Raw genomic sequence first — 72,089 nt, 5'->3', positions numbered from 1 at the left:
CCGGTCTCACAAGTATGTGTTGTCTATAATTATAGATGTGTATTTTAAACTGCACTTTTCAATCAAAATTGAACTGTAAAGTTTAGAGAGCTATGACAGAGTGCTAAAGATGGTAAAACGGTATTGGTATTTACAGAGCAGTGGTATAGCCCATGATGCAACCACGACAATAAGAAGTGCATCGTATATAAGGCCTCTATTGTTCGTGAGGCTAAATAGTGATCGTAATGTGCTAGCAAGTGTTTTAGATTCACATAGCCCCCATTCACATCTACACACACTAGGTCTCTCACCCCCACTGCACCCACCGGCTGGAACAAAAGATCCCCGATAAAGAGCCCCGGTACGGGTGCCTGTCTGGTATTGCAGCGCCGACCTGACGAGGGGCAGGCTCATATGATGAAGCATGACACCTAGCTTGCTGGGTGTGTGAGAGCCCTAGTTCCGACAAGGGGAACTTCCCCCCTTTTTTGTTGCACTAGTGGGGTCATTATTACCCCACCCCACACTACAGTATCTCTCCTTTCTTTACCTATGATCTTAGAGGAACTTTGTATCACTTTTTGTACACAGCCTTGGTGGGGCATGTACGTTGGAGCTCGATAAACTTGCCCCTGTGCCCCTCCTTTTGTTAGAGGTACCCTTGCTGGCTGCCATGGACCGAGTGGTCATGCATGCCCACTCTGGCAACCCATGCATTTCCAAGTGAGACCTGAGCTCCACATCCTTCAACAAGGTCTGCTCCAGGTCATTACAGAGCAGACAATCTGCAGGCATGGTAGGGCTCACAACCACCCTCAACAGACCTGAGACTCCCCCATTCACAGGGAACCTGTGCCACCTTACACTGGTGGTGTGAATTGTCCATGGTAACTACTTGGTGGAATGTCCCAGGGACTACTTGCTCCTCAGAGACCAGGTGACACCGAGCTGAAATCACACTGGCTCCAGTATCTCTGAGAGCCTCTACCCTTCTCCTGTTGATGGTCACCCAGGCCCTGTACTTCTTATCTTTTTACAGGCACCTGATTTCCTGGGACCATCTCAAAGTCCCCAAGTGAGACAAGGGTCATTTCTGTGGGATCCCCACCCTCCCATCTGGGTTCCTCTCCTCCCCAAGCGCTATACTATCCAACACTTTGGATTGCCCGGTGGTGGGTGGCTGTGCCCTTTTGGGGCACTTGGGATGCGCCTTGAAATAACCCACCTGCTCACAGGCATATTACTTGCGGGGTACCATCCCTGCAGACTTCCCTGAAGAGACCCATGGTTTCTTATGTCCTGGAGGATGGGAATCCTTACCCTGGGTACTAGTCTGGTGGCCTTTGGAGAACTCTTTTCCTTTACCCTTGTCATCCCTACTCTTCTGCTGTGGACACTGCCTACCTTTGGTGGAATATCCCCCATACACCTTCTTGTGGACCCTGGTACTCATCCAGTGGTCCTCCTCCATAGCAAGCTTCCTGGGGTCACCCAGCTTACTATCTGTCAAGTGCTGGCACAGCTCTGCAAAATATAGACTAGACTAGTGCTCCGATACAATCAAATTGTACAGCCCCTGAAAATCTGTCACATTGCTGCCCTTCACCCAACCATCCAGTGGCCTGCAAAACAAATCCACACACTAACCATGTCTGGGAATCAGTTTTCCTACTGGTTCTAAACTGATCCCTGTACTTTTCAGGAGTGAGACCATACCTAGCAAGAAGGGCCTCCTTCATGTCAGTCAGTGTAGGTGAGGTTGTACCCCTTATCCAAAGCCAACAAGGTGTTCCTCCCCTTTTCTGAGATATGAGGCCATAATCCTGCTCCCCAATTCTTTTCATGAACCCCAGTCATGTAAATAGATGTCTCATAACCCTGAAAGTACCTTTGTATATCATAACCCTTCTTGTAATCCTTCCTACATTCTTAGGAATGTGTACTGCTCTGTTGGAGTGCACTGAGGAATTGCTGTCACCATCTGAGCTGGATTTACTCTGCAGCTCCAGCTCCTTGAGAGCACGCTCATGGTATAAAACCATCTTCTGTGATTCCATCTTGAGACTCTCAAGCTCTATTTGATGGCTTCAAACTTCCCTTCTGTCCTTCAGCTCCTGTGGAGACAAACCACTGCTGCCTGGCCTGGAAGGCCCCTCCCCTCCCAGAAACACATCGACCCGAGGAATTGGCTCCTCTGTCTCCACACTCAGGTAGCCAGATTGCCCACTGGCATGTCTGGCCGTTGCCCAAACCCTCGGCGCCATTTGTATCTCTTCTTTCCTGATGAGAACTCTGATTTGGACTTTTAGGTTTTTACAACTAGCCTTCAACCCCTTGAGAAGTTGAGAGCTCTGTCTGGGACTATCACGGCATTGTGAACAACAAATCCAAACGGTTCTGGCTGACCGTGGCATCGCGGGCCAGCTACTGTGTCGGGAAGACCTGCAAACAGTACCATAAGGGTGTCGGTGTCCTCACAATTATCTTGAAAGAGCGGGTGTTGGCAAGCATCAGTTCTGGAGGTCGGTACAGAAGTCGCCGGGCCCTTGAAGTCACACACGTTGCAGATTGTACTCCATGCAGTTGAAGTCAGGAGCGCTGGCATCAGCAGGCATTGGGGATGCAGTGTGAAATGTAGAGGTGCAGCGTGCGGTGCCCTCCGGTCGTGGTGCAGGCAGTGGCTTGGTGATGGCATCCAGAGGTGTTGTGAGACCAGGGCTGCGGTGCGCAGTGGGGCGGTGCTCGTTGCGGTGCTTGCAAATCATGGTGCAAGCAGCAGCATCGTCATTGCTGAAGGTCTGTCGTTGGCTGCCGTACGCTCTGGTGTCGGTAGGACAAGGCTATGGTGTGGAACGGGGCGGTGCACCATGTATCTTACGAGAGTGCCCTCAAACCATGGCACTACCAGAGGCATCGATGTCAGCATGGAGTAGCGGCATCGGGTACGCTAGGGTGGCTGTGTGAACCGAGGCAGTGATAAGTGCAGTGCCCAAGGTGCAAGGGGGGAAGCTGCTGAGCCAGATAGAATTCCACTGGTATTTTATGCAGTGTCTCTCCTTCAGCTTTTAGAGGCCATGTCTCTCACCTTCTTAGCTGCACAGTTAGAGGGGGTGATACCACTGTCCTGGGAAGATACCAATATTGTGGTATTTAAGAAGAAGGGCAAATCTCCTCTGAATCCGAGCTCATATAGCCCCATTTCATTGATAAACGCAGACGCTAACATTTATGCAACAATTTTAGCAAGTAGACTTGGAAAGGTCATTGTCAAGCTTGTGTCTCCCCATCAGCATATTTTTATTCAAGGGTAGAATACTGCTGATCATGTCTGTAGAGCGATCACACTACTGGACATGGTAGATGCTACCAAATCACCTATGGGCTGGTGCTCCTTGATGCAGAGAAAGTATTTTACTGAGTCTCTTGGGTTACCTTTGGGAGGTACTGAGGTGAAAGGGACTTGGTCCGGGCTTTATCAAATCCATCAGGGGTCTATTTCAAGCCCCTAGGTTAGGATTGCAGATAATGGGCAGGGGGCGAGCCAAATTCACATTACGAGAGGTACAAGACCCCCTGTTATTTGCTCTATACATTGACCCATTTATCGCCTGGCTGGAATGTAAAAATAAGATCTAACCAGTAATCATGACTCAAGTGTGGTAAAAAGTGCAGGCATTTGCCGACAATATTGTTGTTATAGCACCGGATCCCCATAACGTGCTAAAGACTATTGAAGAAGAAGCACGCGTAATTGGAGCTATTGTAGGATATCACCTTAATACGGAAAATACCTAAGTGATAAATATGGAAGGTTCTAACTCTGAGGATCAGCGCTGTGTAGAGGAGACAACCTACTTGGGAGTAGTCATTACACCTGACATAGGGAAGGTAGTGGAATTAAATCTAGCCTTGCTATTTAGTAAGATCAAGCAGGATTAACATAGAATTGAAAATCTGCATCAGACATTGGTTGGGAGATGTAACATATTGAAAATGTGTGGCCTTCGAAAAATATTGTATCTATGTAGAACTGTTCCACTTGAGATACATCGAAGCTGGTTAGCAAAGTTGGAAAGTCTATGCAACAATTTTATGTGGCAGTTTAGGAAACCAAGGCAGGCCTTAAAAATGTATGATTCTTCCCAGAATCCCTGGCAGATGGGTGGTCCCGAGCTTTGTATGATATTACTGGGCTTGTATGCTGCAGCACTTTACGGGCTTGACAACTGGTAACACCTACAATATAATTTCTGCTGCAGCACTATTCACTTATCAACTGTCTCTGGATTCAGATGTCCAGGGCTGTTTTTTAAGGAATACAGAGATTGAGCAAGATGGCCTCCGAGCCGGTCCTACAGAGGGAAGCTCCCGGACCTGGGATCACTATTCAGGGAATATCCCTACTTGTGCCCCACCAGCCATCCTACTGCTTGTAACCTAGGGAAAACAAATTGGGGTCGGCAACAGAAGATCCGACTTACCCATTGATCAAAGGCTCCATCTAACTGCAGGGAGGCTAGCGAAACGGAGGAACTGCATGGTCCTCGGAGTGGTCTGGTGAAACCATCACACCCAGACTCGTGGGTTGGATGGCCCCCGCTCTCAGCGGCTCATCGGTGCGGTAAAATCTGAATAACTGGTGCCGTAATCCAAGAGAGCTGCAGAAGCACCTCGGCGATTGTTTGAGCCAATATATTGTTTAGGGCGGAAATTGGAGCCCGTAGGCGGACGGAGCGGCAGGGGGCTGAGGTCGAGAGAGTGCTTTTACCACGTTCATAGTGCACGGGTCCCAGCTACAGAAGAGAGCCCATTGCCTGATGGAGCGCTTGCCTGCTGGGCCCTTGGAGACCGCACCCGGGGAAGAAATGGGTGAGTGACTCGTCTCCCCGCCTGCCTCTTCACGGGTATATGAACAAGCAAAACTGCTTGCCCCAGGCGAGAACAACTTGATTGTGGATGAAGAGTAAAGGAAAGGGGAGAGAGCACCTCCCGTAGCTTCCCCAACGCACCGAGGAGTCTCTCTCGTTCTCCCTGCACAGGAGTCTCGCGGCCACACGCTGCTGCACCGCGGAGTCACATGGGGACTCGGGACAACAATGAGGTTTCCTGTTTTTTTAGACTTCTTGAGGATTTGAATGGGAAGAATGTGGGCAAGAGGGAAGGAAAGATGCAGATATGCCAACTGCATGGGGATTACAATGAACAAATGGATAAATCTTCCCACAATTTTAGCTGATCAAATCTAGGAAGAATCACTCAACCCACACAAGATGGCGCCCCAGAGATTGGAACTGAGAAAAAGAATACTAGAAACAAAAAGAAGACTGCTCCATATACTAATGCAAAAGCACCCTGCAAAACGGGCAGACATCTTGAAATGGCACATTAACCACTAGCAATCCTTCAAGTTTGGAAACAGACACTTGAAAACTTTGAGAACAAGCTCTTTAACAAGAAAAACTCTGTATTCCCCACAACTCTAAATTAGCACTAATCAGAATTATTAGCACTATCACTGCGTTCTATACTGCTCAGGTATTCCTGCGTTAACCTACGGAAGCACCAGCATAGTATTCTCATAACCCCAGGAAGTACCTCCCAGTTTCAAAGAATGGACTTAAACCTGGAACCATCAGGCCACGATGCCTTCTATATTAAATTCCCCCCCAACCGGTTTCTATCAGTTAAATACCCCCAACCCCCAGCCGGTTTCTATCAGCTTCTTGTACAATGTATCTCTTGAAGAAGTCTTCCAGATAGCCGACAGTTGCAGACTTTAACCCTGATTTGCATCTATTCAACTCCCTTAGGATTTTAACATTCTCAGAGAAATCCTTGATCTCTATCCTTTCCTCCATCTCTATTATTTTCTTATAATGGCCAACATGAGTGGGCCCCTTTCCAAAGCACTCCTTCTCCCCTTGTTGGGGAGGGATCCAGCATTTATGCCCTGGAGTCTCAAAGACACCTCTGAGAGAGTCCACAGCGACAAGGAAGACTTTTGGACTATGCCCCCCTAGGCTGAAACTATAACCTTTCTGTGTGTACTGCGGTGCACGAACAACCTTTGGCCGATGACCGGTGGAGCGGTCCCATGCAGCTATAGAGAAATGTGGCTCTGGTTTGCCCCTCGGCCATCACCTACCCAGCCAGACGTCGGACACTGTTTTTCCTCATCTCCCCATAGTGCCTCCTACACCCTCCCCCTCTTCCTCCCTCCATTATTCTCTGTCTACCTCCCCTATTCCTTCCCTCTCTCCCCTAATCTTCTCTACCCTTGCCTATTCTTTTGCTCATGTTTATGCTATGCTTTTGTTCTCATGTAATTCCTGTAACTACGCTCCAGTAACTGATGTAACTTTGTAACCATGTTCTGAAACAATGTTTCTTCCTCATGTAAAGCGCTCTGTTACCTCCGGGTCTAGCCAGCGCTATATAAAACTTTTCAAATAAACACATAAATAAATAAATAGAGAGGGGCTATTACAAGAGGACCAAGTTTAAGACAGTTGATGGGACTTTCACAGTTTAGTGTCAGATTAGAAGGAGGATTCGTATTACTAAACTCCTCCATTCTGCCAGGTATATTCCAAGACAGTAAATGTAAGTTATATGAGGCCTATGGAATTCTGAAGCTATGGGATCTCTATGACAATGATCAACTATGCTCCTTTGTGCAGCTAAGGAGAAGTTCTGTCTAACCAAGGAAACATTTTATAAATATTTCCAGTTGCGGGATTATCTTAATAAACTGGATAAAAACAACTATCAGTGGCTAAATGCCCAGTTATATACGTAATAGATCAAGGTAGCCAGCATATCTATGATACCTTAATGAAGGAGTTCCCAGATGCCAATACTGGAGAGTTCTTTGGAGATCTGTAATGAGACACTCTTTGCTGCTGGCCTCAAAAGCCAACTTTTTAAGACAGTTTTTGTTCTTTAGTATACACCCAAGAAACTATTCAAAGGGGGTAAGAGGCCAGATTCAAAATGTCATAGATGCGGGGTTGAAGAAACCAATCTGATTCTTATGTCTAGTACCTGTCCCTGGCTAAGTAACTATCTTAAAGAAATTGCAGGTTTTATTTGGTTAATTCTTAAACATCATGTGAATATCACACCCCAAGTGATCCATCCTGGAGTCAGTGATGATCTGGAGCTTCCTAGAGGGGGCGTGTACTTGATCTGTGTTGCAATGGCCATGCCTCAAATGTGTTTGTCATCAGGAAGGATCAACTCAGACCCCCCAGCATTTGTAGAGTGTGGATCTCAATTTTTAGCCATGTTTCATATGGAAAGAGGCCTCTATGAACAGAAGGAATGGAGGGCATGGAAATGGGGCAATTTAATCTGGGCTCCAGTGAAGGAATGGATGGAAAGGAGAAATGAGGATGGTGTGGTTGAACCTAGCACGGGAGGATTGATCTGGGTCAATTAGAGGGTACATATGGGGGTCTGGGGTAATGAGATGCAAATGAACCATATGATATCTTAGGGTATCCAACCCACTGCCGGACTGTAGTAACTATATGCACTTTAGTCTTTTTGATGCACTTTATTCCAGGACAATTTGATTTTGTATGGCTATTATGTTGCTATGTTATCAATGTACTGTGTATCTTTAAGGAGTGATGAGACAGTCCTCTAGGCACTTTTGATGCATCACAGGGAATGATAACTTGATAACAAGGTATGTATTGCTGTTATGATGGTATTTAAATATAGGAATTAATACTTATTCAATATCTAGTATCTAAATTGATGAATTATGGAGTTGTCTTTGGACAAACCTTTATATTCTTTTTTTTATGTTTTGGCAAATAATATTTTGGATGAAGTGTTACCTATACCATGGAAAATAAAGGTAATAACATATTTAATATTAAAAAAGGAGGAACCAGTGGCATAGTAATGTAGCCATGGAAGTCCTGTCCCTTGATATACCTCTCTAAAAATAAATTGTCCAGAGATTTTCATTTTTGATTCATGTTTTTGTATCTTTAGAGAAGTAATTTAGCTGTGGTAGACATTGATAATCTGAGCGAAGTTTTTTGGACAACATTTTTATAAAATGGCGGATGTGTTAGAGTGATGATGTTATATTTCGGCCTGTGCAGAACGGGAATGAGTTAGGCCCCTCAAATATGCATGCATATTGAAATCAGAGAAAATGACATCAAAGGACATGGAACTTGACATCGACCCATGCACAGAGCCATGTTACAGAGCAGTGGGGCAGTTTGAATGGGGCCCAGGAGAGGGGCCTTTTGAGGTGTTCACCCACTTCCTGGGCTTCTCAGACATGGTGTGGCACTGAGGGGATTAGCAGAGGGAACCCACTAACCCATGCATAAGCAGGGCTGCAAGGCCCAGGGGAGAGTGGCCCTCCCTATGACCTGGCAATGCTGCACCATGACTACGAGGCATAGGGTAGGAGCCTCCTCTCACCTAGACCTCTAAACCATGGTCTAGTTCTGCGAGGCCCAGGTGAAGGGAGCCAGGAAGTGGAGCCCTCCACCATTGCCCTCCCAGCAATAGTGAAGCACTGCAAGCCTAGGAGAACAGTGTTCCCTCCCATGGACCACCCCAACATGACCAAAAGCTGTGATGTCCATGGAAGTGTTGCTCCATCCTCTGACCTCACAGCTATGATGTAGTGCTGCAAGGCCCATGTGATGTGATCCCACTGCCCTGAGCTTTACATTCATTGTCTGGCACTCCACGACCCAGGGAAGAAGAGTGCCCTTCCCTGGGTCTCATTGCCATGGTCCCAAGCCATTGCTGCAAGAACCAAGTAGGGTGGCCAATTTTCCATTGTCACTTCACAGGAAAATGTATGCCTTTGAAGAAAAACTGCACTTGTGGAGACACATTTTGAGTGCAGAGACTTCAGAATATATTTATTGAGCCTCATGGGAGCTAACAGTCACTTAGCGGATTTCTTTGGTTCCATTCTAAATACCTCCTCTAAATCGGATCATGTTAAAAGAAAACTCAGCTGGAGAGTTTATCAAGTGTGATTACTCTTCATACTATATTTCAGTTCTGAACCCATTATCAACTCCTGGAGTGAAGATTGACTGCTCCCAATTACAAAGTTTGGAAAATGTATTCAAACAGGATGAAATAGTCTTAAGCATCGAAACATCAGTGGTAAATATCAGTATCCAGCTTGCATACTGTACATTAAGAGCCTACTGCCACAGGACCTGGTACTTTTTAACCATAGAACTAGGATATTTGACATCTAATCTCAGTTTTATGATAGAAATAATAACCATGTTCTAAAGCTGAGCAGGGCCCATAACAGAGTGGTGATTCCCTGGGAAGCCCCTTCACCTTGCTATCGTAATCACTGAACTCCCCATTTGTGGTCTAGTGGACTAGTTGGATATATAAAATGAGGAGATGCACATTTTAATACTCCCATGTGGCCTTCTGAATTTATTGTCAGGGCCACTAGAACTATGCGACTGTGTGCATTTTTTTCATAAATATAGATTTACTGCATTTGCCACATAATCCATTATCTGCTGCACAATCTGCAGGTCTTAAAAAAAACAATCTTTGTTTCTTGGTCAAATGGTTCAAAATTTCCTAATAACACAACACCACGTGTTGCTGTGCAGCCGAAGTTCCTTTGCAAAACTAGACTGGTTACCTTTCTACTAATTTAGCTAACTGTTTGATCCTGGGCAAATAGCACTCTCCTTGTGCCTTGTCCACTGAACTGACAATATGGCAGCACTTTGAAACAGGCTTCATGTGAGAAATATACACCAAGGGGCTTATTTCAAGCCCCTTGCACAGCTGGTGCATCACTTTTAATATGGGAAAAGTTAAATACCAGCAGCACAAGGGGCGTGTTAAGAAGCCCCCAAAGGCGTTTTCCCTGGTCCTGGCTCAGTTCAAGGTCCAGTTTGAATCAAAAGTCCATCTTGTGATTCACCCTCTGTCTAACCAGGATGTGGCATTACAGCTAGAAGTGCTGACTTTGTAACTGGAAAACCAGGCTCCAGTCTTGGTGTCAGCTCAAGGTCCTGTGATTCTGGACAAATCATTTAGGGGCATATGCATCAACATTAGCATTTGCGATTCCTTATTAGCGAAAAATAAGGAATCGCTAATAAGGAATGGCAAAAGGCTATGCATGTAGGAATCGCTATTCAAATAGCGATTCCTTAACATTCCTTATTACCGAATCGGTAATACCGAATCGGTAATAAGGAATACCTACCCATTCATTCCTATGGCCTTGGAGGCCCATAGGAATGAATGTAAAGCCATTCTGTATTAGCGATTCGGTATTACCGAATCGCTAATAGCTGGAGCACTTTCAAGGGTGCCAGGGTGTCAAAAGGACACCCTGTTGCACCCCTGAAAATGATATGTGCACATATGTTGCACACACACATGCTCTAAGGGCATGTGTGTGCGCAACATGACACTTTGAAAAGGGCATGTGTGTGGGTGACCTACAACTTTGAAAAATGCACTTTAGTGCATTTTTCAAAGTTTTTGTAAATTACAATCAAGTTCAAATTGATGGTAATTTGCGAGCCCTATTAGCGAAATCGCTATTTGCGATTTCATCATGCATTGCATTTAAGGAATCGCAATTTGTGATGCCTTAAATTGCGATTTCTTAAATTGCGAGAGCCTTACAGTTTGATGCATCGCAGAAGCCGTTTTTGCGGGCGCAAACAGCTGATTTTTGCGAATCGCATCGTTTGCGCTCTCAAAAAAAGTTGATGCATGTGCCTGTAACTTTCCAGGCCATATGTGGAGAGAATTCTTTCCATCAAGAAGTGCATAGTTAGGGGTTTACAAGTTGGAATCAATGTGGAACCACCATTTAACTAAGCCTGGGCAGTGAACTCCGCTCCCTTTACTCAGTTTGCAGAGTTTTTCGTACTCCTAGGAGCTTATGGAGTTCTGCAAAACTCCGCTTCACGCAGCAGAGCAGAGTTTTTTACTTGCTTGCGCTCACCAATGATAAGTTGACGAGCGCGAGCAAAGAAAATCCAGTGCTAGACCACTTCCCAGTGAGATTTCACAACGTGGGCGGATGCAGATGGTCGCTAGCGTTCAGGTTGCGAAACCTTCTGTTCTCATTGAGGAAGCTGCAGCTTCAGTAAAACTTCTTCTCGAGCAGCAGAAAGAAGCAATACCCTCTTGCACTGTGTGAGATGCAATTGGACTGATTTTACAGTGCAGGTCAAACACCCGGCACTAAAGAACAGCAGGAACGGTGCGAGGTAACCCACTCCACCGCTTGTAGAACTCAGTATAGCTTGGCAAAGTTTTTCAGGCTTACATTTAACACATTTTGTTCCCTGTTCCATATAGGTATCTGTTTGCGATCCTGGTTAATAGTGGGGCAGAGTGTTACCTATACCCCTGTATCAGTAACACCAGGTGAGGTGTTACTGGCACCTAATTCTGACCCTTTCGCATTGAGCACAATTGTTGAAATTTCACTAACACATAATTTATACATTTGTATGCCCCTCTATTTTTTGGGAGATGGCCAATCAGGTATTACTTAGTTCATGTTTAAAGAGGATATAGCAATTTATTGATGTGCTAGCACTGACCAGTACAATTTTAATTTGTTCAGACCTAGGGCCTCATTAGGATGCCCAACATCCAGACAAATGGTCCGACCGCAGGATTAAGACATTGGCAGTTGGAGGACAGGGAGAGTGAGAAAATACCACTGCCTCCAACAGACTCAAGGAGACCATCGGGGCGGCAGTCAGACAGTAATCCCTACAGTGAAGACAGTACCTGCATAGGCACCGCCATAGGGATTGCAATGATCATTTCCCAAAGCCTTTTCAAGGTGGCCAAGGAGGCACATGTGCCCCCCCAAACATCCATGCACCGTGCACCAGGCACCAAATGGCATGGCCTGGTGCCTGGCACATGGTGCATGGATGTTTAAAAACATGCCTTTACTACAGCTTGCGCTGTTGCCCTTTTCAGGGCCGCAGCACAAGCTGCAATAGCAACAGGCATATTTCTGACCGCCTACATGGCGGTCACACCATATTATGCCCGGTGGATTAGCGGACTATTTGCAGGCCAGTCTCCATCCTGCTACGATGGCGATCGGACACTAGTCATCATAATGAGGCTCCTAATTTGAGCTTTTTGGTATCTTCCTTTAATTTCCAGGATTCGTTTCTTTGGGATTCTGAAGATTTATTATGGTTTCAGAAAAAAATGTTTTGTGGTATAATGCTGAAGAGAATAATATAGGTCTAATTTGGGTTGGGTTTTTTCTGATATACAGCCAAAACATTACAATAATAATAATTTGGGAACTAATTTTGAAATAAACGAGACAGCACAACACAGAATTTGGACATTGGTTTGATAAATGAGTCTTACTTTTATGCATATGTTGATATCAAAGAAAGTCGATGTTGTGCATTCATTAAATGTTTTGAATTTTACACTAGTCATCTTTCTAAGAAAATGGAGGACATAAAGGCAACTTGAAGCTGGTCTATTTTGGGATGCAGCATTTTGTATGCAGCGCAGTTGATTCTCAAATCTTACCCACCTGACCACAGGAAATGTGAACTTAGAATAGTTCACTTGGATAAACTGACTTATTTATCACTGGCTGCAGTCAATGAATTCGTCTTCAATCTCATCAGTCATCCTCAGTGAAGATGACCAAGACTATGGATTGCCTCAGTGGAAGAGAATACCTTCTAAACAATTGAATGTATATTTTCACCACCTGGCCAACCATACTGTATTCTTTGAACTTACATTTTAGCTAATTCTGTGATGCACAGGTTCTGTTACAGCTGCAATAGTCCTCACAATTGGGTGAATCACAGTTCAAGTGGTGCCTGCTTCCCATCAAATATTGGTTGTATACGAAGATAGTGATACAACCAAAGAAATAAACCCTCTTGGTTAGGGATCTTGAAATATTAAGCAACCGTGGGTTGTTTCCCATGGCCCCAACCCACCTTTGTCAAAAATGACAAAGAACGTGGAAGTATACTTTGAATCAAATATTACCTTTATCAGACAGACTTCTAATATAGAGAATTAAGATTCTCCCCCCTTAGAGTGGAAAAAAGAATATTTTTATAGTCTTCCATCTCATATTCCAAATGCTGCTGTTCTGTTCCAAATATCTCTACCTTGTCTCCAATCACACCTACCAATAAGAATGCAGCAGAAAATGGAAAATGAGAAAGCAAGGGTTCTTTCAAAAACCTCTTTGGGACATCCTGTTGCACTGGTCTTGACATCATCAAACTGGTTACCAGATCATAATATAATTGGGATTCAGATAGCACAAGGTCTTCGAACATACTGGATCACCTATTAAAAATTGTTAACTAGTGCCAAGTGCCACCTAAGGCACCTGATTTCATTCTACCACTGACAAATGTAACCCTTCTTACTTCCTCCATTTATTGAGTCCTACAATGAGAGGGTAGAATCTTGTGCTACAAACAACCTGCTTTCGTATATCTCTTACCACTGGGGTTTGCAGGATCAATGTCAATGCAGAAGTATTTCTAGAGCTCATACTGTAACTCCAAGGAGCGTCCTGGCGCAAATGTAGAAAAGGGCTAGCATGGGGGGATAGGAATCGAAGTCAGTTTTTGAAGCAAAGCCATGTTTTTAGCTTTTTGGAATAGAAGGGTAGCTTTAATGAGTCGAAGTTCCAGGGGAAGTTTATACCATACGGAAGGGCCTAGAAAAGAAATGGATCTGTTGATGGTCCTTGCCTTATTGATCCACGGAATTTTGGCTAGACAAAGGTTTGTTGAGCGCAAATTTCTGAAGCAAATGCAGATTACTAAGAAGTTGAGATACTTAAGTATTCTGAGGCAGGCAGAATATTGTTTGAGCGACTGCGTTCTGAACCATCTGCAGTTTATCGATCAGGTAGTCAGGCAGGCTCAGATACAATGAATTGCCATAGTCCAGTCTTGATGTGATCAGGGCCTTGACCACCCGATGTCTTGCCATCAGAGACAAAAGATAAAGGAAATTTCTCAGCATATGTAGTAAGGCAAAACAGGTTCCCACCAATGCATTGGCTCGTGAACGAAACTATAGTTGTCCATCAAACTTGATGCCTACACTTTTGACCAATGTGATATGGTAAGTGGTGGAGGGACATCCTTTGGCCAAAAGGCCTGCCATATTTTCTCTACTCCTAGTCCAAATAAGAGGAGCTTAGTCTTACCAGCATTACATTTCAGTTGATTTGAGGAGAGCCATTGGAAAACTTTGGTAAGACAGTTTCTTATTTGCTCACCCGGGAATGCTTCATTATTCTTCCAAGAAAACATTAATAGGTTATCATCAGCATACAATACACCCTTGGCCACAGGTGCGTCTGCAAGGCCTGCTACGGGAGTAAGATACATAATAAACAGTGTAGGGCTCAGGGCAGAGTGCTGTGGAACCCCCACCTTCAGGTTTCGGGGTTCAGCTGAGAAGGGAGGGCACCAAACCTCTTCTCTCTCTTTGAGATAGGATGCTAACCAATTCCAGGCCTGTCCTTTAATTCCAACTCACTTGAGATGCCCCAATAGGGTGTGATGAGGGATCGTATCGAACGCCCTGCCTTGAAGCTAAGTCTGATGAAATCGACCACTTCCATCAATGCTGTCTCAGTGCTGCAATTGAGGCTAAACCCGGATTGTCTAGTATGTAGCAGGTTGTTGGTTGTAAGATATAAGAATATTGGCTTGTTGACGTGTTTTTGGAAAACCTTTGAGAGAGCTAGAAGTAGAGAGATGGGTCTAAAATTGGCCGGGTCTGTGAAGTCAGCTTGAGTTTTTTTCAGAAGCAGTGCGATTTTAGCCTGCTTCTTTGTTTTGGGAACATTAGCTGACGAGAGGGAGGTATTAAACAGATGGTTCACAAGATGGTTGATGCCCTTTGCACCCCGGGATAGGAGGCTAGCCGGGCATCCAAAGATGAGCCTGATTTAAGGCTCTCTAGAGCTAAGTGAGAGTCCTCCAGTGAGACTGGGGAAAGGTCTCTAGAGAAGTGATCTTGTCATAGATATGAATGTCTTAATGAATAGTTCTAGGATTTTCCCCTTCTCTGCTGCCATCAGGAATTGTCACCGCCCCACTAATGCCCGAGACTCCGCACTCTCATCTGGGGTGGGGGAGACTGGCTTGAATTGTTGCAATTTTCTCATGGAAAATTTGAGCTTATCGTTCACACCATTCCATGGTCAATAGTTGTTGGCCTGTACAGGCTTCTGGAGAGGTGAATGATTTGACAGTTTTGAAGATCTCTGGATTGAATTCCGGCATTTAAAATTCTGTCTCCAAAAGAAAGTTTTTTTGCTATCTTAATTCCATTGTGATATTTTCTTAATGCTGCATTATACTCGATATGGCGATAGGACAATATGCCACAATATGCCACCCTTCATTGTCTCTCCCAGTGCTTGCACTCTAGTTTACTCACTTCAAGGGAGTGGGTATACCATGGAATGGGCCGCTTAATGCAGCATAGTTGTTGTCTCCTTTCTGGGGCTAAAGCTCGAGTGGAGGACTTCATCCAGCTGTCTATATAACTGATATCCTGGTCCACCTCACTGGTGAGCGAGGGCTTTTTCTCCTCTAATCTCCTACAGAAGGCCTCCTGCAAAGGGCCTCGGATTGAACTTTGTGGAAGGCTCTTACCATTCTGAATAAGTAGCCTTTATTGGTAGAGGATCTCATAACACTAGCCCATCTGAAATTAATCATGTAGTGGTCTGACCAGACTATGGGGATTGGGGCATCTGCTTCAAGTGGCTAGATTAGAGAAGATCTGGTCTAATGTGTGTCCAGCTAGGTGTGTGGGAGAGAATATTGTCTGGGTCAAGTCCATATCCGCCATATTCTCCTGAAGGGCACCTATTTATTTTTCTTTATCAAGCTCCATGTGAAGGTTAAAATCTCCCAGAAGGATAAAGTGGGCAAATCTAAGAGATAGGGGATCAAGCGCATTACATAGGTAGGATAGAAACCCTCCTGTTGGACCAGAAGGTCTATATTTTAATGTTCCACATATCAATTGATTGGGGGAGAGGAAGAGACAAAAACCCACAGCCTCTGCTCCTTCCAGACCTATTATGGGTAGAGGGGGCAAGGGTAAAATTTTCTCTGTACATGATAGCTACCCCCCTCCTCTGCCTTTACTCCCTATCTTTCCTGTACATTTTCAATCCTTTGGGGACTGCAGAACAAATGTCTGGGCCAGAGGAGTCTGTGAGCCATATTTCAGTCATGAATAGAACATCTAGGTCCTCTTCATAGTGCCGGTCGCAGATGTTATCTGCATGTTTGGGGAGGGACCGTGCATTAATCAAGGGTGCCACAAAGTTAAGTACCCGCCCTGACTGTTTCAAGATACCTTGATCTCTTAAATTTGTGTGAAAACCACATAGAGTGCACTTTATCTCTGTACAGACTGTTGTATCTAGACAGAGAGGTGTGCATGTGGTATTGGGGCCAGATTGCATAGTTGAGAGGAGCTATAGAAACTGATCCAGCATAGGGGCTGGCTCTGGACGCTTCCGGGAAACCGATGGGCACAGCTGGGCCTGCCTTTGGCACCCTGCCGGCACTCCTGCGCTGCGTCCGTCTTTAAATACATCAGGGACTCTGGATGCTAAAGTGATCACTTATCACAAAATGGCACCTCTAGCTGTACCAATAGGAGGAAAAATGGCCGCAATGCCTCGCCTCACCATTAAAAAACGTCATACAAAATCAGAAATTAATTAGTGCAAAATACCCTCGGTTTCCCTTACTGAAGTTGTGTCTGTGCTGCGTCCTCCTTTAAATACATCAGGGATTCAGGGATGCTAGAGCGCTCTCTCACCACAAAATGGTCGCTCTAGATGTCCCACTAGGAGGAAAAATGGCCGCAGTGCCTTGCCTCGCTATTTGCCAGTGAAGCCCTGTTGAGTTTTTAGCTGCTCCCTCCTCCCGCTATATAGAGAATTTAGGAAGAGCAAATCTACTATGTCAGGTCAGATTCAATTTCAATTTCAATTCAATTTCAATTTTGCACATTAAAAACATCATATAAATCGGCAAGTAATTTGCGCATAACACCCTTGGTTTCCCTTACTGCCTTACTACTGGATCATTGGCTACTTTATAGCCAAAAAATATTTAACAACATACTCTTCTCACAATAGCTAGCAGTTACCATCTATACAATCAGCAATAACCACCAGAGACATTAGCAAAAGAGAAGGCAACACTGCATAAATAGCTACAAAATAATATGCTAATGCTAACATCCTAGCTTGTAAGTGTGAACACATTAGACATGTCAAAACTTATCTGAAGAAATGATGATCATTTTAACCCCTTCCATGCGCAGGACGGCCGTAAGCCGTCCTGCGCCGCAGTGCTCGTGTGCGCAGGACGACTTCCGGCCGTACTCGCACATTACACTGGAAATCCCTCTGGTGGGGGAACCAGAGGGATTTCCTTTCCCTCCGAACAGCCTCGGGACCTGAGGAAGGGCTTTCCCAGCTCCAGAGGCTGTCTCTTTGGTTTCTGTGCGATGACGAACAGTGCACACGTCGCACTGACGTCATTGCACAGAAACTGAAACTGAAATGAGCCGATAGGCTCAATTCAGTTTCACTTCCTGCGTGTTCAAGGGGCTATCCCAGCCCCCTGCGCATGTAGAAAGTCAGGAGAGGTATCATTGAAAAGGGGAGGGTATCTCCTTTCAAATGGTACCCCTTCCTAGTTAATTCCTGCTCGGGTATCGCCCCAGGAGGGCAATATCCAAGTAGGGATACACCCACAACGCACCAGAAAGGGAGGAGCAGCCCCAGCCTTTGCTCCCCCCAATAAAGTCTAGCATAATCAGTCCGTCTGTTCCCCAGGCACCCTAGACACCAGGGATTTTATTTAATGTGGTTTAGTGGTGGGGGATGCCCAAGGTGGGCATGGCAATGCCCCCCCCCTCAGCAAAATTCCTGTTTTTCTGCCCCCCTGGGGAAAAGATGGGGCAGTAGCCGCCAATCTGCCCCGGGAGAGGAGAAAACCCAGTAGAAGCCAGAGATTATTTAAAATTTGATTTAGGGGTGGGGGCTGCCCAAGCTGGACATGCCAATGCCCACACCACAAGCAAAATTCAGGTCTTTCTGCCCCACCTGGGGACAGATGGTACAGTAGCCCCAATCTGCCCCCCTGGGATACAGAAAGCCCAAGCGAAGCGAGGGATATTTTTCTATTTGATTTTGGGGCCGGAGCTTCACAAGATGGGCATGCTAATGCCCTCACCCCCAGCAAAATTTCAGTCTTTTTGCCCCCCGGAGGCAGATGGGCGCTGTAGCTCCCAATCTTCCCTGGGGGGACAGAAAGCCCACTAGATGCCAGGGATTTTTTAAAATTAAATTTAGGGGTGGGGGTTGCCCGAGATGGGCATTCCAATGCCTCCACCCCACAAAATTCCACAGTATTTCTGCCCCAATGGAGGCAGATGGGACACTAGCCCCTGATCTGTCCTCCATGGGGTAAGAAACCGCTAGATTCCAGGGATTATTTGTCATATTTTATTTGGGGGTGGGGGCTGCTTGAGATGGGCATCTATGTGCTCCCACTTTTTCCCAGTCTTTCTGCCCCTCCTGGGAGACAGATTGGAGCAATAGCCCCGATCTGCCCCCGGGGCGGCAGAAAGCACACTAGGCACCAGGAATTGATTTTTTTTAATGTCTGTAGGGGTGGGGACTGGCCAAAATGGACATGCCAATGCCCCCACCCCAAAAATAAATCCACAGTCTTTCTGCCCCCTCGAAGGCAGATGGGGGTAATAGCCCCTGATCTGCCCCCGGGGAGGGGCAGAAAGCCCACTAGGCACAGGGGATTTTGTTGTTTTTTATTATACGTAGGCATGGGGGCTGCCAAGAATGGGCATGCTAATGCCCCCACCACCAAAGAAGGCTTTCTGCCCACCTGAAAGGCAGATCTACCCCTCGCAGGGAGGCAGAAAACCCTCTAGGCACCAAGGATCTGTTTTTGGGCATGCCAGTTTGAAGCCCCACAGGCAAGGGCCACTCCCTTTTTTTAGGCACACATTTTGGCTGTTTCAGAGATATTTTTATTCTCATCTGCACCCAAGCTGGGGCAGTAAACCACTAGACACCAGGGAGAGTTTTGTGTATGTGTAAACTGCTGTTTGGCTGACGGTCCGCATTTGGCTGGCATTTTGATGGTGGTGTGTGTGGACCTGCACTTGGCTAATGGTGTGGGTGAACTCACTCTTGATGACGTTGTGTGTCTATTGGAGCTTGTCTGGTGGTGTGTGTGGAGTGGCACTTGGCTGGTGGTGTATGTTGACTGGGGCTTGGCTGGCTGTGTGCATGGATGGAGCTTGGCTGCAGGTCCGGACTGGCGGTAGAAGGCGCCAGACGTTTCCCCGGTGGACCTGAGGGGTGGGGGCCGTTTTCCGGCCGTGGGGGGCTTTTTTCACTGGGGGACGGTTTTGCAGCAAAGGGCCGGACTGGGAACCAAAACCGGCCCTGGCAAAGTGCTTGGCCGCCCCCCTCACCACCTCCCTTCCCCTCCTGTGGGGTGTTGGGGGTGCCGCCGAGCTCTTTGCCAGGGTCGTTTTTCAGCCGTTTTTGTTACAGGGCCGATTTTGCAGCTATGCTGCAAAAACGGCCCTATAACAAAACCGGCCCCCACCCGTGCGGCGCACCGGGGGATTGCCCGGTGCCCGCTACGGCCAGTCCGGCCCTGGAGGTCTCCGCCCGGGGTTACTATTGTCTTTCTATGAATTTCTGCTTTCTAAATGTAAGACAATGTGTAAAAAATAAGTCACTTTGAAAAACTATATATTTTGTTCCCATTTCGGAAATACATAGGTGTCCTTGATACCAATTTTTCACTCTTTATATTTTACCAATTGAATTGCCAAATAAATTCTTATATATAACCGTTGCAAGACGCAGCTCATTTTTTGGCTCTGGGTTCCTCAGTTTCTTGGTGAACCTACAGGCCCTATATATCTATACAACTAGAATGGTCCAGTGGATGTAACGGTATAATGCTTTCAATAATCTGTCACACTTAGAAGAAGTTACAGGTGAAAACAACGGCAGAAATTGCTTTTTTTTCGACTCATTTTCAATATTTCTTATTTTCAACTGTTAGTTTCTATCAAAAAAACCTTGAAGAATCTACACAAATGACCTCTTTTGGAATTCATAATGTTGTCTGCTTTTTAGAAATGTATAACTTTCTGTGATCCATTATTGATTTTACACCCATTTCTACTACTAACTGGAAGGAGGTTTAAAGCTCAAAAAGTAGCACAAATGGGCTATGTCCCATTAAAATGCCACAACTGTATGGAAAATGTTGACTTTCTGACAAAAGTCTGTCTGTCCTTTAAAGCTGGAAAGATGGTGATTTCAGCAGTATCAACCCTTTGTTGATTCCAGTTGCAGGGAAAAAAACAGACGCTTTCTTTTGCAGCACTTTTCCCTGATTTTTCTAAAAAAACAACAACATTTTGCTTTATTTTGGCTAATTTCTGAATCCCCACAAAGAGAATCCACAAACCCTGATTACCCTTAAAATACCCATGATGTTGGAAGAAAAGGACGCAAGTATGGCGTGGATGCCTTATGTGTACAAAAAGTTACAGGGGCCTAAGTTCTAACAACGCCAAATATCCCAAAAAAAGGCTTAGCACGGGGATGGGAAAGGCTTGGCAGGGAAAAGTTTAATACTATATGTGTTGTTTTGCCTGTACAACTCATACTCTCATATTTACCAACAAATTTACATTTCATTCTGCAATTAAATGTGGTGGATTATTAATTTATATTTGGCCTTCTTCCTCCTTCTCTTAAGATGCTTTATTATGACCCAAGAACTAAATACTTAGTGGGCTTCTAGTGGCACTCACCCTTTAGTGACTTGGCCCACTCTTAGGAGCATATTTACAGGCCCCTACTGCCACTAGAGAGTCACATTTCCAGACGTTGTGGTGGTGATATTCACAAGGCATCATTAGGCCCCTTAACGTGGCTTAGCTCTTCATTGTGAATAAGGCATCCTTTTACGCTGTACTTAGTGTGAAAGGGGAGGGAAATTGGTGTTGCGGTGGGTGTTCCACTGCAACACTCATTGATTTTGATGCTGCCCCCTATTTACAAGGGTGGCATAAAAAGGAGGCAGTGCCAAAATTAAGACCCGGGAAAACCTTGTCTAAACATACAAAGTAAGGAGAAATGCTTTTTTTCTCCTCGTTTTTGCTGTTTCTGAGTGTGCTGCATTGTGCAGCACACATAGAAACAGCAAAAGGCCATTGATTGTTTATGGGCAGGAAAGTAACCTATCCTGCACATAGACAATCCAAAAAAACTATGTTTTGCAACTTATATCTTTGCTGCATTAAGCAGCACACATGAAAGTTACATAATGCCATTAAAGGATTGTTTATGTGCAGGAAGGGCGACCACTATGGTGTAAGGGTGCCTGCGTTGGCGCTAGGCTACCTAATTTAGCGACAACACTGGGGGAAACACAGGGCTGTACCATTTTCTTGTAAATATGGTGCAGCCCTGCGATTCTGTAGTGGCGGAGGGTGGCATTAAGCAAAGGAAGCTAACGCCCCCCTCTGCCACTTCATTGTAAATATTCCCCCTAGTTCTCGGAATTGTGCAACAGCATGCAGTTTCTCTAGATGTGTTGCACACCCACCCAAATTATGTCACTCTTCACATGATTTTACTATAACATTTGCAATTCAATATGTTCAACTGCACTCATAAGCACTGCCTGTCTAATGAGCGCTATTTAAGTGCATCACTACTAATTGTTGAGTAACTCAACTTGCACATTCCTATCCAACCCTGCTAGTTTTTCGTGCATCTAGGCACTTATTGCTCTCGATGGTTCACAAAAGCACAGGAAACCTAATAGTTTCCTGACCCAGCTGCTGCGAGAGGCCATTATTCTGTGGGTGCTGGTCACTACAGAGATAAAGCACAGGCAGCAAACAAACATCTGCTGACAGTGATTCTATTACAATCAAATAAATAACAGACTAATGGACATCTGCTTTTGTCGTTAAATAGCAAGAGGAGACTCATGTTTCCCATTGAAACCTAATTAGGAGACAAACACAAACATATGAGAGAAAGCTGTCCTCATGTTGTCTGTAAAGAAACATTATTTTCCCGAGAAACTGAATTAAAAGGGACTGCCAGCATGATGCTATCAATACTATATGAAACCAACATTTGTTTTATGCGTGTGTACAGTACTAGCAAACATACACATATGTAATTAATATCAAACTGTGACCACCTCTGCAAATAATTTTAGTTATAAGTAGGCACTGCAAAAAATCAGTAATTCTGTTCATCAGCTCCCACGTCCAATATAATTTACACATTTTAACAAAAAAGATCTCATATTGTTAAGCTTCGAGATATTATGTGATATCAGATAGCTGAAGTCTCCGTCAGCTCAAGGGAGTCCATCAAAGAATCTCATAACTTGATTAGCAGGTTTGTGGATTAAAAAAATAGATTCCATCATACACGACAGATTGTGACTAGGCTGAAAGGCTATACAAATCTTGACACATCAGGAGGGAACATGAGTGAAAAGAGGAACTCAGGGAAAACATGGCGCAAACGGTAGTTAACACCATATCATTAATATTCCTACATGGCGTTTTCACAGTGAATGTGTGAGGTGGCCATCTAGGTGATGTAGTAATGCCACTCCCACTTATAGAACGGACTTTTGGGTACATTCGTACATCCACAAGGGCAATAAGGAGTAGCAATTGATAACATTTTACTAAATTGTTTTGTAGTTACTTTTAATATAATGCTGTTTGTCTTTACAGGAGAAGAGAGTTATTATTTAAGGTAAAGAAACTTTCTAGAGATATACGGTGGTTGTTAGACCTGGTACCATTGGCGTGAGTCTCCCTTCCATTTTTTGCTGATGTCTCCTCTGTTTTTGATATGTTTTGCTGCTTTACCTGCTTTGGACACTGTGCCACTGCTATTCAGTACCACAGTGTAAGTGCTCCCTATTGTAAATTGATGTAATGGATTAGTGACTCCATAATTGGCTTTGTTAGAATCCGGGGTCTCTGGTTGGCGCAGGTATGCACTTGCGACAAGCAGGGACCCTTTCCTCTAAGTCAGGGCAAAGGATTACTCTAAGAAAATAACCCCTGCTCACCCTCTAGGTAACGTGGCGCGAGCAGTCAGGCTAGATTCCAGAGGGCATTAGGTTAAGCATTCAAGCCGTCCCACAATAACCACCAACCCACCACACACAGACACAAGGCTGTATTTCGTAAAAAATAAAGTTCTTTATATAAAGTTCTTCAAGCAGGCTTTAAAAATACACTTCATCACTTAAAATGAGGTTCCAGTCACTTGTACTCAATATTCCATGAGGCCACAATTCTTAAAAGGCAATTTGGGAGCAATATTCACTTTCTAGAGGTCTGTGCGCGTCAGAGGGCCTTTTGTACGGTTCGTACGGGTGTTGGTACGCGTCGTACCACTTTTCGTACGGGCCGTACAGTCTTCGGGACGCTTCCGGCGATTGCTCACACTTCCCGCGTGAATCGGCGTACGCTGTACGGACCGTACCGGCGACGGTACGTGCCGAACAGATGTCAGTACGCTTCGTACACCCAGGGCCGCTTCCCCTGCGATTCCTCACGCTTCCCGCTGGGATCAGCATAAGGGAAAGCCAGTCTGGGCCGCACAGTGGGAAGTACGCGCCGTACAGTTGGAAGTACGCGTTGTACAGGGGCACACAGTACCTTAGTCTTTTGTAGGAAGTTCGCGGCGGCCTCAGAAGTCCGTAGAGGGGCGTCCCACGTCGCGTTGCAGTCCCGCTTGGGCAGTGGACGACTATGCTTCGTGGGGCGCTTCCGGACGTCGCAGCATACCTCGGGGGTCAGAAGCAGGAGGGGCAGCTCGGGGGTGATTTCTCAGCGCGGCGCGCTGTCGGCTTCGTCCAAATCGGCGAACCAGTGCGCCGCCGGTCCTCACAGTGGTCTCTACGGCCAGGGGGTCGCAGAGGCTCGGCGCTTGGGCACAGGCAGTCTCTTCCTTACATTGTGAGCTCCGGCTCGACGGGGCAGTTGTTTGCTTTGCTCAGGCCAGGCAGGGCCTTTACGGTGTACACAGCGGCACGAACGATTCAGGAGTCGAGTTGCTCAGCGAGAGGGGGCACACAGGTTCTCTGGGGTCAGCGTTGCAAATCCACCCACAGCAGCTTCCTCTTCTTCCAGGGGAGGGTAGCGCCCAATGTTCCTGGGGCGCAGTTCAGGGGGCAAGTTCACAAGCAAGCCCTTGGAGATTGTTTCAAAAGCACAAGTTGAATTCAAAGTCTTTCTCAGTCTTTTCCTCCTCTCCTTCAGCAGCAAGGCACCCACCACAGGCCAGTCCCTCAGGCTTAGAGACAGTACTCCTCCATGCAGCTTTCCCAGGTCCTTCTCTTCGGGCAGAGGTTCTTCTTGGCACAAACAGGATCTGATTTCTTAGGAGCAGGGCTCCTTCTTTTATACAGCAATTATTTTGTTCTTTGTCGCCAGGGGGCCTGGGCCTGGCTCAGTCCGGTTTTGGAGCACTTTGTTGTGGTGACTCTGCTCTTTCCTTTCAGCAGCAGGGCAGAGACATCAGCCGCTCCACAGGGGGCGGAGCCGGCATTGTGGTGGCAGAGCACAGGTCTATTCAGAGTCAAGGTGTACTCCTTCCACCCATCCTGGTGTAACCTCTCTACCCACCACCTGGCAGCCAGCCTGTCTCCTGGAATTCCCCAGCCCTGCTCCCCACTGAAACTAGGCAGCACACACACACACAGCAGAGGCGAACTGAAATGGCCAGGTCAGTAAATATTAACTTTCTAAAAGTAGTATTTACAAACACAGGATATTAAAATAAACTTTACTAAAAGAAGTATTTTATTATTCTGAGTTCAGGCATACTAAACTTGACTTTCTACCATGCTCTATGAGTCCACTGGGATTACAGCGTGTAGTAATTCCAGCAGCCCATTCTGGCCTATGGAGAGCAGGTAGCCTAAAATAGTGAAAAACGAAAATGGCTGTAATTCACTATTAAGACATGCCACACACATCAGGGCATGTCCTACCTTATGCCTACAATGCACCCCGCCCTTGGGCCTACCAGAGGGGTGACTAATATGTAGTTAAGGGAAGGTTTAGGGACTGGCAAGTAGGTGCACTTGCGCAATCAGCGCAACAGTACCAGACTGCACGCAGGTTCTGCAATGGCAGACCTTAGACACATTTTACTAGGCCGCTTCTGTGAGTGGCACAACCAGTGCTGCAAGCCCACCAGCAGCATTTGTATTTACAAGCCCTGGCACTCCTGTTGCACTTTACTAGGGGCTGATAGTAAACCAAATAGGCCAAACATGGACACCAATCAATGTATACACTTTTCAAAGGGAGCACTTGCACTGTGGCACTGATTAGCAGTGGCACAGTGCCCTGAGCAGCTAACACCAACAAAACACATGCGGCACATCAGCAAAAAGTGGAAGGGAAACTCACGCCAAGGTGCCAGGTCTAACAGGCTTATTTGATTTACTTGTCAGACCCTAGTACAGTACACCATGTGTGCCTAGGACCTGTAGATCAAATGCTGCTAGTGGGCCTGCAGCACTGATTGTGCCACCCACAGAAGCAGCTTGCAAAGACTGTCTCAGGCCTGCCATTGCAGAGCCTGTGTGTAGTCTAGTGCTGCCATGTCGACTTGGTGAGTGCACCAACTTACCAGTCCCTAAACCTTCCCTTTTCTACATGTTAGCCACCCCTAAGGTAGGCCCAAGGGCAGGGTGCATTGTAAGTAAGAGGTAGGACATGCCCTGATGTGTGTGGCATGTCCTGATAGTGAATTACAGCCAATTTCGTTTTTCACTATTGCAAGTCTACCTGTACCCATAGGCCAGAATGGGCAGTTTGATTCTAACATCTTATAACCCTAACTGGCCCAGGGAACATGGTAGAAATACAAATTAAGTATGCCTGAACACAGAATGATAAAATACATCTTTTAGTGAAGTTGGTTTTAACATTCTGTGGTTGAAAATACCACTTTTATAAAGTGGGTATTTTCTTGCCTAACCCTCTAGCCTGCCTCTGCTAGGTTGTGTATTGCATGTCTGGTTTGTGAGTGACAGGAGGGCTTGGGCTCCAGCAGTCTAATGAGTCTGGGCTGGGCTGAATAGGACCTTGACTGCATAGAGAGTGGGGGGCAGAGATTTCCGTTCACTCCCCTGAGCCCTCATAGAATAGAGAGTGGGGGGAGGAGATTTCCTTTCAACTACCTGGGCCAGGTCTGCTTTCAGCACTGCTGTCTCCACCTCCTGCCAGGAAGCTGCCCAGAATTGGTTTTGGCTAGGTACAGGTACCCTCTGTCTTCAGAGGACAAAGGATTTACTAGTACAAATATTGTGGCCCTGACCCCAAGACTTTAGATCACTTCTGGGAATCAAGACGGACCTTTGCCAAGGAGAAGAACCAGGGAATCTGAAGGAGTTTGACTGCCCCTGTGCCAGTGTGCTGTTTTCTGGGGTTGTCCTGCAGTGGTTTCTTTTTTGCCAAGGAAATGGGAAAGACTTTTATTGAAACTTTCATCATCTTGAAGAAGAATCTCCAAGGGCTTGAACTGTGCTTGCCTCCTGCTGAAGTATCAGGGATACAAGACTTCACCACCAGCTCCCCCCCTGAATTCCCTTGCTGTGAATCCTGTCTGCAGAAGCCTGCATATTGTTGGGAGCTGGATGCGCGACTCAACGAGAAGAAGCATGTTGCATCCGCAGCTGTTGCCGTCGCATCATTGGAGAAGAGTGTCGCCACTGCAAGGGTCATCATCGCATCACCAGGGAAGCATGTTGCAGGGCCTGTCATGGCTCAGAAGTTACCAAGTTCGCCGCACGCCATCGGGCTTGAACGCATCACCTTCACGTCATCGCATTGCATCAAAGACGCCATCTTGTCTCATTGCACCGGATCGTCGCACCGCATCAAGGCGCCATCTTGTCATATCGCAACCGAAACGCAACACGAGATAGACGCATCTCCTCCTCTCCAGTAAGGAACAGACGCATCGCCTATGTTGCCGAACACACCCACCTGTATAGGATGTGTGCTGATCCACAGGAGCGATGAGAATGTTCCCACACTCCCTACGCCTATCCACAAAAGAGTGAATGAATAACACCCTCTATGCGAAAAGTCAAAGGGAGATGTGGGGACCCAAAACGGGGAAGGATAAGTTTCAAGTCCCCCAGCTGGCTTCCATCAAGGTGATAGCGTACAGGAAGGACCTATATAGGAGACAAAGAGGATATCATTAAAGACCAACCCTCCTCCCACTTCGGCTACTCCTCTCTCAATACTCTCCGCTATAAGTGGTGATAAGTCTCTTACCAGCTGGACATCTCTAGGGGCTTTCAACTGAATGACTCTGGTGCAGCAGGGCAGTAAATCCAATACGAGGTTGCCAAATAGAGGATAACCCTCCTCGAGGAATGAAGGTGGCTTAAACTCTTTATTAGGGGGGAAGACCAAACGGGCAAGTGGGGGAGATGAATGGAAGGAGGAGTGACCTATATAAAGAGTTCCCGCACCACAATGAGGAAGTTAACCAATGGCCGAGGGTAAAGGAAATAATAATCTTGGTTCAACACCTTTACGAGTTCAAAGGAACCTTGTTAAAACAAAGGATAGTTACACAAAATAACTCCAGCGCCACACTGCGCTTGTCCCACTACCTGTGAGATCGACAATCGTACAGAACTATGAATCGCTAGTCTAAACGCGCACCGCGGGTGCCAATGCGATTTCGAACACAAGGAGTGCACGTCCGTGCATGAAATAACAGGCTCCGTGAGTGTACAACCTTATCATCAATAGGAGCTGTACTCAACCAATAAAACTACACCCCCAAACGATGTCGTTCTGATAATAACAAAACCGAGGGAATTCAGGCGGGAGGCGGGGAGGTTTACTGGGACAGTATCGGACAGAGCAAAAGCCCGATATCACTCAATGGGGGAGAGAGGAGGTCGAAACACCAGCAACAGAATATTCTACAACCAGGAAACAACCTAATGCCGGCGCGGCAATAACTCGGCTTACCGCGAGGGTGAGAGACGACTGGTAGGGCGTCCGAAAGCGGAGCAATCCTCTCGCTGGGCGGAACGAACAAACACCACCAGCCTCACTACAAGGAAACACCGACAAGACGGGTCAGGATACTCAGGAACAGAGGGGGATTCAACCGGCAAGGGAACAGGATCCGAGAAACTGAAAGCCAAGCAGTGACTACTTGGCAACGCCCAGTATTTAAAGAGGGAGTGTATACCAAATCCACCTCCACAGTCCCTGAGCAGGGAGCGTCTACAAAGAGCATGCCCTCTTGTTTGAAACTTTATTGTTCCCACGTAACCAAAGGGATTAGGCACGAGGCCCGATGTGTAACAGCCTACTCTGTGCAAGCACTGAGGAACAGATGCATGGCCTCCCCTGAAGCAAGGAACCGACGCATCGTTCCCCCTGCGAACCTTTTGTTTATCTTGCGTGACGCATCCAAAGGTACTTTTTGAGAAACGTGTCACATTTACCATCATCTTTGAACTAAGCTATTTCTACCATTTAAAAGTCATTTTCTTAATACTGTATTGTGGAATTTTGTTGTTTGGGTCTTGTGTTAAGTTTATATAAAGAACACTTACTTTTATAAAACCTGTGTGGTGTCCATCTGTAGTGTTTTCACTGTATTACTGTATGTGCTCACAAATGCTTTACACAATGCCTCTGAGATAAGCCTGCCTGCTTGTGCCAAGCTACCAAGGGGGTGAGCAGGGTTTATTTAGGAGTGCAGCCCCCTTACCCTGACTAGACACAAGGGTCCCTACTTGGTCAAAGGTACCTACCTCTGACAACTAGAGACCCCCAGTTCTAACAATGGTGATGTAATAAAATCGGCAAGGCGTTTGTGTATCCAGAGTTTGCTAAGAAACACATACAGAGGGAGTATGTGGGAGATGTCTAAATAGGGACCATGTTGGTAGTATATTTAAATGAAAAAACACTACGGTTTCCAGTACAGAACAGTCGAGAGGGTTATGAGGGAGACGTGCGTTCATGGTCTGCTGCTCCTTGAGTGTGAAATTAAACTGTGTTTGGGGTCGTCACTACTCAACAGCGGTGACTGGCACAGAACGAGGGTGGGAGGGCGGAGGGCGGGGGAGCCAGGAGAGGGAACAAAGAATAAAAAACGTACCCCCTCGCTACGTCTCACTGCTTTCTCCATCATCGTAACAGAGCACCCCAGAAAGCACCCAGGCTCCCTGAGCAATGCAGTGTTGTGATTGGTCTGAGTAGTGTAGTCTGGCGCTCAGCCAGAGAATAGGAGCCTGGGCATGTCCTCCTCAGAGGCTGAATTCTAGAGGGCCAGCCAAGCATTCATGCACACTTTATGGAGTGCAAACCACTTCTCCTCTCCCTTGCTCTTTCAGCAGAGCAGCCCTGCCCTGTTCCACCTGCAAATCTGCAGCAACAAGGAAAAAATTAAATAATAATAACTTAAAGTTATTATCATTTTATTTTGTCTTTAGTGACACTGCTTAAAAGCAGTGGGGCAACGCTCCTCTGCCTTAGCGGAGGAGCCGTCACTGCTAATCAATGCAGCTGTCGCCTATATTCTGTTGTAGTTCTATTTTGCAACTTCTTCTCATCATGTGATTTCTTCCAGCCTTTCCCTCACACAGCTTGTTCTATCTATATTGCCTTCAATGGTTTTTGTGGTGCCAACATAAGGGCTGTTCACGCTAAACCTCCAACAGATGTTTTACCATAATACAAAAAAAAATATTTGCTCATAAACATCATTGTAAAAAACATGGTTTTAAATAGCAACGTATTTAGTATTGTTTTTTTATGTTTTTGTGTATATGTACAGTGTTCTAGTTGTTGTTAAAATTGGAAAAATATTTAGGAGTGGGGTGTGTGGTTTATGGGAAAGTAGTTTGGAGTGTAATTAATACAAAAATAATTGATTTTGTTTTTTACATTATTGTTAGGCTTCTTTAATATGAATTATTTAAAATGTCTTTATTTATTTAATTTTCAAAATATATAAAATATTTTAGGAGTGGGAAGTAGGATTAATAGGGGACTTGGGAGGAGTTTTTTTATATTAAATTATTGCTTTTATTTGATTAATTGTTATACAATATTTTATATTATTACTTTTTTGTAGTATATTATTATAATTGTATGCATTTTTTGTAGAAACTATGTTTTAATATAATAATTTATATTTTGTTGTAGTTTGTTTTGTACTTTTTTATTTCATATTTTTTAATTCAATTATAAACACATATTTTAATCTGGCTAAATATACATATTTAAACTATTATAATTTATTAATGTAATTTGCAATCCTTTTGCAAATTATTTTTTCGCATTTTTGTATTAACGTTTATAAATATTATATTTTTCAGGTTATTTGTACATATATTGAATTATTGTTAATTTTCTATATAATTATGCACTCTCTGATTTCTTGTATGTTTTATAAAACAATTAAAAAAAAGAAATTGTGTTTGCCTGTTTAAATTGTTTTATTTTAATTTCAAATGTTATTATTTCCTTTTTTATTTGTTAAAAATTAAAAATATTAATTTTTATGTTGGTATAGTAATTGAAGATTGTCAAATTGCAACACGTTCCCCACTATGCCTGACACCAGAGTGGGGATAGTAATTATAAACCCCGAAAAGTCCAAAGTTTTCCTTAATGTGGCCTAGATTGGGGAGGGAATAGTAAATCGGCACCACTCAAAGGCCAACACTTTCCCAGTGTGCCTTGGATTCAAGTTGGAACAGTAAATCGACACCCCTCAAAATCCAACACTTTCCCCAATGCAGCTTAGATTGCAGTTGGAATAGTTATTCTACCCTCCTGAAAGTCCATCATGTTCTCCACTGTTACTTTTGACCGGAGTGGGAATAGTAATTATCTTTTCCCTTACTTATTGATTTCCTCTTTCCTTCCTTCCTTCCTTTTCCCGTTTCATTTCTTTACCCCACCCAGCACCATAGTAGAGAAGGGTGACTAGGGGAGGGGTGGCGCAAGGCCCCTCAAACACCAGCAGTAGCTCCCTACCTTGTGGGTGGGTCCCCGGACAGATATCCAGCCCGGGGCTATCTTCAGCGAGGAGGAGGTGGATGTACTAGTTTATTTGTGTACTGCCACCTGCCTTCCATGCTGGCAGCAGACGGCAGACCCGGCAGTGGATGCTGCCTGTGGGCGCATTAGTTCCACTGGGGAAGGGTGTGCTGGTGCAAGTGGTGCACCAGTCAGGTACAGCGCACCCTCCAGTAGCTGATGAACCGCTGGGTGGATATTCTTGACTTGGGAGCAGGACCTGCTTGGTGTCAAGATCCTGGAGTTCGGTGAGCATTATTAATTAAATGTTGTGGTTATGCAAAGCTAAAAAAAAATACATTTAGTTTATGTTTAGAATATTATTATGAGAATCAGTTTCAGCTAGGCAGGTGCTCAGCACTACCCAATCTTACTCATCGTCGATGCTCACTTTGGCTGATTAATTGAGAAGCCATTACAGACTCTTCTGTCCTCCTGTCACAAAATTGAATCTGTAATTTCAGTGAGTTAGCGTTTTCTTTTACTTTCTTTATGTAGCTTGTACAGTTCTAAGCTTTTTCACAGTGATGAGTAGTATGCATCCATGCATTTAAGAAAAGGGAGACTGAGTTGGTCCATCAAGGGAGTTGGGAAATGAAACTAGAATCAACTATAATTCATTGCAATGCATTAGCTCCAAATGTAGTTTTTGTTAGGGAAATTTGGAATGGGGATTTTAGGTTTAATATGGTCAATACTATAGGCAATCACTTTCAGATAAATTCAATGCCTGTCAAAATTTTTTTGTGTAGATTAACTGAATCACTTATCTATTTTTTATCTTAATTTCTTACATCAACACGCAAGGGCAAGAAGAGGTGCATTGCGGAGGCGGGTCAGGGAGTAGCTGGTCAGGGGGAGGCACCAACCACCAGCGCCGATGCAGAGGGCTATGCTGACCCCAGTAAGATTGTTGTTGGCTTAGGGTAGCATCTTGGGGTATTAGAATGTTAGTGCTGGGTTCCAGGATGGGAGTTGCTGCCTGGAGTCTGGTGTTGTTGGAGAGAAAAAAAGTTGCTATGACCTCCTTACCTTCTATCTTCCCTCCATGTCGCAACAAGGACGGGATACGAACCTACTCATGCAAAGCACAATGGATTAGCTCTTTTTCCTCTGTCCACTATTCTACTTTCAAATTTTGCCTTGTTTTTTTTTTTTACATTGTCTCTTTTTTTTAACTCCTCTATCCAATTTGAATTTTATTCCTGTTATCCTTGCATTTGTTTGTTTCCTTATTTCATGTTTTTTTTATTTTGGCAGCTGACTTTTTCTGGTCTCTATTAGTCTCTAGTTCACTAATCTTCTGCTTTTTAGGGTAATCTTCCCCTCTCCCCTATATATCTTGTGGTACTGTAAGACTAAGAACAACTTTTTGGTACTGTCTAACTCTAACAGTTAATGTGAGAGTGGCCATGGGGATCGACTACCCTTCCCCCAATGTTGTGCTGTGTAATTCATTTATACAGTATACCAGCAGTTTCCATGACAGTGCAGCATGGCTGCAAAAGGATGAGGTCCCATTGAATTTGCCGACCAACACCATATATTTCTTTCATTAACCATTATTCTATCCCTTCATTGTGCTTCAATTACTCTGAGTCATCACGATCATCATAGATTATAGCACTTCCCCTTTATTACGAAAAGCTTTTTTTTGGCTTCACAACTCGTCTTTTCTAACATTGTCAATCAACAAATGAAAATACCCAGAGTGATATTTGTGATAGAAGATACTTCAGCGCTAACCAAATTTTAGAGAAGTGTGTATTGTGCATGCATTTCTTTGATTGCAAAAAATAATGGTAGGTGTATCTGGTATCTAAAAAATATATAATGTTTTATTCTAGCCATAAAGGCCACCAGTGATGCTGGCTCAAGTGGAGAGGGAGAAGCAGTGGCAGGGATGGGGACTGGTAAGTCATATTGCTTGCTTGCTTATCGACAATTACTATTACTATTATACTCACTAGCTACCAGGGCGTCGTTTACTTGCGACCTCAGCAAAAGCTCACATTAAGAGTACTAAAAATGATGGCTTGAGGGAAATGCGAAAGAATGGAAGGTTGGGTGAAATTGTATATGATTAAAAGGGTGTGTGGGTGAAAGTGTGCGTGGGTGCGTAAAGGGATGGGTGGTTGGAAAAAAGGGTGGATATTGAATGGAAGAATGAGAGATTGGAAATTTTGGTGAAAGATTGGATGAGAGAAAGTAAAGCTTAAATCATGGTGGGTATAGGTGAATTAGAATGAAAGTATGAATGAATATTTGGATTGCTTGGATGAATAAGCAAGGCAGCCCTTCCCATGGAGAGGGGCATGGTGTTCACTTACTTTGCCTACTTTGTTTTATGGTTATCAAAACTATGGTCCAAAGTGGAGGGTATGTTTTAAATTTTTGTTCTACTCCATTGACTCACTGTATTTGTTAAGCAAGGCAGATGTGTCCCACCCATCATAATTCATCACCCCACTTACCGCCCATGGCATTTTTCCACCCATGACTGAAATGCAGTATGGTTCAATTTGGGACTGTAGTGTTGGCTGTGCAATATGTATCTGCTTCAGTTAATGCAGCATTTACAAAGGTTTCAATGCACTGCAAACGGAACACACATGGTGTGTGTTGCTTTGCCCACTCAGTCTCCTCTCAGCACTTTACTTCTTTATTCTTTCATAGATTTTCAGTCCCAGCATATCAAAACATTTAAAAATCCATTTTCGGCATGTGCCACATTTTATAGCCATGCAAAGTGATTCCAAAATATATTTCATGGCTTGCCATAACACATTTATTTTACACCTGTTCAGATTTTTCCCTTTCGACTTCCATCTACTATAGTGACTGAATAAGCCAAAGCTTAATAGTCACAAGATGACTCAATTATAAAGTATAGTGACAGTGACCCCTCTATTCTATATCAAAAGCTCGACCCTAACCACCAAATCCCTCCACCCTACCATGCAGTAGAGTAAGTCAAGTTTCCATTCCTTAATGCCCAGCAAATTAATTTGTTTCAAATAATTTGTGGTGGTGGGCTAGGCCAGTGAGTAAAGTGGGACTAAGTGCATGATTTAATTTCAGGTTTGGTGTATATGATATGCTGGGACAAAAATGGCAAATACATTGTATACAGCCCGTTCCTTTCCCTGTAGTGTAGTGCATTATTTTCCAGACTATCTACTTACGGTAGACAGGATAATATTTACATTTTATATATGAGGTGTGTAATGTAGTGTTTTAATTATTATTCATCTGCCTCTTTGGATTCAGGGTAGAAAGAGGAAGGCATTTGGAAAAGAACAATGCCATTGGAATTAAAAACAGATAATTGTCAACTACAGCTACACAAGCTGCAGACAGTAGCAAAATACCTGACACTCTAGCCAGCAATGAGCATGCTTCCATTAATTTAGCACAGCACACAACTTGTACTCCATAGTGCAAAATGCCTTTCTCATTAATGAGATGTAATTTATTTTTCCACTAACAATCTCTGTTTCGTTACTTTAGAAGAAAAAAGAAATCAAACCACTGTTTTTTTAAATCCAGTGTTCTTCGGCCTTAGTACTTTTGAGCCACACAGTCAGTGCTTTTTATGTGAGGCATGTGTGGGTAAAACACAAAATTGGCCTTCTGACTCTCCTAATCAAAATCAAATCAAATTCCAATGGCCCTACGGGACCAGCAATGTACTGCTACTGTGCCACCCACTCATTTCAAACAATTGTTTGCACAGACCATTATTTACAATTTGCCTTCTTTTCGTCAATATAGATACTCCTGCCAGTCCACCTGTACCACCCATCAGGCAGGAGATAGTGACCAGTCTGCGGCAGCAGAGACTGGGCCATATCCAGCTAGAATACTGGCAGCTGGTGGTACTTGAAGAAGAAGTGGAAACAGCTCTCTCTCAGCCGTGACCAAGTACAGCTGGTCACACTAAGCTTCCAGCCTCCTGGCCATCGCTGTCACCAGTTGACTGGGGTCCTGACAACTGCTCACCCCTCCTCCCACTCAGATGGGCCAATGCTGCGGCTCATCCTGCAGTGGCTGGACACTATAAAGAGCCGGCTTGTCAAGATGAAACAGAGCCTAGGCCAGCTCCGCACCCAAATGGACCCAAAGTCCTTTTTTACATTGATTTTTTTGGTGAGAGGGACTTGTGAGTGGAGATGGCGGAAAGGGAGTTGGTACTGGTGTTTTTTATTTGTTGGACATTTTTAGACATTGCTGGTTGGGTCAATTTGTTTGGGATGAGGGGTGGGCCTGTTGTGGGTAGAGAGGGTGTGTTTGTAAAAACAGTGAAGGGGTATATTATTATACTTCATCAAAATGTATGACTTAAGTAGTTTTTCTGTGTTTTACTGTTACTTTGCACTGCTGCCTTCAGTTTTTAGGCAGCCTGTTCTAGTAATGTATACTGCTTAGTTATAGTAAGTTATATCTATATAAATATCTTGACCATTAGGAGGGAGGCTGCCATGACCTATATTATCTACAACAAACTAGATAAACGATTACGTGCAGTGGCAGTTAGTTAGTTACTTATTAACTTAACTAGTTCACTTCACTCCTAACTGTTTTAACTAAATATAGATGACTCAATAACAGGAAAGCCATCACAACTTCACCAGTGATATCCCATTCCCACCCAGGTGAGCTCCAACTGTAGGATTAATCGGAAGGAGTAACCACCGCAGGCAACTAAATGGAAATAAAAATGCTGATTAAGTAGGTTATAAATTCTATCAAAGCTTTACAAATAATTGAAACCAGACACAAACAAAAATTCCTGATAGTGATAAAATAATAAAAGATAGCAATAGTAACTTCTGAGCAATGGGGAGCTGATATTTAATTAAAACTAAAGTTACAAAAATCTCGAGTCATGAAAACTGGACTCAAAGTCTGGAGTGGACATGGATAGGTATTTATGGTTATGCAACACAAGGCCTGGATGATGATGCTGACAACTGATGTTCTTCATTCTATACCTAAAATATGTATCACTTTTATGCATGGATGGGTAAATGGGGCCAGTGTGAGCTTTTGCTTAGGCGATAGAAGATCCTGCAGTAAGTTGGTGTTGCTTTCACCACATCTGCCCCACTAAGTGTGTGATCCATTGATGGTGTAAATTAAGCCATACCCCAATAAATCACACAGTCTGGGGGAAGAGGGTTAGGGGTTTGATCAATGGATGGAAAGGGGATTTGGGGAAAGGTTTGACAAAGAGAAACACTACACAAGGACAACATTCATCTGGGCGATGAGCAGCACATCATCATTATCAATCTATTGCAGAAGTAAACAAAGGAATGAGTATGACACAGTACAGTTAAATGCATTGCCAAAAGTCCTTCTGCCCAAGAGACGCAAGTTATCAGATATCTAAATGTTTTGTCTTCTAGGTTGGAATAAATTACGTTATGAAGGAGTAAACCCACCCATCCAGTTCTCCAATATGATTGTTAAAAGAAAAATTACACTGTATTGCAAAAGTAGATGATGCATCTGCATTCTCGCCATAAAGGTCAATCACTCTTGGGTGCCTGTCTCAACATGTCCGATGTGTAAGCAGGAGTATTGAGCTCAACTTTCATCTTTTGTTCGTGCAGGAGATGGGAAGGCCTGTGGATTGTAAAGCAGTAACTGTATCCTGATGTCAAGGAGATGGACAGAAAGGGTAGCTCATGAGGAGTGTACCAAAAAGACTGACAGGCAGAGCAAAAAAAACAAGAGTACTAAGAGTTTCACTTTTGCCATCAGTACAACACACACACATGCTCAGCAGCATTTAACAAATAAACACACTCTCGCTATTCCACATAGCTTAGTACAAGGCCTCAGACTCATGGTTTCCCTTTGAAGTTGATACCTTCTTTCTTCCAGCTGTTGATGAGGTAGTCCTGCCCTGAGCTCTTCCATCCCCCTCCTGATTCTGAATAACTCTGGAGCAAGATAGACGTATAGTGCACTGCTGTTGAAGAACAAGTAGAAATACAGAATTGCAGTGGTTTGAATAGGTTTTTGTTTGTTAACTACAGTCACTATTATGGTCTCTAAATAACCAGAAAAAAGGAGTGGGCCCTGCAAGTAAATCTGTGTAAATATGAAAGGGACAATCACCTCCAGGAAAAATGAACACTCATTATTCAGACCCCAAACATTACAAATTATCTCAAGCAAGTTCCCAAATTATAGTTGAACACCCTCCCTCACTGTCTGAAACCACATGAAGCGTAAATCCTCACTCACAATCACTCAATAAAAAGGCCAACCACCTCCATAACAAAATAATCACCCACCATTCAGGCCACAAAGATTGCAAATCATCTCAGGCAAGTTCCCAAATTACAGTTGAACACCATCCCTCACTGTCTGCCACCACATAAATCATTAATCAACACTCACAAACACCCACTCACCATAGCAATTGTAGTTACCATTTCTAATTTTCTTCAAAGCACGAATAGGTTAGATAGTAGGTACACAATTGCATCTGTGGTACGGGTGGGCAGTAAACTCCGCTCCGCTGACGGAGCATGCAAAGTTCTTTTTACTCCGCACTCCACTTGGAACTCAGAATTCAGGAAATAAGTATACTCCTCCTCCTGCGGCGTGGAGTTTAACGGCGCCAGCCCAAGATAAAAGAAAAGCTTGTGCCATAGATACAAAGGTAGCGGTTGGTGTATGTATTATCTAAATTAATGGATGATTTAAAAAGAAACAGAGCTAAGAATTGGAAGGGTGTATGAGAGGCAGCAGGGAATGAGAGCAGAGAACATATGGGAGTGTCAGGGGATGGAGAGGGCAGAGAGGACTTGATGGCCTCGGGTACAAACGTAGCTGCTCGAACATTACTCAAAGGTAGAGAGCAGTTACCAAAGACGTTACTGGTGAGAAATATTTTGAATACAGTAAATTAATGAGTGTGCCTAGTGTAAACTGAGAGAGCACAAAAGATTTTGGTGTCATTCATAGAAAAGCGGCGACAGTGATAGCTTTCATTGTAAATTGATGGGTCTCAAAGTGAAGAAGGTGTTCTCTTCTAAGAGCTGTGTTACTATGGAGATATAATCCTGCTACCAGGAGGTAAGCATCCTCGGTATAATGGCAATGTATATCTGTGTGTGGATGTCAGCTCTCAAGGTGGCCACACCAAGGTGACAGTGTGTGGATGTAAGCTGAAAAAAATGAGAGTGATTGAGCAGCGTCTGCTATGGCTCACCACCCCCCTCATCGCCAGGGAACCAAGCCCCACCCTGTAGATGCACCCTGTGCATCACACTATGTCTGTCTCCCAAAAATTACATTTGCTAAAAGTTACAAATGCTGTTTGTCAGGGAGTCATTGGCATGTGTCGTATGTGTTTTGTGCAGGGCTGGCTTGTTTTGACTTTTTTTGCGGATTGTGCTTGTTGCTTGTGTTTGATTTGAAGGGGCATTGTGCTTGTCCAGTCCAGTTCCTCACTTGTGGATACATCAGGTCAGTCCCTCTCCCGTGGCTGTGCTAGGCCAGTCTCTCACTCCTGGATGCAGCAGGCCAGTCCCTCACTCCTGGCTACACCAGGCCAGTCCCTCTCTCACACATGGCTGCACTGCAAAGGACAGGTGACCTCCGAGAAAAAAGCAGTAGTAGGCAAATAAAGAAGTTCAATGAGAAATAAAAAAAAAGATCTATGGTGGCACTGGCATACTCAGTCTGGGAAGTAAAGTCAAAAACAGGTGGTTCACCCAGAAACCGGTCAGCTAACACACTTGATTCTGACCAATCATCCTCTTCCGTATCCTGTGCAGTTTCAGGGACGGTGTAATTATGTGCTATAAAATTTTGGTTCATTTTGGTCATAGTCAATCTCTCCACGTTTTCAGGCAAGAGACTGATCCTCCTCACTGTAACAACTTCACCAGCTGCACTGAACATGGGCTCAGCAGAGACCGTGGATACAGAACAACCCAGATACTTTACTTGCCAGCCTGCTGCACTCTGGCCATTGGCGCATCTTCCCATAACAATATATCAATGGGTTTTGATCCACATAGACCTCTTTTGGATCATCCAGATACTCTTGGAACATCCTCTGGATGTTAAATTTGCCCAAGATTTGTACAGCAGTATGTGATTTCTACTTGGCAAACATGGCCACTGTTGCATGTCACCAAACACTCTTAAAACTTTCTTCAGGGCCAAGACCTGTAGATATATTTTGCTGTCAGGGTATAGTGTGAACAACACTTTGCTGTAAAACTTGTCCAACCAATTGAGCACATCATGATGCAGCACTGGAACAGCAACTCTGGCAAAATAGGTCCAACTTGGAACCTTCCATTTTGGGCAGATGGCTGCCACAACTTCTAAGAATTCCGCTCCTTTCCCCCCAAAAAAGGGAGGAGTTCCAGCACTAACATTTTTGCCAAATTCCCTTTCAGGGTTTGCTATATACTTGCAGGAACATCAAAGGCATGAAGGAATGTCCACTACTTCCCTAAACCACCCATCGCACCCAACAACAGGCTAAGTGCCAAAGGTAATCCGGGGAAGAATGGAAACACAACAAGTAACAGAGGGAAATCCTTTGTTGAGATTCTTTATGGCTCAGGACCCGTCAGGATGAAGAACCTGGCTAAAAAACAGATAACAAATAAATAAAAATAACAATGCACCTATAACCCTGTATAAGCTATGTCTTCTTTTGTATTTTTCCTGGTAAATTACCCTCTTACCTTGCATTTAAATTAGAGAGGTTTGTTTCAATCTTTTCCTTCTTCTAAGACTTTTTTATAATGCTTCTGTAATACTCTGGAATGTAACAACAAAGGAAACACTAAGATCTCTAAGTGTATGTGAGGGAAGGAATGTAGGAAGGATATCTGTATTATACTAGAACCCACCTTAGCGAGTGACTTGCTGGTATTGTAAAGCTTTGTAAATTAAACACAAAATGGAACCTTAACTTCAGGTTGTTTCTCTTCTCTTGTCTATCAGAAATTGTAACAATAATAAAGAAAAAAGAGGACGGATCCCATAGTGCCAGAACAACTCAGGTAAGTGCCAGAACAACTCAGGTAAATATATATATATAGTGGTAGGTAATAATAAATAAGGGCAGCGCAGGAGCGCTGTTACCGTAATAGCTTTTGTCTCTCTTTACAGTTCTACTTGCAGGTTAAAGAAGTCCACCCGGAAGCAAACTCCAACGCCCCACGAAGAAGACCGCCGCCAGGGACCACTGTGGAACACAGCGAGTGAAGAGGGAGTCCACGCGACGATGGAAATGCCCGCAGGAAGACCCCGAGGCCAAAAGGTACTGGCCGCCGCCAAACGCTGCTCCAGGGAAGCACAAGGACCACACTCACGGAGTAAAGCCGGAACCCGACGCCGACCAGAGATCCAGGCACCGCGAGGGAAGCGACAAGACCAGGAACCACAGGTACGATGATTGAAGCTGAGACGCTGAGAATAGGAAGAGCGCGAAGCGTCAGCAGCTGCGGGAGGTTGGGTTTTAACATACGCCCGACCTCCTTCGCGCATGCGCTCAAAGCCGGCCGCCATTTTTGTAGTTCTTTGCAGGGTAATTCGATCGGGGCCGGTAGTCCCGACATTCCCATTGTACAAACGTGTGGTTGGGTGTTTTCACAGGTACAGTCCCTCCTGCCTAAACATGCCCAAAATAGTAGCCTGGATTTTCTTCTTTTCTAACACATGCACATCTTTTGAGAAGTAGATGGTATTGGTAGATTCAATGTGCATCGTGGTGGGGCAGTCACTGTGTGCCGTGGTGCCTCCATCTCACTCTGAGTTTTCTTGTGCCATTGTGAAATCGCTAAGGCGGGTGTTTCTGTTGGTGCATTGCTGGGGACAGGGCTGCTTTGTGTGAGGATGTCTTCCTCACCATCATCACCTCCCTCCTTGATTAGATTTGTAGTTGATGTTTCCCAGCTCTCCTCACCTTGACAACTACGTTCAGCAATTTTTTTAAGTTGCTCCTCCTGTTGGATTGCGTGATCTTTTTTCATATGGGTAATTTGGCCTCCAGTATCATAATGTGTACCAGGCTTGTGAAGGACTGGGCTATTCTAAGGCCCAGCGGTGCCAGGGGACAACACCTGAAACCTTCGTGGGTTACCTGTTCCGGCGTACAAAACACAGAGACACGGGACACTTCCGGCGGCGTCAAAGATCAGCGTTTATTACTGCAGGGATACAGAAGTCGCAAGAAGTACACAACGTGTAGGTTCTGGGAGACTGCTTCAAATTGCACAAGTGGATCGCTCCTTTTATACACATTTTCGTCATTGCACAACATGACGAACAAAGGTTACAACTCAGTTCCCACAATAAACTTCAAGAGGGTCGCATTCATGTTTCAGAAGCCCGGAACATAATTACAGCAGCATTGCCGGTTCCCAACTGTAAAAGCACACTATCCCCACATTAAGCACATTCCATTCTGGCTGTAAACGAATTGGGAGAAAGGACAGGAACAGATGCAAAGGAAAGACAAGGATGCACAACAGATTGGAAAAGAGTGTAAAGAGCAATATCGGAAACTCGATTGCAGGATCAAAGGACTCGTGCCTAATGCATGCATGACTGAAACAATACACTGGCACGGCAAGATGACCCTCGAGCGGAGCCATCTGCTTTTGCCGTGTCATCCCCCTCATCATAAAGACACCTTCAAAGGAACACGTGTCCTCCATGAAAGCTCGGGAATCCCAGGGTCACGAAGCGGACAACGTCCGTTCGCTGGCTACTTGAGGGCAAGAAACAAAATGGATGCCGTATCTAAGATGGAACCCGAGGGTTCAGATGGACATACCCAGAAATGAGATGAACCGTGCATAGTAGCGTAGCGAAAACGCGTATACCCACTAAACTCGTCATTTGCGGTTCGTAGATACCAAACTCGTCCATATTCGAACACACCCAAAAAGTGCCATTACGATTCTCACGGAACCTCACTTGTCTCAACGAACAATTGTGTGACAAATTGTGCATACTGCAATTTGCTCCTCTTCCTTCCTAACCATAAAAAGGCCCAAACTGGGAGAAATACTTTTTTACTGTGCAACTGTCAAAGTCTGAAGAAGAAAAACTGGAGGTAGGTGGGCATGTTGTCGATCGCCTCTCTGCTGTGCATACTTCTACTGAGGTAGTGGTTACTAGTGCAGGTCTCTGCTGGGGCTTTGCAACCTGTGCCAACCTGTGCCACATCCCTTGACATAGGTTGAATTGCAATGTCGGACTCCTCTGTGTCATCTTCTACAATGACTAGCGAATCGTGTTCATCCTCCTCATCATCCCCTTCCACAATTTTAAGGCTTCCAGGAGCTTTTCTTTTGCCTTGCCTCTCCTGGACTCTGCCGGGGTCCACTCTATGTCCCTATCATTATCATCAGAAGTGGTGCTTGAAGAAGCTGATGGAGTCGTACTCAGCCTTTTCCTTGCTGGAGATTTGGGAGCCAGTGATTCTAAAAGAAGATGTTCTTGCATGGAAAGAAGCTCATCCTCCTGTTTTGCTCCAACATCAGAAAGATGTAGTAATGCTGGCTGTGGCTGCCGTCCACTTTGTTGTTGAAAACAACAAGAGAGGGAGGGAAATAAATCAGGAACACTCTCAGTCCCCAAGATAAATCTGATCATAACAACAAAGGAGTGTGCCTTGAAAACAATGAATGTAGAGCACGACAGAAGAATCCAACTAGGTTCTTTATAAAGCCCTCACTCACCAACCTAGTTGGTGACATGCATCTTCCTTGGTGGGGCCCAATGAAGAAGCATGTCACCAACTATGTTGGTGAGTGAGGGATTTATAAAGAACCTAGTTGCATTCTTCTGTCGTGCTCTACATTCATTGTTTCCAAGGCACACTCTTTTGTTGTTATGATCTGCTGTCCACTTTGCTCTGTTTCCTGAATGACTGGGTACTGCTTTGAGAAATGGACAAATCAAATACAGTGTCACTGCTTACCGGCAACGCCATGATTGCAGTGGCCGCCTCACTGACAGACATGGTCTTGAGCTTAGGTTGGAGTGCTGCTGTTGATGCGGGAGTGCTACTCTCAGCTTGGTCCTCAGAGGCCGGTGTGCCAGACACAAGACTTGGTCTAAAAATGGCTAGGGCCAGCATTCCACTGGTGCTTTTTCTCACTGACCACTTTATTGGAAGCATCTTTCTTTGGGGCCATTTTAAAGCTCTCAGTTGGCAGTTGCACTAACCTGCACAAGTGAAAGAGATTGGAGGACTGACGTGAGTTACTGCACAGGCCTTCTGTTTGGCAGTACTATGGCTAATGTCACTTCTCTTGTGCACCTAAAAGCAAACACGAAAGAAAAACATTTAGTGAAAAGTGGTATTGTTGCATTTTGAATTAGTACAGACAAAGGCTATATAAGTGTGGTTGGTTACTTGGGTAATAACCACTTTAAAGTCAAACCACACCACCATACTATAAAATTTAATTTCCCATCAGAAAAGCACAATATACAGAATGATAGATCTCTTTCCTTTATGTCAATATATTTTAAAGTAGACACCTGTGCCACTCAGGGAACTGCATGGGTTAATGGGATAGTAATCTGTTTTAAAAATGGAGGTTAGTGAGTGCCTAAGGCAGGCAATGTGGTCCAGGGATAAATGGAATAATCATCATTAATGATTAATGATGCTGATATGTCTAAAGTGCACCACAGCCAGGGTATCCAGGAAGAAATGGAATTATATAACAAAAAAAACTGAATGCTGTTGTGTGGCTCTGCACCTATGATGGATGGATGGATTGACAGAGGCAAAATGAAGAAAAAAAACAATGTTTAAAAAACAAATATTTAAAAAAAGTTACAATTTGAAAATCAGTGAAATAAAAAAATTACAAAATTAAAATAAAGAATAAAAAACTGAAAATAAAAAATGTAAAAGCTAAAAGAAAAATGATAATTAAGAAAAATAATAATTTTAACAAAATCAATCATTGGCCATGTTCATATGGGAGGATGAGAAGAAGCCTACTGGAGGAGCACAATACAAAATAATGCAATATTATATAAGCACTGTTCATCAAAATTATATTCTTTATATATACTTCATTGATCCTCAAACATATTTCTAAACTGATATCTTACATCCATCCATGCAAACCTATGGCAAAGGAACACTGTCTGGTTGCAGAAAATGGCTGTCAGCCAGTGCCATGTGGTCAAACAACAGCACTGAGCAAGGAGGCATAGAGAACAAAGAACACATGCAAACCTATGGCAAAAGCACACTGGCTTAATGCACAAAATGGCTGCCAGCCAGTGCCACATGGTCAAACAACAACACTGAGCAAGGAGGCATGGGGAACAGGAATGCATGCGATCCGACAGCAAATGCACACAGGCTGAAAGCACAAATTGGCTCTCAGACAATATCACATGGTCAAACAACAACACTGAGCAAGAAGGCATGGGGAACAAAGAACACATGCAAGTCTACAGTAAATGCACACTGGCTTGATGCACAAAATGGCTGCCAGCTAGTACCATGTAGTCAAACAACAACATTGAGCAAGGAGGCATGGTGATCAAAGAACACATGCAAACCTATAGCAAAAGCACACTGACCGAACACACAAAATGGCTGCTAGCCAGTGCCACATTGTCAAAGCACAACACTGACCAAGGAGACATGGGGAACAAAGAGAATACATTCATGCCTATGGACACAAACTCCACAAATTGGCCCCCTGCCGCATGGCATGGAGAAAAAAGACAAATCAACGAAGGACTATGACAAACACAATGGACAGACAAAGGCATGGTAACACTGAAGAAATCACTACCACTAATTCAGCAAGGCCAAAAAAGGAAAATGAACTGAGCTCAAGAAATTTTACAACACATTTCCTCCCAAGACATCAAATATTACCCCAAATCCTCACTTTCTGTACGCAAAAAAGTGAAATCCATAAAGAGCACCACACTTTTAATTCAATACAATACCATCCCAGCCCTAAATATTATTTTAAAGCAACATATACCACACAGAAACAGTTGTTTCATGCACGCATGACAAGCAAACTAGGCCACATAATAAAATAAATAAATATTGCTAATGTGACAATCAAGGAGAAAATGTATTGAACTGTGCAACATTGCTCCATTAGAAAAGAAGAAAAATTAGATGCAAAAATGTAACAAGGCCCCCACTAAAAAAATGCAAGCCACCCAACACAACAACTTTGTCAAATCGCATAAAAGTGAAAACAAATACTGCTGCATGTCCTCTAGCAAACAAGCAACACCCTTATACAAGAGTTTTTCAAATTGTGAAATCTCAAATGCAAAGTCCTTAAATCCAATGACATATATGCAGCAGACAAGGAGAGTGATCCTTCCTGCTCCAAATGAAAAGTGACCAGGAGATGGACAAATCACTGGGGGTAGCCTGCTGGACAGGAACTGGAAGTTGGAGTCTCTTAGGCATTTTCTTCCAGTTGGAAAGAAAAAAGGAACAAAAATACAAGGCTCCTTGCACAAAAACAACAACTCCAATGGCCTGTTGGAGAAGAAAATCCACTCGAAAACCCTTTCAGTGGCTTCTTGAGCACAAGATCTACTCAAGAGGCGTCTTTAGGATCAGCAATACATTGGTGCCATCATGGCCGGAAGCCACATGAGTGAGCGCAAAGTCTTGTGCGTGCTTGCTAGCCACCCAAGATTATTGTGGTGAGAGCGAGCACCAAAACAAACCTCAAATGCGCAAACAGAAAAAAACTCTGCTCCGTACCAAGGAAGATGAAATTCAGGGCCTTTGCGCTCCCCCATAAGTGGAGTTTACAGCCTAGGCCTAGTTTTTGGTAGCAGTGACATTCTAATAATAGCATTTAGTGATTTACTACTTCAATTACTGTAACCTATTTGAGAGAAATTAGCTAATTTCATGGGCAAATTCGGCATTTGTGAAGTACTCTATACTTAATGCTGATTTTCAGTGGCGCCGCCTGAAACCTTGATTAAATGCATAGTAGCAGCCCTGAATGGCTGGCTGTATGTGGGTATATTTTTTAAATGGTTGAAATCTTTACTTGCTCAAAGTGGATACTTTTTTTTGTGACTTACAGTTGTTGGTTTAGGATTTTATTTAATTTAAAAGTTCATCATATGTTGCACCTTGTTTGGAAAAAGTGCATAGACTAATGGTATGTTAGTGCTTTGGTATTCTCCAGAAATAAGGTAGATTTGTTTGAATGGTGGAGGGAGTGATTTGAACATGGTCTCCAACATCCAGTAAGTGTTGGTAAGTTATTGTTGGTAACATATATAATTATTCTGCTTTCATTGTTGCCATTGTCATATAAAAGTAATGTATTATTTCTTTATGTAAATGTTATGTTTCTGGGGAGATTTATAACGTCAAATCTTTTTGTAGAAGCAGGTGTTTTCTGGTTGCTTTTCTAGTTCTGACTTTGAGGGTCCGAATACTATGGTGCCAATTACGATCCGGCAAAAACCGGGTACGGACGGAGGCTTTTTTCCGTCCGACTCGTACCCGGTCGTAAAACTTTACAAATATGCAAGTACGATTCGCACGGAAACACCATTTCCGTACGAGTCGTACAAAACACCGACCGACGAAAAGATACATACAAATGGGATCCGGGGAAAGAGCCGACGTGACGTCGGGACGCTCTCAGGCCGCGTTTCACGGCCCAGGAAGTACTATTCGAACCGACAGCAGTCCGGACGGCAATATTTTTACGGCAGTACGGGGCGAAACGACCAGAGTAGGTGGCCCGGTAAGCGCCGTACCCCCCCCCAGCCCCCGCATGTACGCGCCGTACCCCCCCCAGCCCCCGCATGTACGCGCCGTACCCCCCCATCCCCCGCATGTACGCGCCGTACCCCCCCCAGCCCCCGCCGTACCCCCCCAGCCCCCGCATGTACGCGCCGTACCCCCCCCAGCCCACGCATGTACGCGCCGTACCCCCCGTGTATGTACACCCGAGTACGTGTCGAACCCCCGTGTATGTACACCCGAGTACGTGTTGAACTGTACGTGTCGAACCCCCGTGTATGTACACCCGAGTACGTGTCGAACTGTACGTGTCGAACCCACCGTGTATGTACACCCGAGTACGTGTCGAACTGTACGTGTCGAACCCCCGTGTATGTACACCCGTGTACGTTCGAGTCGTACCCCCACCCGTGTATGTACGGTGCGCACTGTACATACATGGGTGGGGGTACGACTCGAACGTACTCGGGTGTACATACATGGGGGGTTCGACACGTACAGTTCGACACGTACTCGGGTGTACATACACGGGGGGGTTCGACACGTACAGTTCGACACGTACTCGGGTGTACATACACGGGGGGGTTCGACACGTACAGTTCGACACGTACTCGGGTGTACATACACAGGGGGTTCGACACATACTCGGGTGTACATACACGGGGGGGTTCGACACGTACAGTTCGACACGTACTCGGGTGTACATACACGGGGGGTTCGACACGTACTCGGGTGTACATACACGGGGGGGTTCGACACGTACAGTTCGACACGTACTCGGGTGTACATACACGGGGGGGTTCGACACGTACTCGGGTGTACATACACAGGGGGTTCGACACGTACTCGGGTGTACATACACGGGGGGGTTCGACACGTACAGTTCGACACGTACTCGGGTGTACATACACGGGGGGTTCGACACGTACTCGGGTGTACATACACGGGGGGTAGGGCGCGTACATGCGGGGGCTGGGGGGGTACGGCGCGTACATGTGGGGGCTGGGGGGGGTACGGCGTGTACATGCGGGGGCTGGGGGGGTACGGCGCGTACATGCGGGGGCTAGGGGGGGTACGACGCGTACATGCGGGGCCTGGGGGGGGGTACGGCGCATACATGCGGGGGCTGGGGGGGTACGGCGCGTACATGCGGGGGCTGGGGGGGGGTACGGCGCGTACATGCGGGGGCTGGGGGGGGTACGGCGCGTACATGCGGGGGCTGGGGGGGGTACTCGGGTGTACATACACGGGGGGGTTCGACACGTACAGTTCGACACGTACTCGGGTGTACATACACGGGGGGTTCGACACGTACTCGGGTGTACATACACGGGGGGGTTCGACACGTACAGTTCGACACGTACTCGGGTGTACATACACGGGGGGGGTTCGACACGTACAGTTCGACACGTACTCGGGTGTACATACACGGGGGGTTCGACACATACTCGGGTGTACATACACGGGGGGGTTCGACACGTACAGTTCGACACGTACTCGGGTGTACATACACGGGGGGTTCGACACGTACTCGGGTGTACATACACGGGGGGGTTCGACACGTACAGTTCGACACGTACTCGGGTGTACATACACGGGGGGTTCGACACGTACTCGGGTGTACATACACGGGGGGTAGGGCGCATACATGCGGGGGCTGGGGGGGGTACGGCGCGTACATGTGGGGGCTGGGGGGGGTACGGCGTGTACATGCGGGGGCTGGGGGGGGTACGGCGCGTACATGCGGGGGCTAGGGGGGGTACGACGCGTACATGCGGGGCCTGGGGGGGGTACGGCGCATACATGCGGGGGCTGGGGGGGGTACGGCGCGTACATGCGGGTGCTGGGGGGGGGGTACGGTGCGTACATGCGGGGGCTGGGGGGGGTACGGCGCGTACATGCGGGGGCTGGGGGGGGTACGGCGCGTACATGCGGGGGCTGGGGGGGGGTACGGCGCTTACCGGGCCACCTACTCTGGTCGTTTCGGGCATCTGTTTGGACGTCTCCATGGTTGCTATTGGAGTTCGGTGCGGACGGTCTTTTAACCATACGGTTGTACAATCGGACGCCCGGGACGGATCGTGATTCCCCGGTCGGACTTCGCTTTTCACGTTTGTACGGTAAATCGTCCGAGGACGTGTCGGACACTTTTTCCGACCCGAGGACGTGTGGGGAATTATTCCCAATGCGACTCGTATGGGCTTTTTACCATGCGAATCGTGATTGCCAGTTTGTACGGCACTTGTACGATTCGTACGGTAAAAAGACCGGATACGAGTCGTACGGGAATTTTTTTTACCGGATCGTAATTGGCACCTTAGTCGTCCAGAAACTTTCCGCCCAAAACCATTTTGGATTCGGATCCGAACGACTCATGGTTCCGCCCGACCAATTACAATGCCACCAAACACTATTCGGTTGGATTCCCCTTGATTCCTAAGGGAGCCTGTGTTCTGCCCGACAACACAGCTTCCTATAGGGAAAATTGGGTGTTTGCAGAAAACCCTGCGCCCTGTCACGGGCACCCCATGGTGGCTGAAATGCAGTGCAAGGATTTACAGGGGTCCCTTGGGTACCCCATTGTCCCCCAACCGGAGGCCAAAGGGTGAAGGGGGCCCTGCTAGAGTCCCCCAAAGTCACTTTCCGACAGCCTTTTTATGTTGGACAGGCCGACTCGGAAAGCCTGTTGGAAACCGGCATCATAATTGCTCGGTTGGCAATGCTGTCCGTAGAGCTGTACGATGCTGGTCCGATCACCACGGATGCTCCGAGAGCCCTTCAGAACTGATTTGGAAAGACCATGCGGTTTACAATAAATCCACGAATATTGTAAGCAGTAGGGCAGATTGTATACCGACTTAGTCAATCGGAAGGGCTCCGGCCCGGTCGAAGAGATTCTGAATGTCGGGAGTTGGCTTTCCGCCCGACATCATATTCAGGCCCTAAGTCTTTTTAAACTCGGAATTGCAGGAAGTTGGTCTGTATCATATTCTGGATTTTTTGGTATATGTTTATTTAATTCTTCCAGCTTGATCTTGTGAGCTCATTCTAGCTGTCCTGTATTCTTGCATTTCTTTCTTCAATTTCTGCTGTATTGGGGGATGATTGTGCTCTCTAATGTTTTCATTAATTACTACACACGTTGCTGTACCTATAACCCCTGGGGTTTAATAATAATTTACCTTTCTGAGCTCTTGTGTATGTGGGTTTCTCAGTCATTTTATCTGTGGGATTTTCAATATTAAGCTAGTAGTTGAATTATATTTTATTTTCATTAGACTTATTTACACCTGTTTACACCTGTTGTAAAAATGTTTGTACAATTATACATACATTTAGATGTCCTTGCACCTTTTGTTTAAGAAATTTATTCAATTTATCAGTACATTTTATGGTTTTTGGCACAGGGTTTGTCCCTAAATGTTGGAAAAACATAGTTTTAGTTAATACGGTTAATAATTAATTTTGCTTTATTTTTTATAATTTCTGGTTTTATTTTTAAGGCTTTCGGTTTTATTATTGAAATATTAGTTGTTATTAATTATCAAATTATTATTTTTTTGTGGCATTTTACTTTATTTGCCATTGTGGTGTCTGATTTTAGGAAATGCTTCTGACTTTGTTTTCTGTTTTGCTTTATTTTTTGTTTCGATCAATTTATTGTGTTCTTTATGTTGGAAAAACATAGTATTAGTGTAATATGGTTAATAATTAATTTCGCTTTATTTTTTACAATTTCTGGTTTTATTTTTAAGGCTTTTGGTTTTATTATTAAAATATTAGTTGTTGTTTATTATCAAATTATTATTATTTTGTGGCATTTTACTTTATTTGCCATTGTGGAGTCTGATTTTATGAAATACGTCTGACTTTGTTTTCTGGTTCGCCTTACTTTTTGTTTTGATCAATTTATTGTGTTCTTTATGTAGGAAACATATATAATTTGACTAGTTGAATTATGAATTTATAGCTTAGGTTTATTTAAGTCACTTTTACTTTTATTTATTTTACTTACTTTAAAATTTAAAATAGATTGTTTGTTTTCTTTGCAGGTGTTCATTTATTGTGGTGCGTGTCAGCAATCCAGCAGAGTTTTGAGTTCTGGAAGTGCTCAGTTTTTGTGAAACAGTTAATGGAATAATTCAGTGGCTTTTTTAATGCTCTGTTTTAATCAGTGGAAGCATGGTAATTGTTTGACTATTTTAAAATGTAATTTTATTTGTTGATTTCTTTGCTGTTTGATTTTGTTTTTACCTTATTTGGTAAACACTAATTAGTGATTGGACATATTTTATTTTTAAGTTAAAAGCTATTAACTTTAATTATTGTTGTTGTTTTTTTTATTTTACTCATATAATATTAGTTGGTGATAACGTCAATGTTTGTATTCTTAATGGTTGAATGTTATTTATAGTGTGTTCAGTTTAAATTTATTAAAGCAACTATCAATTTTTTATAAGCTTTTTCTTAATAATCATATGTGTATTCCATTTTTTGTAGTTTTATCTATTTGTGATATTTTCATGTGTTTAACCTGCTTCATGTTTCACCTGCTTCATTTTACTTGTTTTATTATGTCCTATTCTTTGTATAACAATATTTTTGCTGCCATTAATTTAGTGTTTATATTTGTAATTGGATTTAGTGTCTTTAATTGTGGTGGCAATATTTAAGTGTATTTTTATCTTTGTTCTCTTTAGTAGGTATTTCAGATATACTTGCTGACAATTTTTATTTTAGTTTTAACTTTTTAAGCATAGGATTGCAATTTTAAGGTAATCAATATTGTTTTTAGAGATATTGGTTTATTTTAAAAATTGATTTCCTTGATATTGTGTCAACAAAGCACTCCACTATTTAGTAAACCCCTAAGCCTATCTTCTCCTCTCTGAAATGTGGATTTCTCTTTATACTTCTGGTTTTTGATAGCTCTTTAGCCTTCTGGTAAACAGTGCAAATGTAGAGTAAGAAGCCCAAGGGGTCACCACACCTAATACTCATTCCTTTGCATGTACAAGTGTTTGAATCTGACTTCTTGTTGCAAGTGACTTGTTGTTTTCTGGCGTGGTCAGTTTCCTTTAGATATATCTTCCTTTCTATTTCAATGACTCATAGTTTTGTACCATATAAGTATACATCTTTTAAATGTGTTTTGACATGTATGCTCAGTATTAACACATGATAATATTGTAACACATCAAATGTGAATGCACAAATGCAAAATTGGATTGCACAAGTCTGACTTTGGATAAATTACAAATGTATTATTTGTGAACTATATGGAAATGTAAATCTACACCTTTGCATAGGCATAACTTTATATCTGTGTAGATTTACATTTAAGCATATAGTTTTATCAGGCCCATAGCGATTATCAAATGTGCATTATAAAATTATGTCTGAGATGCCAGGTGCCTTTCTTAAAGGCATCTCTGGAAGCCTTGATTCGGAAATGCTTGATCTTGACCCAGTAGTAAATACAGGGGAGGGAAGGGGACAGATGAAGGGCATGACTTCAGATGCGGGTAGTTCTTTAAGGTAAACAGTGCTTGCAGAAGTGATGAAATACGTTTGAATAAGTCAGGATTCCCCTTTCACTACCTCAGTCTCCTGTAACCTCTCCTTCTCTGATTAAAACTTTAATGACACAAGCCCTAATTTAGAATTAGAATTTGGCAGGACGCCCGCCACCTTGGTGGGTAACCTCCCAACATATTTTGGAATCTCTGCTCGCCAGGCAGAGATCTCTGTGCCTTTAGAGGACCTGATGCCAGTGTAAAACTCCAAACAAGGCACATAGTATTTGAAGAACAGAAGTATGTAGATGAGGCATTTCTTCACAGTCTGTCTAAGATGTGTCCTTTTGATGGGTTTGAAGGTGATTTTCAAGGGATCTCCAAGATATACTGCTTGTTGTTGAAGTTTTCAAATCAATAAATGTTGGCTTCAGAAGATGCACCTCCCTCTAACCCTACTGATAATAAGGAAGATGCCACATTAAAGAGGAATACCACTGCAAATAGTTTTGCATTATGAACACAGAAACTTTTACATCACCAACCCTGATTTGGATCTTCGGACTATTATCTGCCAGCATTCAAGAAAAGAAACTGCTTGGAAGTATGAGAGGAAACAGAAGATCACACCCAATTCCTATTGGATGTAACATCAGTTGGTATGAAAGGGGGAAGACTTGCAGGAATCTTAACAGTATCAGCAAGAAGGTACACAACGCTCTGCACTGCGAAGTCACACCTTAGGTGCTCAATTATCCCTTCCTGGACTAAAAAGGTTTTACCCTCAGTTTGAACGACTCATCACAAAGGGGGTCAGTCAGAATGTGGTTCCAGTCCAAGTGAATTCAGAATCTTGATTCAAATACTGTTCCTCTCCCTCCTGCTTGCTGAAATGTTTATTGATCATTGGGCCAACCCAGTTCTCCACTGCTCCCCAAGGTGAAGCACCTGAATGTGGTATTATTATTCATATGGATCGGATTTCTGTAAGAGCGCACATTGCTTTTTTTTATTGTGTTAAGATGCATTTTATAAAGGAAAAATGTATTTTATGATGTCAAGTATGTCATTTTGCTGGATTTTCTCCTACAGTCTCTGAAATCAAAAATGTGTCATGCTTACTCCAGTGAATTTAGTGAAGTAGATAAATCTTCAGCAAGGCATCTTGAAGTCTCTGAAGGAGATCAATAGTTCCAGCATAAAATGAAATATATTATTCTATCACTCTTTTCTGAAAAAACACAAATGAGGATTTAAGACTAGTCCTGGGCTTCCAACAGTCGAACTTTCATGAGGAAATCATCTTTCAAGATGGTGTTGATTCCACATATACATCTGCAAATAATGGGGCATATTCTCAAGCCCCCATCGCCACCACAATGTCACTTTCAGTGACGTTGTTGTGGCGATAGGGGCTTAGCCCTATTCACAAGGCTGCGTTAAGCCACGTTAAGTAGCTTAACACTGCCTTGTGAATAGGGCCCCCTTCATGCAGTTTTTAGCGTGAAAGGGGCGTGCAGTGGGTGTTGCTGTGGGCGTTCCACCGCAACACCCATGAGTTTGACGCTACCTCCCATTCACAGGGGCAGCGTAAATAGGAGGTAGCACCAAACTTAAGACCAGGTAAAATCTGGTCTTAAGGTGACAAAATGAGGAGAAACGCTTTATTTCTCCTCATTTTTGCTTTTTCCATGTGTGCTGCCTTGTGCAGCACACATGGAAAAAGCTAAATGCCATGGTTTGTTTATGTACAGGAAGGTGTCCCTTCCTGTACATAAACAAACCTTTTTTTAAAATGCTGTTTTGTAGCTTACATGTGTGCTGCATGAAGTGAAACTTAGCGCCATCGCAGGGGGAAACGCGAGGCTGCACCCTATCCTTGAGAATAGGGTGCAGCCTCGCATTTCCGAAGTGGCGTAGAGAGGCGTTAAGCCAAGGAGGATAACGCCTCTCTCCGCCACTTCCTTGAGAATATGGCCCAATGCCTGGTAATTCAGAGTCCCATTTAATACACAGGAATACTTATCATTGCATTTTGGTTTGAAAGCGAAACAAAAAAGCTCCATGTGTGCTTTCATGAGGATGCTCTACTATTTCTTGAGGTTATCTTTAGTCCAGAAAACAACCCCTTAAATTTTCATTAAGCGTTAGCAGGACTGATATCTGTTACATGGATAGTGAATTCAACTCCTTCCATCATTCATCTGCAACTGTTCTCCTTTATGCAATGAAAGAGCAAGCAAGCTTCCTCATAATGGTTCACCCTCTGATCCTTTTCCCTCCAGGGTCCTCAATCTTGCCCTTGATACTACTGTCCTACTACTCTGCCAACTCTTCAATAACTCTATCATCTTCGCTTCAGTGCCTACAGTTTGAAAAACTGCATACCTAACAACCTTATTTTTAAAAAAATCAGCTGAACCCACGTAATTGTAGACCCATCTCTCTTTTACCAATGGAACTAATATTTTAGAGAAGTGAATAAACGTTCAACTCTCTGAGTGCTGAGAAACCACTTGTCTCTTAGATCTGACATAATGTGAGGTTCACCCTCTTCACAGCATTGAATCTGTGATTCTTTCAATCTCAGAACACATCAGACTCTTGGTGATCCAAAACGCTGATGCCTATTTAATTCTGAACCTTCTGCAAAGGAATTCAATTTCATAGCACTCTAAAAAGCTAAATTGACTACCTGTGGCACAAATGGTGAAAGTAAATTCACACTTGCAGATCAAGACTAAAATAAGCATGGTATGTCTTTTCTTCAAAACCTTACTACACCATACACCTCTGCAAGATCTCTCACATCATCCAAGGCCCAGCACATCTGGACCCCCAGATTTCAGCTTACCTGATGAGGCAGAAAAAACATTTGCAGCAATAGCTGCTAAGTATTGGTATTAACTACCTCTCGAACTCAGTCTGCACTCACTCTCCACCCTACACTTTTCCAAGAAGCTGAAAACCTGGCTATTCTCTGAATAGTCCCACATAGTTATTGTTCATCCCTGCTCTCATCCTCTAGCACCTGGAACACATATATACGGGCAGCATCAGTTTTCCACAAATAATTTGTTAATTCATTCCTTCATTCAAGAACAGAAGGCACTGGTAGATTCTCTCCTAGTCTGCAAGATGATGAAGGTGTAAGGCTTCAAGATGAACAATCAACAATTGCATATGTTGGTACTATTGAGACAACTATCACAGTGCATCGCAGCCCAGTTTTAACTCCTACCACCAAATAACTAAGTAGAGCAACATCTCTGATACTCCCTAAATAACTGTGGCACTGATGCAATTGCTTCTTCTGATATATTATAAAGCTCAGCCAATTAATCCTATTTCACCTGTGTTGAGTTTGTCCAAATTTCCGGCTGCAAATTGATATTGTTGACCTGGTGTCCGAAATTCGCATAATTGGCTTTTGCATGATTACATGAAATTTCAGAAAAATTACAGGAAATTGCAAAAAAAGAAGTTCATTGAGCGCTCCACTTTTTGCACAAAATTCATCCTTGCATACATTTTTTGTGTGAAGATGGATTTAAACACAAGCACAATAGACTGACATAATCCTTTCTTGGAGGTGTACCTTTCATTCCTTCTTGTAGGCAGCTTCCTTTCATACACTGTGTTTGATATGTATTACACATCTACAACTATACAATATATAAACATCAATTGTAATGATTTCTAATTGCTTCGGAGATTCACATAGGTTTGTATAAATATTTCTGAAGCCATACAGTTCGAAGGGTAAACTTTATAATAAATTGCATGACGGTCTTCTGGATGTTTTTTGATCAATGGACCAAGTCACATTTAAATTACTTCATTTTGGCTACATGATTAGTAAGTACTAATGCTTGTCTCATAACGGATGTCGTTTTTGCTCATTTCAATTATAGTGGAATTGCGTTTCATTAAATCAACGGCTCATGTATTGTCAATCCATTAGAACATAGTTAGGGTGATTGCATAATTTGATGCTATAGTGCTAAGATCATTTGCAATGTTTGTTTTTTGTTTTCCTAACGGGTACCTGTTATATGAAACATTTTTAGACTCTTAATATTAGTCTGGCTTTGATTGTCCTTGATTTTTTGAGAAAATGCGTCTGAGATACAAATTGAAATTTCAGAATCTTTGTGAGCACTCATACCCGTGTACAGCTTTTATTTTTTCTAGCACATGTGGCCTTAGTGGACCTATAGATCGATGTAAGCAGTAGATCTGGCCACAGGTATTTCACAAATTAATATTCTGGAAAGGTGCCTGGCAATAAGTGTGCAGACATGGCAACATGTATAATGCACTGGTTTTGCCCAGATGGCGAAACATGCTTTCCTGCTCTCATTTGGGTCGCCATTAGGCCTGGGTGGTAAATTTCGTTCCGCTCGTGGAATTCACGGAATTTGGGTAATTTTGCGTTCCCCGGAGAACGCGGAATTACCCAAAATTCTGCATTCCGCAGCCTTGCGGAATTTTTTGCTTGGTCGCGTTCTCAAAATACGTGTTTGCAAGATATTTCCCCCTGAGCACGCAAACAGCGATCGCGAACAGGAAAAAAGCATGGCTAACAAGTAATTCCGCGAGTTCGCGGAATTTCTGCGTGTTCGTGGAGATTTTTTACCATTTCAGCGTAGCTTCGCGTAGCACGACTACTCTAATTCCGTCCACCCCTAGTCGCCATATAATCCTAACGGAGAATATGCAGAATGGAGGGCTATCAAGTATTTCATGGGTAGCCAGTTATTGTGTTATGCTACTCTAGTCTACAGGATGAACTGTGCATCTCCATCTTTTTATACGTTCACCTTCATGAAATATACCTTCAAGAATTGGCTTGCAGTGTTTTTGAATGTTTTTGAATGTTTTGCTACTGAAATAAGGAAAAATCCATTTATGGCTACATATAGAGTAACGCACCACTTTCAAATCCAAGAACTGCATCCTTAAACGTAAGTGGAAGAAATGTTCAGGTCCAACCATCAAGCAATTTCACACCAAACATTTTAGATAATGCCTATCACTAAATTCATTAAGAAGTACTGCCAAGCCTAATCAATGTAAACTGCCCTCCAAAGGAATTATTTTTAATCCTCATGTTATTCACTAATATAAAATGAATCTCCAATTAATATACATCTTCATGACTACTCTGCAATGTTCTTTCACCCCAATTTTTGAAAAGGTACTACATCTCAGGCCCCATCTTAACCACCTGATGATTAACATACACAACGCAGAGTGCCTGCAGTCCATTCCTGTGCTATCTGCTACTTTTGCTGGACTTCACTCATATCCACAACCATCAGAAGTCTGCTCCCTTTATTCTTGAAATCTTCAAGGATCATCTTCATTCCCCATGACATAATTTCTGGCACACACCATCCTCTTCTCCTCTGCTGAACCGGGAATGTATCACAGTAGTCAGCAAATCTCATTTTAAGCATTCAGAGAATTGCCCGTTCTTTAGCCCAAACAACAATTCAAGGCTGATTTCCGATGAGACTTCGTAATGAAAGTTAGTTGAAAGAGAGAACACCATGCACTTCATAAATACATCTTCTCAATAGTGCATGCTTTCTTCAGTGGCGTAAAGAAATTTGAGGAGGCACCCCTTCAAAGTACATAGAGACCCCCCACGCAAGACCTAGTCTGGAGCCCGTGCATAGTACCAGAGGGGGTCCCCCTGGAGCTCGGGCCCGCCAACATCGCAGGGGCTATTGTTACGCAACTGGGGGTATGGTTAAGGCAGTGATGGAGTAGTCACTGCCGTAGCAAAACCAAAAGGTCTATCTGCATTTAAATTGGGCAGGTGTACCTTCATGTTGGCAGTATGTATACTTCATCGCCATTGTGGTGGAGTGCACATACCATCAACGTATAAATGAGGCTCATAGACATAACAGGCGCTGGGATCCTTGAGAGGAATACAAATGAAATTCAATCCAATACTGTCAAACTGTCGGACAGATACTTGAGCGATGATCGGCAGGAAATGTTTAACTGGTTATCTATCACATTTGGAAGTTACAGCTTATTAAATGTAATAAGACATCTACAATGTTATCCTCTGGAAGTTGCAGGCCTTCCAGTGGTGAAAAACGATTTTAAGAGTTTCACTACAAGAATATGTAAAACTTAAAAGACATGTCCAACCTTTTGAATACACTCCACCCTGCCCAGTGGGCTGTCCAGGGCCTGCCCTAGGGCTGACTTAACTGGAATAAAAAGGAAGATCTGGGCCTGGCAAAAGGTTTTATTTGCCAGGTCAATATGGCATTTTAAAACTCCAAACATGCTGCAATGACATAACTGAGACACACTTAAAGGGTTCCTTGAGTGGTTGGCACAATTAATGCTACAGGCCTACTAATAGAATTTAATGTACAGGCCCCGGGCATAGGTAGTGCCATTTTACAAGTGACGTACAAGTAAATCAAATGTGGCAATTGGGTGTAACCCAATTCTACCATGGTTTAACCCCTTGGCTGCGGCAGGAATCCCGCCGCAGCGCTGGGGGGGGGGGGGTTTGGGGGCACTACGGTGGCGCCGTGCTCATGATGGAACCACTCCGTCATGAGTCACGGTTGAGCTGTGCTCATGACGGAGTGGTTCCGTCATGACTCCGCCCACGGCGCTAATCGCCCGCACAGGCGGGGAATTAGCACCGCGTGGGCGAAGCGGCCGCCAACGGCCACAGCATGACGGAACCACTCCGTCATGAGCACACGGCACCCGTGGCTCATGACGGAGTGGTTCCGTCATGAGCAGGGAAGGGGTTAAAGCTAGAGCACTAGCACTTTAGCACTGTAGCTGTGGTAAAGTGTGCAGAGTCCTAAAAGCCAACAAAACAGGTTCAGAAAACAGGAGGGTGATGGCAAAACATTTGGGAATTACTCTGCAGAAAGAGCCAGTCCAACAAATGGGGTAAAAGTTCCCAGGATCAACCCTAGCCATTATGGCAACATTTCCTCCTTGGCCTACTGCAAACAATCCTACAGTGTCCCTCTTGTGTAAAATCCAAGATTGGGAAACCCTTCTCCTCTGTTGCAGAGTCTGAGGTCTCCCCTTAAGGAGTGGCCAGATTAATTAGCGACCCTCACCTCTCTGGTTCTAAGGAGAGGTTCCTACTGACTGGATTTGGTTCTGAAAGTGTGGATAAAGGTTGGGTCTTTCCAGGTGTCACATAGCATTTGCTTGTTTTGACCGTTCCCGTACCCTTAGGAATAAATGATGTTCCTTTTTCCCCATCTCCTTCAACATCTCCACAGTCCCAGGCCATTGTCTTTGCTCTGGGAGTAGTTTTCACACCGCTTTCTCACTAGTATAGGATGGTCAGTTGCAAGAGAGCTAATGTAAATTAGCCTTTTGCAGGCTAAACAGGTTAGGACTGAAGTCATGTTTTCTTGCCACTGTAGTGGATAGCATAATAGGTGTCCACAGGTGGCATGTAACTTTCAGGCCCTATGTACATTTTCTATATCATATACTAGGGACTTGTAGGTAAGCTAAATATTGAATTAGGAATAGGCCAATTTAACCACCTTTAAAAAGTGGAGCACATGCACTTCACTCTTTAATAGCAACAATAAAGTGCGCACATTTATTTACAAGTCCATCAAAAATAGGTTGCAGTAAAAGGGCGAAACATCTGTGGCTTCTATGCAAATAAAGCATATTTCCCACAGTATGTTCTTTTACTATTTTTCTTATTGGATTTTAATCGCTTCATATCTAAGAAACAGTCAATGTTGTGTGACTTCTGTTCATAGGCGATTCAGCATTGTCAAGATTCTGTGTTACCAGAATATCTCCCATGCTTTCACTGACAACTTGTCAAGACAATGAGAAAAGTCTCCACGTATATTTGATCAGAAGTACATTAAGGTAATTGCATGATGCTAGGCTGTCAGAAGCCATGCTTGGTGCTAGAAGATGGGTGCTTTGTTTTGACTTGTCTTGTTGCTACTTTCAGAAAAGGCTTTTCAAGCCTTTACGAAAATCATGGCGATTAATTGGGCAGCTCTCTCGTGCGTGTGATTGGCACTGATTGCATCGTGAAAGCCAAAGCATATACAGTGTGAAAGTGCAACAAAGATTGCTGTTCCCTTATTTTTAGAACCATTGCTATGCTGTTGACAACACAGCAACGAACAATGTGGGCTAATTGGCCTGGGTGTGGAGCTGACAGGAAAACTAAACTTAACATTAATTTAACACAGTTCATTGGCGTGATGAACAACGTTTGTCCAACCAACAACGATTAAGCTTAAAAGATGGAAAGGATTACTGATTCCAGTCAGTATGTCCACCCTTGCGTCCAGGCATTACACGTAAGAGGCCCTGAAATGGGTAAACTATTGAGCATGGGAATACTTGATGTGGATTTCCAATTTTGGTGTCTTAAGTGCTGACAGGTTCTACCTGCTATCACTCTAGCCATCTCATAATAAGTGCCTTTGTCTCCTAGAAATAGTGGTAAATGCATTTGGCTTGTCCATATATAGGTCAGTTATCAGTTACTCAGTTTACACCCAATTAACCGCATCGCTGCTCATGACGGAACCACTCCGTCATGAGCCACGGGCACCGTGTGCTCATGACGGAGTGGTTCCGTCATGCTGCGGCCGTTGGCTGCCGCTCCGCCCACGCGGCGCTGATTCCCCGCCTGTGTGGGCGATTAGCACGAGTGGGCGGAGTCGTGACGGAACCACTCCGTCATGAGCACAGCTCGCCCATGACTCATGACGGCGTGGTTCCGTCATGAGCATGGCGGCACCGCGCTGCCCCCAAACCCCCCCAGCGCCGCGTTGGAATTCGTGCCGTGGCGAAGGGGTTAATACACAAGCAAACATGGAAACAATACCCTCTGCAAAGTAGTTTTCAATGCATATCCGACACGCCTATGGATGTCAAGGCTAACTAGGCCAGCCTTTTAATTGGGTTTGTCATTGTCACAGCAACCACAGGATGTCATGAACAGATATAATCTCGATCCCCAGGGGTTCACAAAACATCAGGACAAGATGGTGCAAGAATAAAGGAGCATGGAGATTGTGGAGACCGGTGGGTGATGGCTGGACACAGAGGGATTAAGTTGTACAGACAAAATATTGAGTTTTAAATGTCGACTTACAGAAATATAGAGTCCTTAATATCGTGAGTGAGAAATATCGACAGCAAGAATATCATGGTCAAGAGTTAGTATTGATTTTATTAATATAGATTGTAAAATATCGTTTGCAAAAATATAGCTGTTTAAAATATTGATTGTTTAATTAGTGTTATGCATTTTAGTAAATATTTTAAATGTATGCGATGTATTATTTTTGTATAAGAATTGTTTATATTTTTTAATATATGTATTACATTTTTAGTAGTTATTAATTTATTTAATTTAATTTAAATAATGTAATTATTATTTTAATGTATTTAGTATTTTAATTGAATATTGCGTTTTTTAGTTCCATAGCAGGTTGTGGGTTTATAGGGAACCACGGTGGGAAGAAATTTAATTATATTGAATTAATGATTATATTTTAAATTGTTAATATTTATTTAATTGAGATTTTATAGTGTTATTTGTGTAAAGTAATTTATTAATTTATTAATAATTGGTTGTTAATTAATAATAATTAATTAATTAGAAAAACATTTTGGTAATTGTGTAGTTGTGTAATTAATTTAAGGGGCATGTTTTGGGGTTTATAGGGGCAAAGGGTGAGAATTAATGCATTTTTTATTAAGTAATATTTAGTACTTAATTGATATTGATTAATCGCCCTAATAGACGTACATGCTAAAATATATTTGTCAAACCTCCTGATAGCTCTGGAAGAATGGGTCTCCTTCAACAAGATCATCCCAGTCACACAGGCAGACTTTAGACCCGGTACAAATACGTTGTCCAATCTTTTGGCCTTAAATATTCTCGTAGAAAATGTCATACGAAAATCAACCAAATTATACACATGCTTTGTTGACCTAAAAGCAGCATTTGACATGGTACCAAGGGAACAGCTATGGGAAAAAATGGCAAACTTGGGTGTTCCTTCACCACTACTATGGGCCATAGTCAATCTGTATACATCCACTTGGGTCCGGATAAAACTGGGCAATGGGGAAAGTACCACAGCAAGGATTCCAACAGATACCAGCTTAAAGCAGGGATGCGTACTGGAACATAGTCTCTTCAACATCTTTACTGCAGACTTAGATAGGAGGCTATCAGAAGTGCAAGGTGACCCTCTGAAAATCACAAACCGCAAGATAAGAAGTCTGCAGTACGCAGACGATATTGTCTTATGCAGTCAGACGCCAGTGGGACTCCAGCGCTTGATTACAAAATTAGTGGAATATACCAAGGACCATGTGTTGTCTTTCAACTACAAGAAAACCAAGGTCGTGTGTTTTTCTGCAAAATCGGCGCGCCCAATAGGGGAAAGTACCAGTGGTATGCAGCAGGAAATAGAATTAAACAGAGCTCTTCCTACAAATATCTGGGAGTAGTGGTTGACACAAGGTTCACACTTAAACACCACTCAAACACCAGAAAAGCTCAAGCAAACAAATTACGATTTGCATTGAACACGCTAAAACAGAAACTACAGTGTCCATCAAACGCTCACCTACTAAAAGTCATAGCTGCCAAGTTCCTCCCAACGCTTACTTATGGCTTCGAAATATACAAGGGACAAGATGCCAAATTCTTGAACGTATTGCAATCAGGATTATTTAAACAAGTCTTCCGGATTCTGCAGCATATATCTCAAGCCCAGGTTCGTTTGGAATTCGGGTTATTAAATCAATATCCAATCAGACAAGCCGCAGTAATAAAGATGTGTTGGAAATTAAAGGCAACACTTGAGAACTCTTTGTTGGGGCACTGCTGGACAGAAATAATGAATCAACCCAAAGGAGGAAAAGCTTGACACACCACACTCAAGCAAGCATTGACAATGCTTGACATGCACGATACTTGGAATTCAGACCACAGTTATAATGCATTAAAAAAAATAATTAACAACACAGCAAAGCAAAAGGCATGGATAATGGATAAAGCTGCCCTATCAAAGAAAAGACATGATTGGATGGTCTTATCATATGAGATGCGAGCGCCCCAACCGTATCTCGTCCAGCACGTCACTCCATCAACCCAGCACCAGCCACTGTTGATCAGGTTGGGAGCTTTTACCACAAAAGATCAGGTCCCAAAATGGAAACAGTCATAGCCAACAATGCTTTGCTGACTTTGTGGCCAAGCCGAAGAGTCTCTCATTCACCTAGTGTGCATCTGCCGAGCAGTGAATAAGCTGAGACGGCAATACATACTCCATGCACTTTGCGTTTCGCAAGTTAGATCTTGTCGACCAGCCAACATGCAACTATTGAATTGCCATTCACTTCAGATCTCTTGTAGGGCAACCAAATTTCTGCAGAAAGTCAGCTTATTATTGTCTAAATCCAACAAATAGCGCCAACGGTAAGGGGTCGATTCCGATCCAGGTCGGACAGCTCTCTGAGAGCAGTCCGTAGCCTTACCGTGCAACCGACACGTACCCATAGCCGGTCCGTCCTGTAGATCAAGTACGATGCGCATAACTGCCAAAAACCCGACCGACACGTAGGCTGTGATTCAAGCTTCATTCTCCGTCTGAGCCGTAACCGCGAACGCTGAACCGAGTCACCCGGAAGCAGTATCCATAGCAGTTTCTGCCCTGACAAGTACGATGCATATTTCCTACGCGCCGAACGGGTCGCCACGTACCACACGTCACAGCATCCGGAAAACAAGCATATCAGCTACGATACGCACCACAACTCAATCCATGGCTACGAGATGGACCAGCTTGCAATGGGTACGAGACGGAGCAACAAGCAGCGTGTACGACATGAACACATCATGAATCCCATCGTGCAGGTCACACCAGTACTCTACATCTAAGACCGGATCAGGAACCGATGCCAAAAGCGAAGACGGTAAGTCAGACACCTACCAAACAAACAAACGACACGTAACCGCAAAATGGCACACACACACAGGGGATTCACTACCAACAGCCCACCATAGGGGTTGCATGGCCAGCACCCCTGCCACCCCACTCATAGGGGACCTGTTGCCCAGCACTACTGCCACCCCCACCCATAGGGGACCTGTTGCCCATCAACTCTGCCACCCCCACCCCTAGGGCTTATGTTGGCCATCATCCCTGCCACCCCCACTCATAGGAGACCTGATGCCCATCACTACTGCCACCCCCACTCCTAGGGCTTATGTTGCCCATCACCCCTGCCACCCCCACTCCTAGGGCTTATGTTGCCTATCACCCCTGAGACCCCCACTCATAGGGCTTATGTTGCCCATCACTACTGCCACTCTCACTCATAGGGCTTATGTTGCCCAGCACTCCTGCCACCCCCACCCTTAGGGCTTATATTGCATCACTACTGCCACCCCCACCCATAGGGGACCTGTTGCCCAGCACTCCTGCCACCACCACCCATAGGGGACATGTTGCCTAGCACTACTGCCACCCCCACCCCTAGGGATTATGTTGCCCATCACACCTGCCACCCCCACTCATAGGGGACTTGTTGCCCAGCACTATTGCCACCCCATCTCTAGGGATCATGTTGCCCATCACCCCTGCCACCCCCACTCATAGGGGACCTGTTGACCAGCACTACTGCCACCCTCACCCCTAGGGTTCATGTTGCCCATCATCCCTGCCACCCCCACTCATAGGGGACCTGTTGCCCAGCACTACAGCCACCCCCACCCCTAGGGCTTATGTTGCCCGTCACCCCTGCCACCCCCACTCATAGGGGACCTGTTGCCCATCACTACTGCCACCCCCACCCCTAGGGCTTATGTTGCCCATCACCCCTGCCACCCCCACTCATAGGGGACCTGTTGCCCATCACCCCTGCCACCCCCACCCATAGGGGACCTGTTGCCCATCACCCCTGCCACCCCCACCCCTAGGGCTTATGTTGCTCATCACCCCTACCACTCCAACTCATAGGGGACCTGTTGCCCAGCACTACTGCCACCCCCACCCATAGGGGACCTGTTGCCCATCACCCCTGCCACCGCCACGCCTAGGCCTTATGTTGCCCATCACCCCTGCCACCCCCACTCATAGGGGACCTGTTGCCCATCACTACTCCCACCCACACCCCTAGGGCTTATGTTGCACACCACCCCTGCCACCCCCACCCATAGGGGACCTGTTGCCCATCACCCCTGCCACCCCAACACATAGGGCTTATGTTGCACATCACCCCTGCCACCCCCTCTCATGGGGGACCTGTTGCCCATCATCCCTGCCACCCCCACTCATGGGGACCTGTTGCCCAGCACTACTGCCACCCCCACCCCTAGGGCTTATGTGGCCCAAAACCCCTGCTACCCCCACTCATAGGGGACCTGTTGCCCATCACTACTGTCACCCCCACCCCTAGGGCTTATGTTACCCATCACCCCTGCCACCCCCACTCATAGGGGACCTGTTGCCCATCGCCCCTGCCACCCCCACTCATAGGGGACCTGTTGCCCATCACTACTGCCACCCCCACCCATAGGGGACCTGTTGCCCATCACCCCTGCCACCCCCACGCCTAGGGCCTATGTTGACCATCACCCCTGCCACCCCCACTCATAGGGGACCTGTTGCCCATCACTACTGCCACCCCCACCCCTAGGGCTTATGTTGCCCATCACCCCTGCCACCCCCACCCCTAGGGCTTATGTTGCCCATAACCCCTGCCACCCCCACTCATAGGGGACCTGTTGCCCAGCACTACTGCCACCCCCACCCCTAGGGCTTATGTTGGCCATCACCCCTGCCACCCCCACTCATAGGGGACCTGTTGCCCAGCACTACTGCCACCCCCACCCCTAGGGCTTATGTTACCCATCACCCCTGCCACCCCCACTCATAGGGGACCTGTTGCCCAGCACTACTGCCACCCCCACCCCTAGGGCTTATGTTGCCCAGCACTACTGCCACCCCCACCCATAGGATGGGTGATGCGCCACACATTAATCATACTTCAACATTATGTATGTCAGCAAAATACATCCCCCCTAACATTATGACAACAGTGTGCAGTCTGTGACAAATGCCCACAACAGTGATTATGACTTCGAACATACAATGTAACTAACAGCACATATGTGACCAACAAATGAGTGTGGTCTACGCAAGGCAAGCATCACTATAGCACTGTGTCAATGTAAAAATAACACCCCCTCACTGTGTAGAACAAAAGTTAAGTGTGGGGTCAAAACTGCAGCAGATGTTGAGCATTGTGGTGATGGGGTCTAAACCCCGCCTCATCACAGAGACCAAAAGGCAAGTGTCATCATGGTCAAAGCTGCAAATAACAAACAGCATGTATGATCCCTGCTCCGAACACATTAAACACTTCTGGGGTAAACTAGTGGTTGTGTCCCATACCCACAGAGATGTGTTGAGGCTAACAGTGCAGTGAAAACAAAACATACTTGCGGGCATGTGCAGACAAGTACCACACATGGGGGCTGACAATGCATACAGTGTACAATGACACAAGAGCAGAAGTGACCATCACAAAGCATACACACATCTCGAAAATAGACACACCAATCAAAACAACCTGTGTAGACTGTAGGTGTCAGCTCACAAACTTCCATTCCATGGCAGCAATGGCACCTAACAACCAGGATGAATGTGCACAATGATGTGATATGACTCACAGGGACTACAGGGAAAATCATAGAAACAGCATCCAGACAATGGCGCACAACAGCAATAACAATGCACTGGTGCAGATGCACAAACACAAACAGGCAAACTCACACTGCACATCTGATGTGTGTGTGTGTGTGTGTGTCTCAATATCCCCAGGCAAATACACAACACATGAGGGGGGCTGAACCACAGTGACAGAGATGTGGACACAGTGCCATACAAAAGTAAACCATCATTGGGACACCCTTAGTGGGAAATCAGGCATTGTGAGATGAGAGGGAGCACAACAGACACATGTGACACAAGCTGGAATGAACCCCAACTGGTCACAACAGCCGGGTTCGTGAGTCTCCCCTAAGTCATCTGCACATACTCAACACATATGTACAGCAAGTTGCACAGAGGACCCAGTTGCTCCTATTCCAATGATGCCCACACCTGTAGGTCCAGTGGCGATGCACACAAAGTCAGGGAAATAGACAAATTGGACAATGGGAAGCACATCATATGTGCATGGTTGCAAGCCAAAGATGTGACCATGCAAATGAAATGGTCACAGAGATGTTCTCAAATTGTTAATCATGATACACCCAGTTAGCTGCAAAGGATGACATGGATACCGACCAGAATAGGATACATATCTCATGGACCACATGGCGTACCTCACATCAACACCTCAGTTTTCAACATTGAAAACCAAGCATTACAGGTGCAAGGGCATGGTACACATCATCAACCTAATGTACAGCTAAATCAAGTTCACAAGGATAAAGAAAAAAGCTTTATTCAGCAGATAAAAATGTAAACGTCCGTTCAAACAAAAGACCAATAGCCAGTCCATCATCAAATTACATGGAGTGAACTTGAGTCGCAATTGTCACATGTTGCTTGCCTGCACTGCTAAGGACAGGGGACATCCCCTCGGAGGGGCATACATGGGGGCAGGCCAGGCACTGCAGGGACAGGATCAGGGCACAGCAGAAGGAGGCAGTGAAGGGGTGGTGGATGCAGGAGAGTCACTTGCAACAGCAGTGGAGCTGACTGAAGTGGTGGGTGCAGTCACAACTATGGGGCACAAGTCAGATGGGGTGGGTGCCGGCACTACTTCAGTGGGCAGGTCAGATGGAGTTGATTGGGTCCCCACTGCAGTGCCCAAGTCAGACGGGGTGGTCGTGGACTCCACTGCAGTACCTAAATCCATGTGAGCGGAATGGGGTGCAGGTGAAGTCAGAAGGACAGGGGGGGACAAGGTCCCCACATCAGTGGCACTAACGGTCTGACCGGGTGTGGAGGAGCAACTGGTATGGGGGGTGGGCATTTTGGGGATGGTGTATCTGTGGGTGGGTGAACCCAGGGCAGGGTGTGGCGGGGGAACCTCTGGAGTGGTGGCCTGGGGGATGGAGGACAGAGACTTTGCCTTGGAGCTGCGTGGCGGCGGTGGGGTCTTGGGGAGGGTGTTCAGGTGTGAGGGGCACTCCCCTCTGTGTGTGGGGACTTCCTCTTCCCCTTGTAATCTGGATCTGCTGGGTTGATCGGGAAGAGGCCAAGGTCACAGAGGAAGAGCTTCTGGGGAGATGGGGTTGCAGGTGAGGCAAGGAAAGGGGTCTGGGAGGGAGAGGTTTCGGAGGACTACGGAGTCGTTGTGGATGACTGTGTATGTGTCTGCAAACCAGCCCCTGTGAGTGTGGTATCAGTCCCCTGCGCTTGCTTGTGTGCACGTCTAGCCCTTGGTTTGGGTGTTTGTGTGCTGCCCGTGTCTGTGGCTTTGTGAGAATGTGCAGGTGTGTGTGTGCTTGGGATAAGTAGGCTGCTAGGAATTGTGGGTGGTGCAGGGGTAGGAGGGGTGCGGGACTGTTGGAGGAGGGACACTACTGCCATCAGGGAGGAGGCCACGGACTGATTGGTCTTCTGTAGGGCAGACATGCCCGATGAAATGCCCTCCATGAACAACACCAGTTGCGTTAACAGAGTGGTGTGTGCATGGAGAACACTGAGCATCGATGTCTGCCCTACGTGGATCTGTCTAAGTAAGTCCACAGACTCCTCACTCAGGGCAGCAGGGGACACAGGGGCAGGGGGTGCGGTGCCTGGCACAAAGGAGACATGCTCCCGAACACGGGAGCCTCCACGGTCCTCTGGGATGGGTGCCGATGGGAGGGTGGTGATAGTGGTGTTGGGGGTGGTGGCGTGGACAGCCTCAGTAGCTGGGCTTTGGTGGCTGCTAACACCCGCCTCCAAAAGGGAGTCATCCTCAGAGCTGCTGTGGCCCTCAGCTGGGGGGGATGGTGCTAACGACTCCTCTGTGTGGCTCCACTCGCCCTCCGTACCACTGGGTCCCCCGACTCCACTCCTTCTGTCCCTGTCAAGCTCTGGTCCGTGGAGCTGTCCCCTCCTGTGGCCTTGGATGTATCTGGATAGGAATAGGAAGAAAGAGAACAACATCAGTCACCTGCACTGACTGCACACACCACGGTGAGTACATCACAACACAGGGCAAGCCCTGGCATCATCAGCTGAACACTGCTCAAAGTGCCAACACTGTTTAGAGTAAGCCAATTCACATTCTCAACATCAACCATGGCACACATATCCCTCCTTGACTTGCAACCATATGTCTGTTGCATGTTGGATGCTAATACCCCAATGTCCGACATGCACCACCCACACATCAGTTGGACATGCAAGTGAACATGTAGAAGTATGTCACTGTACACACAGCACATCTCTTGCCACTGACTCAGTACAGGTGGCCAGATGAAGGGATGGGCAGAGACTCATTTCACATGCTTGTGATGTATGCCAGCAACACACACTATGATTTTCTCACGTCATGATAGTCAATGCCACAAGGGGGTGCATGGTGCACACTTGAACACAATGCAGGAGCATTCATAACAAATTAAATGCCATGGCACTGGCATGCCTGGAAAGTCAGTTAACACTGTCTCCTGTCACAGGGGCAGGGCATCCAGACAACATCAGTATGCACTGTGTCACAATCATAGCTCAGGGGTAAAGCAAACTCTGCAGCTGACAAGTGCACTTGCCCATCCCCTGCAAACAACATATACAGGACCCAGAAGACCCCACATCATTGCAAATCAGACATATGAGTCTCTGCTCTCTGGAAACACAACTCCATGTACATTAGTACATCACAGTCTGCCGTGCATGTAACCCAGCTGTCTGAAGTACACAGTTGCATACACCATTGTGCGCTGTCAGATGATCACACACCTATATGTCATACAGGTCTTGTCTTACACAGTCACATCTCAGATGCCCTGCTGACCCTCATAATCATGGACACCCCAGTTGTACGTAACAGGAAGCCACACCATAATAACACAGAGGCAGACACCTGAAGGCACATGTCACTAAGCACAACCTGTAAGTTGATACACAGGAGGGGGATTACAGAGTGTTTCTAAATGCCCTTGAGGAGGCATGACTGCCCAGGTCTATGTGAAACAGTGTTTGGCCCTGGACAGTAGTCAGGTGGCTAAGCAAGTGTGACATACTTGATATACAAACTCCTGAGGCCCACAAATTGGAGTCCCCTGCTGCATGTTTTTGTTTGAAATACCCCAGCCACATGTGGCGAATCAGACCAGCAATTGGAACACATATCAAGGGCACCCACAGATCACATGTCAGATAACAGGCATTGGGCAAACAATTGAACCACCCATGAAATACACAACAGAGTCACGGGGACAGATGCTGTCCGGTAGCTGAAGCATAGCTGACTGCAGGGACACAGCGCCCTAGTGACACAAGCAACAGACTGTAGGGGCCACACCTGTGGAACAGATGAGGAGGGTGCATCACACAATTGAGGGACATGAGTATTGGACTACAAGACCTACGTAATGTGGAAGTGTGACCAGGCCAAAAGACTGCAATTCTCATGTCAGACATAGTACACAGATTAGGCATGGATTTACCCCCTTCTTGCTGCTGTCTGGCCTTCAGCTGCCTATCCAGGTCCGGGAAGACCACTGCCAGGATCCGGAGCATGTGGGGGGTCAGGGTCCGGTGTCCGCCCCTCCTGGAGCGTGACAGTTTTTTCTTTTTTTTTTTTTTTGTCCTCATCTCACCATAAACTTCCACAGATTTAACAAGCCAGGTTTTGTTCTCGATTCCTGAGGGCCTCTTTGGCTCACTGTTTCTGTCTAGGCCCCATGGCCTTCCTCCCGTGTTAGAGGACTGGTGTAACCATAGGACCATGGGGGAATGGAACATTTTTGGGGATATTGCATTAGTCCATCAGATCAAATACCTCTGTTGTGCCCAACGTATCATTGGTTGCCAAGTACTGGGTTGATTGTCTACTCCGGTGTCTTGATCTAATCGTGCCGAATTAAAGGCGGCTCTGAGCCAATCTTCATTACCAGGGGGAGTTTTGTCTTTCCACTTGATACATATTTCTCTCCTTGCCAAGATGATTAAATATAATATTAAGGCCATATGTTTCTGTGAAGGTACACCACCAGTAGAATCATTTTTACCAAAGAACACCAAAGAGAGATCTACTACTATGTCCACCTCCAGAATAGATGTCAACACTTCCCCCACTCCTTTCCAAAATGTGGTTAACACCAGACACTGGAAAAAAATATGTATGTCGTTTGCATTTGTGAGACTACATCTTGGGCACCTTGGAGGCGTGGTAGGTGCAAATTTGGCTATTTTAGCCGGAGTATAGTATAGCCTGTTTATTACATAAAAATGATTTTTCTTCAAAGAAGCAGGCTTTATGTATTTATACAGTGTTTTTAATGATGGATAAAGTAG

Source organism: Triturus cristatus, chromosome 10 (genome assembly GCF_964204655.1).
Source record: "Triturus cristatus chromosome 10, aTriCri1.1, whole genome shotgun sequence".
NCBI classification, from domain to species: domain Eukaryota; kingdom Metazoa; phylum Chordata; class Amphibia; order Caudata; family Salamandridae; genus Triturus; species Triturus cristatus.
The sequence above is the reverse complement of the archived record's forward strand: the minus strand, read 5'-3'. Positions refer to the sequence as shown.